The sequence below is a fragment of the Lactuca sativa genome, chromosome 9, assembly GCF_002870075.4.
Source record: "Lactuca sativa cultivar Salinas chromosome 9, Lsat_Salinas_v11, whole genome shotgun sequence".
In the NCBI taxonomy this organism is placed as follows: domain Eukaryota; kingdom Viridiplantae; phylum Streptophyta; class Magnoliopsida; order Asterales; family Asteraceae; genus Lactuca; species Lactuca sativa.
In genome coordinates, this window is record NC_056631.2 from 19,055,099 (window position 1) to 19,127,187 (window position 72,089).

The following is a 72,089-nucleotide window of genomic DNA, read 5'->3' on the forward strand; positions in this document are numbered from 1 at the left end:
ACTTGTTCTTATACATATATATAATAATTAACCATTAATGTTATAAATAGTATAAGTGTTGAATTTTAACTTATGAATTAAAGGTTCATAAAAATGAAGACTCTTCATTTTCATGTAACTTATGTGTTTTAAGTGCGTGTTAAATAAAAGTGACCTTTGGATATCCATAACTTGAGGACAAATTATGGACTCCATTAAAACACATAAATGATCAAGAATTAATTCTAAACAATTCAGCAAATAATTCCTATCATCTTCTAAATTCATAAGAACATGAACATGATCATCAAAATTTCAAGAATTATATGAACACATAAAATCATGGAATTTTGATTATAACTTTGAAATTGGTCCACCATCATCATTACCACATCAAAACAGGTTTTATGAGTTCAAAACAGTTTAAGGTAATGATTCTAGACCAATTCCAACACCAAAACTCAAAGATATGCTGTCGGGGTTCCAACTCGTCGAGTACATGAACCAACTCGCCGAGTTGGATTGGTTTTGCCTTGGACTTGTCGAGTCCCTTCATGGACTCGGCGAGTCAGCTGTGCAGACAGCATAAAATCTTCGATTTTCAGCAATTTGCATCAAGTATTCAAACAAGCAAGCCTAGGCTCTGATACCACTGTTGGGTTTTGAGCAATCTAATACTTCCTAAGTGTGCATGCAACCCTAATAAACCTTGGATCTATGTTTGTCTAAATACATGCAAAATAATAATTTTTCCAAGGTTCATAACCTATCTAACATGGCATGGGGTACTTTTAAACATAAAAGAATTAGATGAGATTACATACCTTTTGATGATGAGTTCAATTCCTAAGGAGTTTGAGGGCCAAGCACCAATAGTTTGAATGCCTCAAATGGAATCACAAATCACCACAAACTCTTGGAAAACTTTGAGAGAGTGTACACACACTTGTAAAATCGGTCACACACAAACACACACACTAGTGCCACTAGTCACTCTAGTGGCCATTTCATGCAACATAAGCATGCTTATATAGTGTACATGATTAGGGTGAAACCCTAATAACCCATGACCTTTCCTTTCCCAAGGATCCATGGGTTAAAAGCTCCATGGATCATCCATGGACTTCCATACAAGCCTAACCCATTAACAAATGAGTGTTAGCCCACACCATATAAAACCAATAGCCCATAATCTAATTAGTCTTCCTTTTAATCTCTAAATTAATTCATAATTAACTTAAGACTAAGACTAATTAAATAACATGACTTCATATTAATATATTATAACTTATAATATATTAATAAACATATGTGTATAACTCTCATAAAATTATCCATAAATAGTTTGGATGAAATGCAACCCAAATGGACCATGCCGGGTCGGGTCAAGTATATACCAAATAAGTTATGGACTTAGACACCTTATCCAACATCAACTGCGGTGTCCTAGGAGGCATCAATTGTGAAACAATTCCGCATTCCTTGAGGTAGTCATAGAATTCCATACTAAGGTACTCATCTCCTCGATCGGATCAGAGCATCTTAATTTTCGTGCCCAGTTGATTCTCCACTTCCTGCTTAAACTCTTTGCACTTTTCAAAGGTTTTTGACTTGTGCTTGATTAAGTAGATATACCCATATCTGTTATAATCATCGGTGAAAGTCACATAGAAGCGGTTTGCATCCCTTGTGGTGGATCTAAAGGGCCCACATACATCGATGTGTATGAGATCTAATAAACCCTCACCCCTTTCACAAGTTCCAGTGAAGGGTGACTTGGTCATCTTTCCAAGTAAACAAGACTCACACGTGTCATCGTCCTTAAGGTAGAATGACTCCAACACTCCATCCTTTTGGAGTTGGGCTATGCGCTTCTTGTTGACATGTCCAAGACGACAATGACACAACCGTGCTTTATCCAAACCATTGGAAGAATCGATATGCAACACATCATTTCCTAAGTTGTCTACAACCATCACAGTTTCATATATTCCATTACAAGGCAATGCTTCAAAATAGAAAGTACCATTCAAGAAAGCATTAATAGAACCATTTTCATTATTAAACGAAAATCTAAAACCTTGTTTATACAAACCATGAAAAGAAATTATGTTTCGTGTCATTTATGATGAATAGAAACAATTATTCAAATCTAAATCTAGCCCACTACTAATCACTAAAGAGTAAACTCCAATTTTGGTGACAGATGACGCTTTCCTATTCCTCATGATCAAGTTTATTTTCCCATGATCCACATCCCTCTTCTTCATAGACCCTGCAAATCAGAACAAATATGAAAACCACATCCTATATCAAGGACCCAAGACATAGCATGTGATGAGTTATTAGATTGAATATTATAAATACATGTGCATGATGGCTTTATCTTCCCATCCTTGATATCTTGTAGATACTTCGGGCAGTTTCGTTTCCAATGCCCTTTCTCGTGGCAGTAGTAGCACTTTGCTTCCTTTGGGTTTGAAGAAGGAGCAGCAAGACCAGCTTTGGTTCCACTTGAAGAGGTACAATCGTGAAACTTTCCCTTGTGGCTCTTAGAAGGAGCCTTCCTTTTCTTTCCCTTTCCTTGCCTAATTGCCAAGACAGGGGCACCAGTAGTAGGAGTAGATGCAAAAGATTTGCATTTCAGACTACTCTCAGCAGTCCTTAGTAGGCCTTGAAGCTTGCTTAGAGTGACCACTTCCTTGTTCATGTGGTAGGTCATACGAAACTGGTTGTAGAAAGGAGGTAAGGAATGTAGAATAATATATATGGTCAGCTCGTCATCGAAGTTAACATTTAACTTCAGCAAGCGGTCCACATATCTCTGCATTTTCTACAAGTGGGCCATGATGGACTCTCCATCCTTCATTTTAGTAGTGATCATCGCAGCGATGATCTCATACCGTTCCTGCCTAGCACTTTGATGGTACCTTTCCATCAAATCTTGGTGCAACTCGTAGGGATAGTAGTCCTCGTAGGACTTTTGGAGTTCCGCAGTCATTATTGCGAGCATGATGCAATGAACCTTCGTAGCATCTCGCTTGTTGGTTTCATAAGCAACGATTTCTTTGGGAGTAGCAGTGTTGACAATAACCTTTTTCAGTTCCTTATTTAGAACATACTCCTTGTCCTCGTAACAGGTGACCATGCGAATGTTGTGGATCCAATCATTGAAATTGGAGCCATCAAATATCACCCTCCCACACAAGTTCATGAGTGAGAATGAGCCGGAAGGGGTCGAGCCATAAGCATTTTTATTTTTCGAAGTAGACATCTGAAAAAGAAAAGGAACACAGTTTAGATTAGATAAGAATCCCCAATTAAACACCCAAATGAGAAATTAGGGCTAGGACCCAACACAATTATTTATAATTCAGAAGAGGGATGTCGTAATCTAATTGCAAATAATTTGAAGGTAGGTAAATGACCATTTACCAATTTCCACCATGAAAAACAAAAAAGACAATTAAGTTTTAAATGTATTGAAACTCCTAGATCCTTTTGAGATTCATTGAACTTTTCAATGGCAAGTTTAAATCTCGATATCCCCTTCAAGTTTGTGATTCAGATACCGAGGATCACAAACAAGGTGTGAATAACTATGCTAATATACTTGGTACTCTCGACGTCATTTATCACCTAATCCATGTGCCGGTTAACCACATATGCTCCATTGATCTATGATAAACATCGAGCCACCCTTTTACCACCATTGCTAGTCCATATTAGTGTGTTGGTTATCCATTCATGCTCCACTAAAGACTTGGTAGGGTGCAAAGTGTAATTTCATGGAATATCATCATTTCACATTTTCCCGTTCGGCTAACGACCCTCCACCAATCAAGGAAGCAGTGAGTGAGAGTGGACACCCATTAAACTGTCATTTTATAGGCAACAACCTTATACCCCCATCGGCTTCGTGAATAAGGCCTACTAACGGTAAGACTAGCTTAATCTAATATATATATATATATATATATATATATATATATATATATATATATATATATATATATATATATATATATATATTACTCTTGTAATATTATAAAAGTATAATGGTTGAGTTTTAAACTTGTAAAATTCTATGATTTAAAATTTAAATATTTCAAAATTAAACTTTTAATCAAAAAATAAAATTCCAATACTTGAGGGCAAGTTTTGAAACTTTTCAAAACATCATTTAGATCAAATTTGAAAAATTATTAATTAATCATATTATTAATATTTATCACATAATTTGACCTAATCTTTTTCTTTACAAGAGAATTCAAATAAAAAATACAAATGATTAAATTTATCTTATAAAACAAGTAATTATCTTAGTTATGACAATTATCCTTCAATTGAATTAGGATAATCAATACCATATTGAAAAAATCGAGTTTTATCAGTCCAAATCATTTTTAATTAGTAATTATCCCAATTCAATTTTAGTCAAAATCCCAAAAAATCAACCACCAGGCGAGCCGAATCGCCGGGTCATAGAACTGGACTCGTCGAGTAGCCCTGACTCGTCGAGTTCATCTGGTGACTCGACGAGTCCATCAGTCAGAGGCTGAAATTTTCGAATTTTGAGCTTGAACAAATTATCTATGCATCAAATACAAAAGAGAAACAATCTAGGCTCTGATACTACTGTTGGGTTATGAGCAAAACAACATTCCTATGGTGTTCATGCAAACCCTATTACTTGGATCTTGTTTTTCTATTTATACATGCAACAATTGTCCAAGACTTGAAAACCTTAATCTAGCATACAATAAAACTTAAAATCAACATAAATAAACTAGTAAGAATGTTACCTTGATTGTTGCTTAAAGATCTTGAGCTTTTGAGAACCTTAGCACCTCAAATGGTGTGCCTCTAATAGATCACAAACACCAAAGAAAGTTGGAGAATATTAGAGAGAGAGGGGGAAGGTAATTTAGGCTCTTGAACTCTTCCTAGGGTTCTGGTAGCCGAAACCAAGAAGCCTAGGGACCCTTTATATAGGTGAGGAATTAGGGTTTCAATCAAAGTCCTCTTCTAAGCAACCCACAAGAACATTCCAAAACAAGCCCTTCGATGAAATCTTATGGGCTATCCATAAGGATTCCACTCCCTATCTTTAGGGTTTCCTCAGCCCACATTGCAATTATCGAATAATTACAAGTTTAGTCCCCTTAATTCAATTAACCTCTTTTGACCACAAAATTAATTATAAATTAATTCTTGACCAATATTAATTAATTAATATGATTTCTCCTTTAATATATTATTCATATAATATATTAATAAATCATAATAACCTCTTTCTCTATTATTTATCCAGTCAAGCTACTTCGGTGAAGGCAACCCAAAAGGACCATGCTATAACCGGGTCAAGTACATACCAAATATAGTTATAGGTTTAGACACTAATCCAACAATTTGAAAATATTGCACAACAAAAACTGGAAAAACATCGATTTATTCAAATCCCCCAAATTGAATTGGATATTACTTCAAGAATTAACCAATTTTCTACAACTCTTTAAAGAAACAACTTTGTTATCAGGTGTTTCCTTCCATTCAAGTCATTTAGTTTTAAATACAGGTGGCAACCGTGTCGGGTCGTGTCAGGTTCTGTCGTGTCGAAACACTAAACAGGTTGAAAGTATTTGCCCTAACCTGATCCGTTTAATTAATGTGTCGTGTCTTGTCAACCCGTTTATTTCCGTGTCGGGTTTCATGTTAGGGGTATACCTTGAAATATTTTGTGTCATGTGAGGTTAAAAGATTGATCTTGTTAAAAGAGTAGGAGTTAGGTAGGCGGAAAGGAAAAAAATAATAGTATGGAGGCGGAATAGATGAAGTCATAGCAAGTTCAGATGACAAAATTGAAAGAGCGGGAGTTGGGAGGTGGAAGACAAAATCATGAGGATGAGAGTGGTCAAAGGGACTGTGTAGTTTGAGAGAAAACGGAAAAACTAAAAATAAAGTCTTGATCTAGACGGCTAAGTCAATTCAACATTAAAAAACGGCTCAATCAAATGTTTTCTTCCAATTATTGTTTTGGTTTTGTATCTTTCTAGTTTATTTAAAGAATTCAAAAAACTTGCATATAAATAAACGACTCATTTTTTATTCATATTCAAGTTGAAATTCTCAACACTAACCCTAACCGTTTAATTTTCATATCGTGTCGTGTTAACCCGTTTATTTAAACGAGTTGAAATATCTTACCAACACTTATTTATTTCGTGTCGGGTTTGTATCAGGTTTTGTGTCGTATCAATTTTTGCCACCGATAGTTTTAAATCAATTTTTTTTGTTACGACGGAAGAGTAAGCTTAATATGAATTGCTAAATAATACAATATTTTTATACATGGTTAAAATAATGAGGAAAATTTTCTAAAATATATTCGGAGTTGTATTTGATTTTCATTTGTGTCGTCGTCTTAACTTTTTCTGTAAATTTAGGCAGTGTAGATTTTCAATTGAAAAAGTTGCGGCAAATTTAAATATAGTCCAACTCAAAACATATTTCATTGAAAAACTATTCCACCATAAAGGTCCATTTACGGGTCAGGGCCATACAAGCCTATTTGAGATCCTAACAATGTCATGGCATGCTCAATTATCTCTTAACCTAGCTATGTTAGGCTCTTTAACCGTTGTTGTAACTCACCATATGTATGTCATGCCCCCTTATCCATATCTAGCTACTGACTATGGTAAACAACTGTCATTCTTCACACATCATATGTGGATTGGTGGATTTCTCATAGTTGGAGCATCATATTGTTCAACTTTTCATCCGCATGTGAGGCGACTTTTCTCATTGTACCCATGGGTCGAAGGCACTAATGCCGGCCTATTATTGTGTTGTTTCGAATGATAGCTGTTATGTGGCTTATATGGGTTTGTATGATGGGTTGAGTTAAACCCTAGGGTAGGGCCCACTATCGTATGTTTGAGTTGAAATAGATCACAGGATGAAGCCCATATGTGTTGATCGGGTTGTAATACACCCTAGGGAGAGGCACAGGGTTAGGTTCATATATGTGCATTGCGTCGAGATATACCCCAGGGTTAAACCTAGTTGTATGATTGATATGTGGTACTTTGGGGAACTCACTAAGCTTTAGGCTTACAGTTTATGTTTATGGTTTCAGGTACTTCCGGTTCGAAAGGGAAAGGGCCCAAAGTGATGACAAAAGACCCTCCCCTCATTATTTCCGTATTTTGAATAATTGTACTATGGTACTTTTGATATTATATTTGGTGATGGTTTTTGGAACAATTAATGAATGAAATTGATAGTCCTTCAATGAAAAATTTTATCACTGTTTTTGGTTTGTTACACATGTCCTCATGTATTTGCATTCGAATTATATTATTAGTATCAACTATTTATGAGTATCATATACCCATCAAATGCTCACATACAAAGAATTACATTGTTTTTGTCATAATTTCTCCCAAAACCATCTAGAGTAAATTACATGAATGGTCCCTATGGTTTGGGGTAATTTATGTGTTTGGTCCCTAAGTTATTTTTTAACTCGGAAGGTCCATACTATTTGTTTTTGTTATGCGCTTGGTCCCCACTATTTATTTTTTTACGCGTTTGGTCCCTATCATATCAAAAAAATTATTATTTAAATAAAAATGGCGTGGGTAGATAAAGTAAGGTGAGGGGTGTGGGGTTGGATGAATTTGAGCATTCTAATTGGATTTGTTGCTGTCAAATATCATCTAGGTCATAGAATCCAATCCCATTTCATCATCAATAATAATGCCCATAGTTTGGGTTTTCTAGGGTTCATAAGGGTTTTCACCCAATTCATCAAATCTGTCAATGGGATGATTAGATTGAGATTGGTATCATCAAAAATACTCAAGGGGTATTATAAAACTAAAGCCTTATCATTTGAAGAAGATAATTTTGACATTGGGGTTCAACCCACTTCAAAAATTTTAATTTCTACAACAAAGGGAAGAAGATATACCTTGAAACCCTTGATTTCCTGCATAACTTGCTCCAAATGAACCAAGAGAGCTTTAGATTGAATCCTAGGACTTGATAAAGAATACATTGACATTATATAGACATTCCCCTCTCTTAATCGATCTCTTTTTGCTGGAAGAAGAGAGGGTGCATTCTTATTTTTAGATTTTTCACATTTGGCCCTTCTAGTTTGAGTATTCTTTCCAATTCCTACCATAAACTCAATATTTGTGATTTTAACTCAATTTTTGACATAAAAATACGATATCCATACATTTTCTAAGTTTTTTAGTCACTTCCATTAACTGAGTCAATCATTTTGTCAACTCACTTTCCTAATTTGTTAGTTTTGGCCCTTTAACTTTTAAAATGTTATTATTTTCACTTTTAACTTTCAAAACTTCATAATAAATAATGACATGATTTTTCCTTGATGATTTAACTATATAAATCATATTTCATTGATTTAATTTATTAATTTAAGAAATTAGTCTAAAATTTTAGGATTTTACATAAACTGCACTGGCTTTGTCATAAGATAATATAGTGAAATTGGTCGTCGGTCAATGAAGTTCTCGAAGAAGGTTATGAATCCAACTGATTTCTGCTACAACATTCGCAACTCCATGATACTCAACTTCCATGATAGACCGTGATATAATACCATGAAGTATACCATGAAACAAGGTTGTCCTCTATAAATACACGGTAATATAAAGTGGATCTCTGAGTAGTTGGGCATCCCCCAGTCAGTGTTAGAGTAAGCGGTGAGGTCTAAAGAGGGAGATACTTGAAGTTGTAGACCATAATTAAGATTGCATCGAATATACTAAAAAAACCATTTGGGAGAATGAAGATGAGGTTGTTTAGGGTCGTGCATGTATAAGCACAACTACTACATGACAAAAGCAAAGTTTGGTCTATTGAAAACCAAGATTTCAAAGCGCTTTGGCTAGACTACGATATAGTGATAAAATGGTTAATGGTGCAAAAGTGACGCCTAGCTTCTCAACCGGCTCTGCTAGTGTCCGGGAAGGGTTATAATTGAGCATGCAAGCCTGTTCAAGAATCTTAACCACATATTTTTGTTGCAAAAAAAGACCAAAGGAATATAGAACAACATGGATGCCCAGAAAATAACTCACAAATGACTGCAAAAAATAATCTACTAAAGAAAATTAAATGACGAAGCCTTGAGGATGATGTCGTCTACATATAGAATGATGTATGATGTGGTTTGGTACGATGATGCTTACTAAGAGTGATGAGGTTGAGCAATCATTCTGAAACCCAATTTGAAGAGCATGTGGTGATTTTAAGGTTCCAAGCTCAAGGCGATTGCTTAAGGCTATCTAAAGATCATCGTAAATAGCAAGCATGGTCGAGAAACTGAGGGTCTCAGGGGTCAGTGCATATATATATATATATATATATATATATATATATATATATATATATATATATATATATATATATATATACACACCAGTGTTGCAGAAATCGGCCGATTAATCGCTAATCGGACCTCAACCGATGAGATTTATTGCTAATCGGTCACTATAATCGGGTTTGGTCAATACAGGTCAAAGTCGAAATTAACCGGACCTAATCGGGTTTGGTCAACGTAGGTCAAAGTCGGACCTAATAGGCCTTAATCGGACCTAATCGCCGATTAATCACTTTTTTGTAGGATTAAAAATAGATTTACAAATTTTTGAAAAAATTTCTTAATAATTAATGGTCCCCGATTAATCTTTCGATTAATCCCTAATCGTTAGTCCACCGATTAGCCAGAAAAACGGGCCTTATAGCATGCACAAGAACCACCACTACTAGAAAAAAGGCCTTTTACGACGCTCATTGCGCGTCGTAAAACGCTCAGACGACGCGCAAATGCGCGTCAAGGAAGGCCCTGTCATAACGAGAGACGACGCGCTTGTGTATCATTAAAGCCGCTGTCAAGAAAGGCCCTGTCTATAGACGACGCGCATTTACGACGCACATTTATGACACGCAATGCGTATCATTAAAGCCGCTGTCAAGAAAGGCCATGTCATAAATGAAGATGACACACATTTTTGCGTATCGTAATTTTTATTTTAATTTTTTTAAAAAAAAATTATTTATAGGTTTACTAATTTTCAAATTAAATTTGCATTTCATGTCTCATAATAGAAAATAAAATACCATATACAAAAAATACAATCCATTGCAAAAAAGTTAATGTCATACAAAATAAATAATAAAATACAATAAATAAGAAAGATAATTCATTGCACTAAAATGCAAATACAAATAATCATGGCTAACTACATAACCTAATACTACGTTGCTATTAAGGGACATCATCATAACTCACAGAAGGTCTTGGAACAATGTTCGCATCATCAACTCTTACACCAACTTTGCTTTAGTAGATGACTTTCACACAATCAATATTGAAATAGATGCTACTCGGGCCACCATAGATGTTGCTCGAACTTACCGAGCTCAAACTTCCTAACCAAAACCCAAAACCAAACAAACACCATATCAGACACAATATTTAAATCAAAAATAAAAATGTAATGAACAGAACCTTGAAAATCATAAAACAAAACTTAAAATTTACATGAATTAACCTTCCTATATAAGTGCTCCAACCTTGTGTGGGCCCAATTCCTTGAGAATAAGGAAGAAAAATTTGTAAATAAGTTAGAAATAAATAAATTTTTGGAATTGGAAATTAAATTGTTTGGATAATATCATGAAAATAAATGAAGGATTTCATAAACCAACCTGTTCTCTTGCCAAATTTACCCATCCACCATAAACATAACCAAGGGCAATTTCTGTAGGTATGCACATGTAAAATATTCCCAACCAAGTTGTTCTCTATAAGAAGAAAAAAAAGATAAATATGTTATATTTATATAGGGGTATTATCGTCATATGTAGAAATATTGGGTGATTTGTAGAAAAAGATGGAACCTGAGATAATTTCTTGAAAGATTCATTCATTTATCTCCTTCGATAACTCTATGTATGTCTTGAAACAATGGAATGAAATCAAATGTTTCTGAGTGAGTCGGATTAAAATTTTAAAGATTATTAAACATAACCAGTTGCTAGGAATAACCAACCAACAGAAGAATTTAAAATAGACAAATAATAAGCAAGAGGACTTTAATTAAATAAAGTACATTATTACCAGCTAGCAATTTTGCTTTCACAAACTGCAAAAAGAAAAAAAAACTTAAATTTATAGCTCTTGAAATTACTATAATAAACTAATTTATGATTTGTTATTACCTGGCGGAATAGCACCCATGCATAACCGGTGTGGTGAATAGTCTCTGTTATTCCCAAGATACGCCACGTTGACTTTAGAAGTTCAAGTATTTCTTCCACTTCCTGCATACATTCATAAAATATAGCTGTTTGTTATGCATCATCATCATATATGCTACTTCCATTTCTTTCTTAAGGCTTGTTAAAGCTACGCAATAATGTTGCCACTTCTTGCATTTAACTCCACTAGTAAATACAACATTAGAAGTTTAATGTTAATCATGCTACCATGGTTTGTAAGGGTACAGGTGGAGGGAGGGAATTTAATCAATTTATAACAAAATCATGCTTAACATTGGATATAAAATTTACATACCTCAGTTAGTTTCCCCTCATCTAGAACATAAAAAATGCTGGAAAGAAGTTTCTCATATAATCTGACATTCAAATGATACCCATCTGCCCAATGACATACTTCACCAGTTAAATCACCACGAGCTGGCCTCTCTGCAAGTGCAATGGCAATCTCCCTCAAAGATCTCAAACATTTTATGCGTTGAAGTTCACCCACAGAAGGTGCAAATGACTGAAATAAGACAAATTTAAAAAATGATAAAGTAAGAGCAATAGAGCATAGCATATGTAAAAACTAAAAAGATCTCATTTTAACCTCAGATTCTTCAATTCTTGCCAATAGAATCCTCATTTCACTTGCTTTGCGACCAGATTCTCCAAATCCCACAACTGGGTGATTCACAAGTCCTTCCTCCAACATATTCAACTGAACTAACACAACATTGGATCAAACATCTTACATCAATATTAGTTAAAGTTGGAAATTTACTTATACATGCCCATGAATAATATGATAAGGCTACGAAACAAAACGGAGAGAGAAGGTACCCCGAAGCTCCTGCAGCAGCCAGAAGGATTTCATAGGCAGATTCACGAAGATCGTCATCAGTTATACCTGAAGAAATGACCAAACACATAACTTAACACACCAATTTCAGAAGATGATACAATATTTTCATAAAACTTTCCATCATTTGTTTTTACCTGTTGCAAATGAAGGCAAACCCACAACAAGATCAGCAGTATCATTCATTGTTCTCCTTGAATACCTGCAACTATTCAGTTCCTCCAACTTCCTTACAAGTACCTAATCGTTTTTTGGACTCAGTACACCACTAACTTTGTTTTTATGTGTACTCTAATTGAATTCAAAAAACCAATTAGGGACTAAATGAGTCAAAAAGTGAAAGTTTGTTGCTGAACTGATACCTTTGTTTCAGATTGGAAGTCATTCCGGGTCTCTTGAATTACTTCTGATCGCTTTGAAATAGGATCATCTAAGATTTAATAAATAAAGTTCATGTGAATGAGATAAACTAAAACTTTATGGATTATGGATAATTTGAAAATATGAAAAGTAAATAAATATTAAATATTAAATACCTTCAGGAACTAACCACCATAGATCACCAAATGTGAGTTTTCCATCAAAGCCACCAAATAAGAGATAACATGGGCCAATACATGTCATGGAGTGGTAAGCACGTGCAGCAGGAGCTTCAGTATTAGCTGCAAGGCGTTTCCACTGCACAGACACTAATAATAAAACACAATAACACAACACACAATAAAAAAAAATATAACAAAAGAACATAAACTATTTTTTTTAAATCTTATGTGAAAATGACTGACACTGACTCACCCCTGTCTAAAACAACACAATCATTGTAGTAAACATCATAGCGACTCAACCAACCACCGGTTCCATGGCCTCCAAACATGAGAAGCTGAAAAAGATATAATTTTTTTTAAATAATAATAATAATAATAATGTTAATAAAAGTTGAAATTTGAAGAAAAGGAGACTAACATAGTGGCCTCCATAGGTGACAGTATGCCCGCATCGGGCAGTTGGAGCTTGCCCGGGCAGCTTTAACTGTGTCCATCCAGGTGCTTCGTTATCTTCCTTACACAAACAATTCAAACAGATACTTCGTTAGTATTAAGACAATATAGTTTTACGGGAAGTAAGGGTAAAATGGTCATTTAGTCACGTTCAGAAGGTTTATTCGGTCTATAAAAGTAACAGACTTTATGTATATAACATTTTATCCATACATCATTACCCATACCTTCTTCAATGAGACCCTTTAAAGCCCATAAATCACCCATGATTGGTCCTCCACCTCCTGCCAAAAGATCAATAGAATGATTAGAATCATTATTAAATAATTAAATATTATGAAAAAGAATAGAAAAAAAACAGGCATTGAATTTGAGGTCACCTCTGCCACCATATACAAGCAACCGTTTCTCAACCATAGTGGCTGTATGACCACACCTTGGTGGTGGCAATGTTCCTGTAACTGCTAACTCTCTCCACTCCAATGACACTATTTAAAAATCATAAAACATAAAGATAATATTCATCATCATAATAGTAAATGCATAAATAAAAGTAAAAGGATAAGATTTTTAAGAAAGAAACATTACTTGTATCCAAGACAAATACATCTGATAACCACTTTTTACCATCCCATCCACCATACCTATAATAAGCATGTAAGGGACCATTATTATTAAGGTATGTATGTACATATGGGTAACAAATAGGGAATAATTGTGAGTAGCAATTCTGACATTACTATTTTATGGTTCCTAATGGCTGAAGCAGCAGCAAAATCTCTTGGTGAAGGTAAATCACCAAAGCTGGTAAGTTCAGACCATTGCCATATATCTGGACATGTAATTCGATGTGAATGAAGTATGCATCTTGATCTTTGGTGAAAAGTAAGTTGGAATTAATAGTTGTTGAGTAAAAAAAAGTTTATAGTTAATAAATTACCAGTATCTAGGACCCAAAAGTCTCCCAATCTGCATGTTCAAGTATTTTTGTTAGTAAAACTGTGTCTTCGGTTGTGTTGTTGAAGTAGGCCCAGTAAAGTACGTAGTCAATCCAACTTCCTTCCACACAATCTTCTTTTCTCAATCCCAATTCCGGGAAGTTTTTGGTCATTAGAGCCAACCATCTTCTCCCCAAATCACTCAAAACCCTAACCCCTAATTCACTAATTCAACAGTGGGATTAATTTTGTATTTAGGGGAAGCTAGAGAGGAAGAAGATGAATACGAAAGTAAATATGCCAGAGCAGTCAACCATGTTATGTAATTGCTTCACCTTTGGGCCCCATCGTGAGTTGCAGTAGGGCGTTGTCAACGTGAAGAGTCGCAGACCCCCAATCGCCGGTTCTATGGAAGATTTTGTGAGGGACAAGAAGCGGTGATAGAAACTAGGGTTTTTGTGGGAGACGGAAAAGCAAAATAAGAAGTGAGCCTGATTCTTTGGTCGCCGATTTTATTTTATGGAGCAAGAAGAAGATAGCGTCGGGGGAGAAGAAGATAGATCCGACGAAGGTAAAAAATATGGAGCAAGAAGGAACGTGAATGGCCAGTGGTTGTGTCTAGGGTTAGAGAGAGAGAGAGAGAGAGAGAGAGAGAGAGAGAGAGAGAGAGGATGGAGAGAATGGCTCTGTGCGAGAGATAAGGCGACCCATAGGATCAGAGTGAGAAGCGGGGTATTCAAAATTTTAGAATTTTAGATCCCTCTTTAAAAACGCGCGTTTTGTTAAAAAAATATAAAGCGACATTTGTAGACGACACACACTTAAAATAAGCGCCCTCGTTTTTAATTTTGTTTTGTTTAACACTAATCGTAGGGCACGCACAAATGCGTGTCCTCTATCCTTCAAATTTTGGAAAACTGACATCGATTTTTAGGGCACACACAAATGCGTATCCTCTATTAGCGCGTGTCATTGATTGCGCGTCGTTAAAGGCTGTTTTTCTTGTAGTTCACTTTGATGATTTTTATGACGAAAATCCGTATAGATTGGACCGTATTCGCTCATGGGGTCTCAGGACCAGATTCCACGTTTCGTTAGACATAAGAGGCTGATATTCCTTATTTATGGCTTTTCATAATGGAGGATACTACATAGTCTTTAGGTAGGACTATGGGACATGAGATATGGATGAGGTATGAAGATTTTGAAGGTCAATAGGTTTGAAAATCTTGTTGTAAGCACAAGTGGTCATAGGGTGAGTATGATGATGATTATATGTGGGAGGAGCTATGGCGTGGGAAGGAACCGAGAATGGATGGTAGTCGAGGATGGAGTGCACAACGAATGGAGTATCTCCCGAAACATAGGAGATAGGCCAGATTAGTCTTCAAGGAAAGATTATGAGGAAGGTTCAGAGTAAGATGAAAGGGAAATCGGACTCGTCAAAGACAACGTTTCGAGATACTATGACGTGTCCTTGGTGATAAGAAGGATATCCTAAAAAAGCGTAAAGGATGGTGTGTAGTTCTAGTTTGTGAGATGTAGTGATGTGGATAATACAAAGGCATCCAAAGATGTGAAAATTACAACAAATAACAATACAATTTACTCATTTTTACCAAATATAGGCAATATATTTTAGGTTTATTCTATAATAACAATGTAATTTCATTTTGTTACCCATAATAACAATTTACTTTTATTTCCTTACCAATAATATCAATATAGTTGGTTCTTTAAATGATAATAGCAACATACTTAGAACCCCTTATTCATGATAGCATTATACTTGTATTTTTTCAAAATTCAGACAATGATGAAGGAAATAATCCAAATTATCTGTGTGTATGCTTATCACGATCCTCAAACATACATAGTATTTTGTATATGTTAACATAGATGTGGCAAATACAAGGTGTTTTATAAAAGATTGAAATCAATAACTTTTAATATGATTGAAATTAAGTGGATCTAGTTTGATATACAAACGTTGTTCAATCATGTTTTATATTCTTTTTAAATAATTAATGTAATATATAACATTATAAAACTAGATTATTTCGGTAATAATTTTAGAATGTTTTAATAAAACTAATGAAGAAGATTGTATGCATAAATTATATCTACTTTGAACGTTTCCGCTTTAATTAATTATTTCATTTCCTTAATACAATTACTATTGGATTCTTCATAATTTTTAAGTTAATATCTATCCCTAATTCTTGTAGCAATAATTACTGTTTATAATACTAATTGTATTTTATAAGTTGTAGTTTTGTCTTGTTAAAAAATACCTCAAAAATGATCTAGGGTGTGTTCGGCATACAACTTTTGAGAGCTTATAACGTTTAGCTTTTATCAAAACGCTCAGGAAAAAAAATTTCATTTGGCAGCATTGGGCAACATGAACGTTTAGCTTCTAGAAAAATCAAACGCTCCAAATTTCAAACGTTACCACGAGAAGCGTTCAATCAAAAGCTCCAACCTAGTATCACAAAATTACTAAATTGCCCATAAGATAGTCACGTATCTGATCATGTCGTTCTTATTTCACCCTAAACCCCTAATCACGATTGCCTCTCCATCGCCTCTCAAAAAGAACCTCACAACTACCTTACCTGTCCCTTTGCCGCACAATTAAGATCCTCTTCCGTACAATGAAGAATCTTCATAACTATATTCATCGTAGCTCTGAGAAAGATATGTTTTTTAATTTTGTTATAGAACATCCTGATTGTGTACCAATTGATGAACTTCATGATGTTCGTAGTAGTGACATGGGTAATAAATACTTTTACGAAGGATCTAATAATATGAAGCACGTCCGTAATGATATTTCTACTTTAATATGAAATGTACGACGTCATTTCTTATAAAACGAATATGACATAAAAACATAAGAAATTTCATAAAACAAAACTACATATTGTTCTTCCATCACCATATATCACATCATTTGTCCATTTTGGATAGACAAGAAAATCGACAACATCAAAATGCGTTATTTATGGTTGATCTTCGTGAAAATCATTTTGAATAAAATTTGTTTTGATATGTTATTTTTCTTTAGATTTTAGAGAAGTTTGATAAAGATCAACAAAATGCTTTGGAGAGTGATATGTACGAGACCAATGATCGGACATTCCACATCAGTGACAAATATTTTCAACTTTCTTTTTGCCTTGACTACTTTTATTATTAGAATGTGATTTTTTGTTATTTTTCAACTTCTGGTGGTTACTTGCAATCTTGTTATTGTTGTTAAGATAATTATGACGACTTCCACGACCTTGGTTAGACCCATCACTATTATGATTATATGATGTTGCATTCATTTCATGGAATGAACTAGAACTGGTCAGGCATGATTGGTGATTTTTCATCAATAGTTCATTGTTTTGTTCAGCCACAAGAAGACATGAGATTAATTCATATTAAAAAAAAACCTTTGTCACGATATTACTGTTGTAGGAACATGTTAGTGGCATAAACATTAGAGAAAGTTTTCTCTATCATGGTTTTCCAAAGTGAAAATATTAATCAAAATAAAGACTTGGATGTTAAGGAATTGTTAGTTAAAAAATTTCATAAAATAAGTTTTAAGCATCGTACATGTGAACTTATAAAAAACTATATTCCTGAAAATGACAAAATCGATAAGGAGTTAGAACTCTATGGTAGAGTCGTGCTGATAACTCGTTATAAAATATGAAGTTAAGTTAAAGAACAAAATAGAAAATGAGATTGTAAAGATCTTTATTTCAATATTTATGATAAAAACAACCAAAATTTAAAATACATAATACTCACTATTTATACTAGACAAAGAAGAAGAAATGTGAGGTATGTTATGAATGCTCATTATAATGATGCATAATTATATTCATACAACTCATAATGATATTTGTTATAATGCTCACTAATTATGGAGAGTGACCATGAAATATGAAGAATCCAATAGTAATTCACTAAATAATAATTCATAACACATATTCTTTGTTTCAATTAGGATCTTTGTTTTAGTTGGTAAGTTTTTAGGATCGTGGTTGGTTTTACTAATTATTTTTACATCTCAATTCTCCTTAACAAGTTAGTTAAGAATTAGGTCTAATTTTTGTTTGTACATCAGCAAGAATTCCTTATTTATTTCAATAACTGGATTATGTAATCTACAAATATGAAAACCGTCTATGTTATTATATGATTGGTTTAATAAATATCAGTTTTACTAATTGAGTTTTGCCTTTTCTTGTAATTAGTTTTATGTTTTATTAATTATCTCTTTAATGTGAGTGGGGAAGGGGTGATGGTGAAGTCTATGTTCATGACGGTAGTATGAGTGTTTTGGACGTATTGAAATGCATTTTTATTTCGTTAGTCATCTAATCGGAGTAAATGATTTATTTTTAATGGTACTATAGACTATTATTTTCATTAGTTTTCGTTACAGAACTCGAAAGCTAGGTTGAATTCGGTTGTGTGGTTCCAAAATCCACTTCAATTTTAATTTGTTTGCTGCTAGCATTTAACTAGCTTTTGTTTGGTTTCGTTTTTAATATATTGTTGTTCAAAAAAATTATCACTTCAATTTCTAATTTGGTTTCAACAAAAAATATCTTTTGATAATTGGTTTGGGTTAGCCATGGTGGCAACTTATTTCAATAATATAATGGTTTGCTCGATCTTGTTTAAGACTTTTTATTCTTGGACATGATTGGTAATCACAATTGAAAAACAAAATATGCCCACAATATTTTGTACTTGGGTTTTATTTTATTTATTTATTTTTGTCATTCGTTTCCTTATTTGTGGTTAAGTCATTAGGTAGGGGTGGCAATGGGTCGACCTGGGTTGGGTTCAGGTTCAACCCATTGACTAATTGGGTTGAAAATTTCAACCCAACCCAACGTGTTTATTTAAATGAGTTGATATTTTCAATCCAACCCAACCTTTCAGATAAATGGGTTGTCACCGGGTTGACCCGTTTTTGTAATTCCCAAACCAACCAATTAAATAAATTGGTTAAATTTGATTTGACCCATTTAAAATAAAAAGAATAAATAATTTAACTAAAGATTACACCACTTAAATTAGTTATAAACTTAAATAAAATTTCAATGTATGACAAAAGCACAATCACAATTCACATATACAAAGAAATTATTCAAATAACATTTTTGATATGTAATTTCTAAGAGATTTTTTAGAGTGGTTAGTGTTGTCCGTGCCAAACAAAAAGGTAGAAATTAGGATTCTAATTTTTTAAAACATAAATAATAATACAAACATTGTAATTTATAAACTAATACATAGATTAATACATGATAATATTTTAATAATTATTAAATTTAATATAAATTAAAGTTAAATGGGTTGGTGGGTTGAAAACGGGTTGATAGTTTTTACTCGACCCAACCTATTTAATTAAATGGGTTAGACGGGTTGACCCATTTAACATAAATGGGTTGAAAATCTCAACCCAACCTGCTAATTTTGGGTTGGGTTCGGGTTGGGTTAGTGGGTTGGGTCAGTTTTTGCTAGAGGTGACAAAAATTGACACGACACGAAACCCGACACGAACCCGACACGAAATAAATGGGTTTGGGTAAGATATTTCAACCCGTTTAGATAAACGGGTTGACACGACACGACACAAAAATTAAATGGGTAAGGTTAGGGTTGAGAATTTTAACTCGAATATGACTCGTTTATTTATATGCATGTTTTTTGAAGTATTTAAATAAACTAGAAAGATACAAAACCAAAAGCATAAATAAAAGAAAACCTTCGAATTGAATTGTTTTGTAATGTTGAAATGACTTAGCCGTCTAGATCAAGATTTCATTTCAGTTTTTCCATTCTCTCCCAAATCACCTAATCTCTTTCACCACTCTCACATCCTCATGACCTTGTCATCCGCCTCCCCAGCTCCCACTCTTTTAATCTTATCATCTAAACTTGCTATGACTTCATCTATTCTACCTCAAGACAATTAGTTTTTCATTTCCGCCTACCAAACTCCTACTCTTTCAACATGCTCAATCTTTTAACCTCACATGACACGGCATATTTCAAAGTATAGCCCTAACCCGAAACCCGACACGAACTCGACACGAAAATAAACGGGTTGACACGACACGACACGTTAATTAAATGGGTCGGGTTAGGGTCAAACACTTTCAACCCGTTTAGTGTTTCGACACGACACGAACCCGACATGACACGACACGATTGTCACCTCTAGTTTTTGCCAGCTCTATCATTAGGTGATTTGTCACAAGTTTGCAACTTTTAATTTTTTTTACATCAAATGCCAATTAGTTTATGAATACAATAGCTTTTATTGGAATACAAACTGTCGAATTGATGTTTGTGGTTTTTCATTTGTTTGTTTTATGCCTTTACCAAATTGGTATATGAAGACAATAATTTTTATTTGGGTTGTTATTTGTAGCTTTATTGTTTATTTGTAGCTATAGTTATCTTCAGATGTTCAAGGGAGGGAAAACAAGTAAACAACTAAAAAAAAACGATATCAACTCAACAGTTAAAATCTTAAGGTGTTCTTTTTGTTTCTTCATTGCTTACTGCTTATATTTGTGGATATAGTTGGTGGATCCTGTGAAATTTATTTCTTTAAGATACATTTTTTTCTCTTTGGTCTTTCAACCTATAAAATATGTTTGGATCAGCCTTAAAAAATCTCTCCAAGTTCACCATTCGGCTACTCAAACTACACCAAACTGTTGATTTATGTCCTTTAATACAAAATCATATTTTTTTCGATACAATAAAAAACCAGAATATATATTTTTTTATTTCCATGAAATGACATTTAAATTGTGGACTTATGACACCAATGTTAAATGTGAAGAGACATTTTGTTTGTTCTCATGAAGGAAAACAACAAAAATTGTGGATTCTCACGCCAAAATTATTGAGACTTCTTTTGGCTTTTTAACCCATTTGTTTAATTCGCATAAAGTTTTACACATGTAGCTTATAAAATTTGACCTTTTGGCTCTTTGGAACATGATCACCTATCTCAAACAACCTTCCCAAAAGACAAAACACAAAGTTATGGCCTAAATTTTTACACCATTTCGTTTTACATCTCGATATTATTAGTAAATAAATAAGATGTATGAAATATAAATAAATATTTTAGAAGACATGTGATGGGTTTTTAAACAGCGTTCTGCTTTGGAAAAAGAGATACAAAAAGTGAAAGAGAAAAAAAAAACCGTACATAAAGTTTTCTTGGCTTTTGTTCCGACGTGTGAATAATACACGTAAATATCAAATTGATTTTTTGTTGGTGATATTTATTTGGCTGTTGTCCTATTAAGCAAAATATTTCTCTTGCTGCTTACCGTCCAAGATTTTTAATTAGTCATTATATGTTGGTGATTAAATGGTCTTTTTTCAGTTCTAATTGGTGTGAGACTTGATGTGGTAGAAAATGGTCAATTCATGGTGAAGTTATGTGGTTTTTGCAATACAAAAAATTTATATATAAATGTGTGTGCGTTTTCAAATTTTCATGAATTATATTGAACAATTTGACCACATCCAATAAAAATCATATAGTTATAGATTTATTGTAGTGTCTATGGGCGAGCTAAAAATGTGAGTATTATAATGTTTTCAGAACTAACATAAATAATGTTTATAAAATCCCTTAAGAGTGAAGACGAATCATAACGAGTGACATGTTTGCGATTTTATTATATGACAATGATTTTATTAAAGCGTTCTCGTTTGTTCACCCATGTAGGATTAGGAACTAATATTGTATTTTATGTGCCATAACTAACTGAAAAGCTAGGTTATTTTTCGATTTATTTATTTATTTTTTTAAATTGACATGTTTAACAAGCCAAAAAGTAGCTAATAAGCTAGTTTTTTAAAAAGCTACTTACACTAGCTTTTCAAGAGCTTTTTAAAAATCTTTTGAATATACTCTTAATTAATTATTGAAAACATATTTTTTTAAATGTCATTTTATATCTTTCAGCTAACTTATCAGTTAGTTTTTACCAAACGTCATGTTTTCTAAGCTAGCTTATAAGCCAACAACTAGCTTTTCAACTATCAATTAGTTTTTCAGCTAGTCTGTCAAACATAACCTAGAACTCTTAAGTGGATAGGTGTGTCGTTGATTGATTCTTCATAGCCAGGACGGAAAGAAGAAAACTTCAAAGACACAATGTCAATCCAGTCTTCTCATATGCTTTTCAATTGGAAATATTCAATGTTCTATGTTTATATTTATGTGGATATATCAAATTCATAAACTCACTATAGCCACCACGGAAAGAAAAAAAAAACTTCAAAGACTCGATGTCAATCTAGTCTTCTCATATGCTTTTGAATTGGACGTGTTTATGTTTTATATTTATTTATATTTATGTGGATACATCAAATTCATGAACTCACTTAAACGTAAACTTACATTTATGTGGTGTGTATTTTGGTGATTTTAGAGAAGAACCTAAGAGGTCTAACTGATAAACTTATGTATGATATCAACTTATCAATCTATATAATCTAGAATAACATTTATATCATAACTTGTATTATCATTATTAAGACATTTAGAATATTAGATTCAACTATGTGATAAGATTTTCTTTCCATGATGGGAGCCTAGCTAGCGGTTGATTTTTGCCCCAGCCACACCTTTTCTTTCCCATAAGACTTTGATTTTTACCCCCACGATCGATGGGAGCTTTGCGGTTGAGGAGTGCAATTTCACATACATTGACACACCCAAAATATTGTTAGTGTTCTGCGATTGACATGAGCCTTGGAACCAGTTGACGTGAGTCGTTCAGATGGTGTGGTTTACCAAAAAAAAAAAAATAATAATAAAAATAAAGAATTATCAAAACTCACTTATCCAACAGCAAGAGCCATAATGGATTAATTGCTACCACCACAAAATATTGTAATATTTATTTCGTTCATGGCTGTTAGAGCAACAACAAAATGTTGCTAGTGTTGTCACTATTAACAGAGAGAAAATTGTGTTTGTGGGGGTTTTGAGTAGTACTTGGTATTGAGTTGTGTTTTTTGTGGTGTATGGAAAGAGACTTGTCGAAAAAACAGAAAATACCACAAATGGAAAATGGATAAAACTTCCCAATACAACATAACCCCAAAAAAGGTATCTTCTTTACAATATTAGCCCCAAGATACCCCTTTTTCAGAGTTGAAATTATAATATGCATGCCAACGTAAATTTTTATGCATAAATTACACATCATGAGAGCACAAGTTCTCAAGATTTGGAAATATGGGATCTGGAAAAGGATTTACTAGTGGTCCAGTGGATTGGGTCTCGAGGGATGTCATGAGTTATGGACCTTCTTGTGGTCCTTAACATAATCATATTAATTTGCACCATCTTCTGTTACTAGTTTCCATGTGAAGGTTTCTTGTCATCCCTCTTCCTTTACTACTAGTATATTACAGCTCCGATGGTTGATAGAAAACCCATCGTGCATCGGTCGCTTGTATATCACGTATCAAAATCGGTATGTTATTCTGGATCTGATTTATCTGAATCTTGAAAACGATACAAATCTGGGAAACCATACAGTCGACGTCTCAGTCAATTTGCCGGATGTTGGTTTCAAGAGATGTGCCTAATCATATATTTCTAGAAATATGATTGTTTAAGAAATTTGTCACCAAGTGGTTGTCAATGGAAATAAATGGTTTTGATTGTTTTGTCAGATACATTAGAGGAAAAAACAATCTCAATGCAAGATCGTTGAAATAAAATAAATACTATAATCAAATTAAATAGTTGAAATGAAAATTGTTTTAAAAGGTTTGAACCATTTCTAAATGGAAATCTTTGGTAAACTGTTAAAATTTTAAATTTTGGCCGACTTTACGTTTTAGTCCAATATTATTATATATTTTTATAAAAAAAGAATCTAAAAAAACGATATTTTGACCATTGTTTGCAGGTTAGAACTTGTAACAAATTAATTAATGACTATTGCATAAATTAAACCAAAATATTAAGATATTTCTATAAAAACTATTATTATTATTATACTAAAATGTGAATGAATATATTATTTTTTTAAATTATTTATTATTAATATTAATAGATAAATATATTTTAAATACATATTTATATATAACAAACACACACACACACACACACACACACACATATATATATATATATATATATATATATATATATATATATATATATATATATATATATATATATATATATATATATATGGAAATTGAGTAATCTAAACATTTTTTTGGTGTATTTTTGAAAAAATAATTTATTTAAACTTATTTTTGCAAAATAACATTGTTATCCGGAATGGGCCGTTTCGGAAGCAATCTCAGACTTCATATTTGCTGGGTCGGCCAATCAAGCATCTTCCGAAATGCACATTCTGGAGTAACAATACGTATTGCGATTTTGATTTTCAAATTCATTTTCCGGAATATATTCCGATAAATTCCGGATCTAAATTTACAAACACATTCTATCTTTTTGACTTGTATTCCGATCTCCAACACGCTCTCCGGCATTCCAATACACTCCAATACGCATTCCGAACTCCGACTTAAGATATGGACCACAATCACAATGACTCGGTTGTTTTACAGGTAAGCCATATATAACTCTTATACTTTTATTAGTTTATTTTTTTAAGAACTTCCTCCAAATGGAAGAACAACACTGAAATGAGTTTTTTTTTTTTTTTTTTTTTTTTTTTTTTTTTTTTTTTTTTTTTTACAACTTCCTTCGGAATGCAAAGAATAGCTCCAAAATAAATTGACCACGTTCCAGAGTAGTTATACATGTTGACACGACATTAAGACTAACCCAACACTAGTTTAGTTGTTTATATTATGTTATTAAACATTGAAAATTATTTTTCCAAAACAAAAAAAAATTGCATATAGAAATGCTCCGGTAATCTCGAGAATGCGAGGAGCTGGTATGGAACACAAAGAACGTGTCTGGAATGTCAAGAACATGATCCAGAATGGTCGTCACTTTTCGTTATGAAATTGGTTTATAACAAGTTTTTTATTTGCAGTACGATAGAGTTTTTGATGCATCTATTATATTGTCTTGTAAACCCAAACTCGGTGTGAATATTTTTATGGCAATCAAAGATAGATCAACATGTGAGGCTATGTTCTGAAATTCATGTTTTTGGAAGTCGTTAGACATTCCTAAGGTAGATGTGGATCATTTACTTCTATATTATGTGTTTTTCCACGAAGTTATCACAGATTCTTGAAACGAAGTAGAGGAAATGGTTTTTAAGATTGGGGGTTACGAACTATCTTTCGGGGAGAAAAGATTTTTGTCTTGTCATCGGCTTCCACTTTGGTGTTTCCTGCCTCCGGTTCCAACACCGCCTTTCGTCCCTGTGTGTTTCCTATGGTCATGAGGAATGTCCCTGTGAAATTAGACAATGTGATGAGTGTGTTTAAACATTTGGTTAATGACTTATTGGACAGGGATGTGGTCCATGTATGTCTTCTATATCTGTTAGAGAAGGGTTACAATGGACAGTTGGCTAAAGAGCATGTGACAAAGGAGTATTTTGTCTTGGTATCCAACCTTGATGATTTCAACAGGTATAATGTCGTTAATTTATAATTATGGATTACAATTATCATTACTAATATTTTTTACAAATTTAAGTGAGAATTTTTTATGTCGGAGATATCCATGAATGATGATAATTTAGGATCAATTGTACTTACAACTATTTACTGTATTTAATAAGTTGACAAGCTTATACATCCAGCTGGACCAAAAGCTAATCAATCTCAAAAAATGATGTACAATTTATTATTTTTTTGTTTGAAATATTCTAATACATGATTCTTTTAAATATGGATTTTTCAGAGTTTTTCCCTTGAGCAGCTTGTTTGATACCTGGCAATTGAATGTGGTCCCTTAGGTTGTTGCATGGTCGAAACTTGGGCCTTTACCTATTTTTTAGTGCAGCCGATTTATAAACATCAACGACGTATGATTACTTATATATTTTATAATTTTATTTTATATTTATAATTTATGTTTATTTGTAATTTTATATTTTTGTTAGCTTTATAATAGACTTATATAGAAGTTAGAGCCGACAGAAGCTGAGAGTCGTGTTGAGTGGTGGATAGTTCGCTCGGCGTGGATTGATCACATTGATTTACCTGACACAGAAGTTCACATGGCACCTTCCCTAATACCATCACCCAAACACTCCTTTACCCAAATAGGCCCGTAATAGAACTCCGAACAGCAACAACCACCTTAGTAGCAATCAACTCCCGTATCTGATTAGTCGGTCGTCATAAATCGGAAATCGGGAAACAACACATGGACAGAGAGAATGATTATAATTCATGTCTCATGTCCATAAGATATCTCAAACGGAGGAATATATGATCCCTTATCTAATGGACGCGTCATTGACTAGGTCAGAGTTCGACAACGACTTTTGAGAGCTACGATTGCTAGTCGGGTTTTGAAGTCGTACTTGTAGTTATAGTTATTAGACTTATCCAAGTGGGAGACTGTTGGATTAGCTGTCTAAGCCCATAACTATAATTGGTTTGTACTTGACCCGAGAGTAGCATGGTCCATTTCGAGTTGCTTTCACCAGAACAATTTGACAGGATGGATATTTGAGAAAGAGGTTATTTGTGATTTATTAATATATTATAAGTATAATATATTAATTGAGAACTCATATTATTTAATTATTATTGATCAAAAATTAATTTGGAATTAATTTAGTGATCAAAAGAGACTAATTAAATTAATAGGGGCCGATTATGTAAAATCAGTGAGACATATGGTTTGGGCTAATGATCCATGATTAATTTGTAATGGGCTAAGCTTATGTGAAAGTCCATAAATTATTAGTCCAAATAAGTTATGGATCATAAGCCTAAGTGTAAGACTTAGGGTTACATGTAACTCTTGGAATTCTATACTATATATGTAACCCACTAAAGCCAAAAATCGGACCAAGGGTGGTTTATTCTAAGAGATGGACGATTTTGTGTGCTCCATAACCTCTCTCATCATTCTACATTTATTCATGGTATTTGTGACTTGTTTGAGGCATCACACTTGAGGTGCTAAACTCTTGAAAGGCCAATAAGTACAAGCTACAAATAAGAGGTATTCTTCTAACTAGTTTTATAATTCATGTACCAAATTTTTATGCTAAATAGGTTTTATGCTTTGCATAATTTTTATTGCATGTATAACTAGAGAAAACTTAGATCCAAATCTATTAGGGTTGTATGTGCACCATATGAGTGTTATAGTACTTAAAACCCAACAAACCTATCATGGCCACCCTTTCTAGATCCAAAACTAGATCCTCTCGTGAACACCATATTGAAATAAACCAATAAATATATCATAATTACCATAATTATACTATCACAACCATCACAGAGAGGCTAAACCCTCAAGGTTTATGACTTCCTTACTATGCATAAGGGCCATGCGCTTCTAATAATACAGGCTCATACTACCTTCCACACCTACATGTATTTGTCTCAAAGGATCATCACAAACTACCCTAAAACAAACCGCAACTAGATTATGTATTCATCATATACTCATTCTTTCGAGAGTGGCTAATCATTCCTCATCTGGTCGGCTGCTCACATACTCACTCATGAAACTCCCACAAATCCTATAGTCACTCGTGCATGCTAATCATACATAATGTTGGATTCCATAGACAGTCGAATACTTGATTCTACCCTAAGGCCACAACCAGAAAAGGAACAAGAAATAAGGCTAATCAAAACATTCTCAAGCTATAGAATCTTAGTTATGTACAACCATGATGCACACACTAAGAAACTATAGTAATGATGTTAATTTCATATATCTTGTAGAAAGTTCTCATAGGCTATCAGGCATCATACATTAGACAATTCTATCATGCAATTCCTGAAGATCCCTAGCCTATCACTAGCATGAAGTTATATCATAGAATTCATAAAGAAATAATAGTGTAGGTAACTTGGGGTACACTTTCTTGCTCCGACTGATCATACACAGCTCATCCTTCATGAGTAACTTTTGAAAACCATTTTAAAAACTCTTACAGATCCTTAGTTTGAGTCTGAAGTCACACGAATGTTCATCCAATTCTCTCAAACCAAGGCTCTAATACCAACTTGTAACATCCAAAAAATCAAGGTAAAATTTTCATTTTTAAAATCCAACCAAAACTCATAATTGTTTACAAAACATAGTTTTAAAAGTAATAGTCACGAATCAGAGTATCCCAAATCAAATATCATAAAATCAAAAGAATGTGCATGATTACACATTTACTTTCGCTCGATGATCTGAAGTACCTTAAAATGTAAGCCAAAGCTTAGGTATTTTCCCCTAAATACCACGTAACAGAACATATATAAATAATACATATTGGGTCCACAACCTCCAGGTTGGATTACCCCTAGCCTATACCCTTCTGGTCAGATTGACCCTAGGCCACAACCTCTCGGTTGGATTGCCCCCTTCTAGCCTAAAACCTATCGGTTGGATTTCCACTATCCCACAACATTTCAGTTGGATTACTCGGGTTTTTTGACTGATAGCACAATGCTGTATAGTCTCAACCCAACCACACTATGTCAACATGTAACAGATAAAACACATAACAACAACCAGATACTCTTGCAGATCTTGACAGGTCACTACAATATATCTGGTGGATTAGGTGTTTAAGCCCACAACTATAATTGGTATATACTTTAATTGATAGTAGCACGGTCCTTTTGGGTTGCCCTTATACTAGCAACTAGACATGATTACTTTTAGAGAGAGAGGTTGAATTTATTATTTGATTAATAAATTGAAATAAATGATTTATTAATATATTATGAAAATAATTGTTACGATTGTTTCCGAGGTATAAAAGTTATTTAATTCTTCAGTTTAGTTTGGGCCATAACTGAATTAATATTGTGAGTGGACCTTTATTTTGGGTCGAAGAGTAAGTAGCCCATAAGCCATACGCGGGGCGTAACCCCCTTGTACGCTGGGCGTACTGCTTAAATGAAACGCGGGGAGGCTGAGCGTACACGCAGCGTACCTTAAGGTACGCCCAGCGTACGCGACCAGGTGGCAAACCCTAATTTTAGGGGTTGAGGCGTATTTAAACCCCATTATAGCCTCCCATTTGGACTCCTCACTTATTATTCACTCAAGAGAAACCCTAGTTCGTCCCCCTTTGCTCCTTGTTTGTGTGTGTTTGATCTTTGAGCTTATTTTTGTGAAGAAGGAGAAGAAGAGAAGTGGAAGAATAAGAACTTGAGCACCTTGAGCTCATAGATCTGGGATCATCCTTTCTTTTGGCATTCAAAAGAGGTATAAAGCTTCCAACTTTCCTCTTGTAAGTATAGATCTAGGAGTTTTTGGAAGTTTGGACCTTTTAGGTCCAAAGGAAGGACCTTTATCTAGCAACTTCGTTTTTGGAGCTTGGGATTGCTATCCTTGAGGCTCAAGTGTCCCCATAGTAGTAAAGTTTCGATCTTTGTGGCTTATATGGAACCATGCATGAGATCTAGTTGGTTTTATGGAAGTAGAATGTTATTTGTAGAAGTTTGAGCCTTTATGAGACTTGTAAGCCATCAAGTAAGCAACTTTATGGCTTAAGTCATGGAACAAGCTTAGGATCTGGATTTGTAGCTTCTGGATCGAATTATTAAGCACTTAATGGGATGTTGGCTTAACAGAGCTGTACGCTGGGCGTACAAGCCAGCAGCCAGTACGCTCAGCGTACCTTGGTGTACGCCCTGCGTACGCTACCAGTTTGGGCTTCAAGTGTTGGGCCTCGGTGTGGGCTGGGTTTCAGGCTTAGGGTCCTTGGGCCTTTATGGCCCATCAGAATTCAGATGCTAAGGACCAAGGATTTAGTATTGGGCTTGGGTAAGGCCCAATAAAAGGTTCCTAGGCCCAATATAGTAAATTAGGCCATTAGTGGCCCTATAGTGGGGCCATAGATGGACTTAGAAGGAATTGAGGTTTTGGGCCATGTTGTGTTTCACACCATAGTAGGGGTAAAATGGTCATTTTACCCATAGAGGAATCCCTATTCTGATTTAATATTTATTTCCCATTATAGCTGGGAAGCAGCCGGAGCAACAGTCAGGGATTTCTCATTTAGGAGTTCAGCAGTCAGCATCACGAGGTGAGTTTCCTTCCAGTAGGAACGGGTCTACGGCCACAATGTCAGCCCGTTTAGTTAGAAGTAGTTCCGGACTTCGGTCCGATGCAGTAGTTAGAGTGCTTGAAGTCTTTGTGATTCAAGCACATTTTGTGTTATGTGTTCCGGACTCTGTTCCGATGTAGTATGCAGTATATGTTTTCATGCTAGTTGATATGTTTATGCTATGTTCCGTTCGGTCAGTTCCGGACTTCGGTCCGATGCAGGGGACAAGGTCCCATTCAGTTCCGAACTTTGGTCCGATACAATTAGTTTCGGACTTCGATCTAATGCAGAGGGCAAGGCCCTGTTAGTTCCGGACTCCGGTCCGATGCAGTTTTCGAACTTCGGTCTGATGCAGAGGGCAACGCCCTGGTTAGTTTCCGGACTTCGGTCCGATGCAGAGGGCAAGTCCCTGGTTAGTTTCCGGATTTCGGTCCGATGCAGTGGGCAAGGCCCAGTAGATGCTTTATATGTTATTGTATGGTATGTGGTAGTTTAGGGGAACTCACTAAGCTCCGTGCTTATAGTTTCATTTTTGGTTTCAGGTACTTCCGCAAGTAAAGGGAAGAGCTCGGGATGATGGCATCGCACACACCATAACTTCAGTCTTTTCCTGGGAGTTTGTTTTGATTCATAGTTTGATTTGGCACAAATGTTCATGACATTTTATTATGGGTTGAGATAATTGACACATGGTTTTATGATGTGACGATTGGAATATGATTTTATTATTATTTAAAACAAAAAATTTTGGGTCGTATTTTTGGATGTTACAATAATATATTAATTATAAATCATATTATTTAATTAATAGTTAATAAGAAATTAATTCAAAATAATTTTGGGATTTATTATATTAATTGAAAGTGCAGGGGTTGTTTAGAAATTTATTGATTGTTGTGGAATTGGGCTCTTGGACCTCCTTAAAAGGGTTGGATGAAAACTTCTAGGAAGGCCCTATAATTTTCGTCCAATGCATATTGGATGGGAGTTCATGGGTTGCTAGGGTTTCCTCTTTAAAACCCTAGCTTTGGCTCTAAGCTACCACAACTATATAAAGGGTTGTACCCCTATTGATTTCGGTCACTCTAAACCTATAAGAATAGTGGAATTTCTTATAGCTTCTCCTCCTCTCTCTTCTCTCATCCTCTTGCTTGGTTTGGGTGTGAGCCATTAGAGGTGTTACACTTGTGGCACTTTCTCTCAAGCTTCAAGAAGTCTTGGATTCATATTCTTATTACTACATAACAATTAAAAGTATGTTTACTATCTTTTGTTATAAATTTAAAAAATAGTATATGCCTCTTAGGGTTTTCCCTTTTGATGTTCAATACTTGTATGTTCAATTAGGGAAAACATAGATCCAAGTAAATTAGGATTACATGCACACATAGGGATTGTTTGTTATGCTCAAAACCCATCAGTGGTATCAGAGCCTTGGCTTGTTTGCTATTGAATTTGATGCAATTGGCTAAATTTGATCAATTAGGGTTTATGTCTATTAAACCCTTTGGACTTATGATTTTTGCAATTAGGGTTTTCTAACCCTAGATTTTGAAATTTTTGGAAAGGATTTTAACCCTTTCCCTTGTCCCTACAAGTTTCGAAAATTAGGGTTTCCTAACCCTATGGATTTTCGAAAATATGGCAAGGATTGAAATCCTTTCCTTCCTCCCCAAGATTTGTGATTTTCGAAAATTAGGGTTTCATGATAGGGTTTTCTTATTTTTGGTAATTATCTCTTTATGTGATTATTTGGATAATTATAAATTTTGAATATCCCCTCCTATGTTTTTTTGAAAATTAGGGGGAATGGATTAGGTTAAATTATTTGATTAATTTAATTGGCTAATCCTTATTTGATTTAATAAATTAATTAAAGGTTTAATTAATAGATAATTATTAAATAAATTTCTTTTAAATTTAAATTAAATTGTTTTAATTTCGAAAATATTTAAAAGATAATAAAACCCTAGTATTTTGAAATGTTTAAAATACACCTTATACTATATATAAAATTAAATGTTTAATATTTACTATATGTATACGACAAGTCAGGCGAACCGCTAGTACGTCTCATTCACGAAGCCGATCTATAAGGGGGGTATAAGGACACTGCCTATAAAATGGTAGTTGAATGGGTATCCACTCTCACCCACCGCTTCCTTGATTGGTGGAGGGTTGTTAGCCGAACGAGTTTGATAGGACAAATATTTCTCATTAATAAGTATAATGAAATTATAAAGTAACTAAATGGCTTTTGTAAAATTCCCAATCTTAGTTACTTTAGGAAAAATGTGAATTTGATACCAATCCATGAAATTGCACATTACACTTTATATAAGTCGCTAGTGGTGCGTGTGTAGTTAACCGACACACTAATATCGACTAATAAAGGGTGGCAATGGGTGTCTCGTAAATTATCATTGATTGATGGAGCGCGTGTGGCTAACCAACACAATAATTGGATGATAAGTGACATCGAGAGTACCAAGCTAATTTGCATGGTTATTCACATCTTGTTTGTGATCCTCGGTATCCCAGTCACAAATGGAAAGAGCATAATCGAGATTAAACATGTCATTGAATAGGTCAACAAATCTCAAAAGATCTAGGTATTTCATTAAAAACCTAATTCGTTTAAAAATTCATTTTCGTGGTGAAATTGGTAAATCGTCATTTACCTACCTTTATTTATTGCACAATTAGATTACGGCATCAATTTTCTAAGTTGTGTAATATCTAGTTGGACCCTAGCCTTAATATTTCATTTGGGTGTTATATTGAGGAATATTCTTATCTAACCAAAACTTGTCCTTCTTCCTTTTCAGATGTCAGGTCCCAACGATGTTTCTGGTTCCTCCAACCACAACTTTTCCAACAACAACTTCTCACTCTTGAACATCTACTCGAGGGTTACTTTTGATGGAACCAATTATAATTATTGGATGTGAAATATCAAGATGACTCTATGTTTCGAGGGCAAAGAGTATGTACTCGAAAAGTAACTTTTCGAGATTGATGAAACAAAAGGTACTCGTGAAGAACTAGGTAAGTATAGGAGACACTATATTGATGTAACCAAAGTGGAATGCATCATGGTGGCTACTATGACTCTTGGACTCCAAAGGTTCTACGATGATTACTGGCCATACAAGATGAACAAGTAGTTGGTGGAAAAGTACCACCAACAAGCTCGTCAAGAAAAGTATGAGGTAGTACAGTCCCTCACTACCAACAAGATGGAATATGGAGAGTCCATCAGTAGCCACTTGTAACAAATGCAACGATACATGGAATGCTTGCTGAAGCTCAGTGTGAAATTTGATGAGGAATCGGCTACTGATATAGTCTTGCATTCATTGCCCAGCTTTTATGATCATTTCATCATGACTTATCATTTGAACAACTAACCGAACACATTGGCTCAACTTCAGAGCTTGTTGCAAACTACTGAAAGTGGAATGAAGGGAAAAAGTGTTGCCTCCACTCCTACTATTGCTGCTCCTATCTTGGCTATAGGGCAAGGAAAATGGAAGAAGTGAAAAGGTCCTCCTAAACAGAATTGGAAGGGAAAGTCCCAAGTTGGGTCCTCAAGCAATGAACCCATAGGAAAAGCTAATTCTGACACTCCTCCTGCCTCTGAATCTAAAGGAGGCTACTTTCTTTTACTACCATGGGAAAGGGCATTGGAAACAAGGTTGCCCTAAATACTTGCAAGACATAAAGGATGGCAAAGTGAAGCCAACCTCGTCAGGTATTTACATTATCTTATCTAAAACCTCATCATATTCTTATTCTTAGATCCTTGATACAGGATGTGGTTTTCACATTTGTTCTGATTTGTAGGGGCTAAGAAAAAGTAAGGATGTGGAGCATGGGAGAATGAACGTGATCATGGGCAATAGGAGATCATCACCTATTTTTCAAGATTGGAGTTTACAACTTAGTGCTTAGTAGTGGATTGTGTTTAGATTTGAATAATTATTGCTATTCATCAGAAATGACGAGAAACATCATTTCATTTCATGGTTTATATAGACAAGGTTTTAGATATTATTTCAGTAATGAGAATGGATCTATTTATGCTTTAAAAAATGGTGTATTTTATTTGGAAGCTTGACCTTGTGATGGCATGTATCAAACTGTGATGGTTGTAGAAAAATTAGATAATAGTGTTTTACAAATTGATTTGTATAATGGTTTAGACAAAGCATGCTTGTGGCATTGTCGTCTTGGACATGTCAACAAGAAACACATTGCCCAACTCCAAAAGGATGGAGTGTTGGAATCGTTTGAGTTAAAGTCAGATGTTACGTGCGAGTCTTGTTTACTTGGAAAGATGACAAAATCACCTTTTAATGGTTCTTGTGAAAAAGGTGAAGGATTGTTGGATCTCATACACACAGATGTGTGTGGGCCTTTCAGATCAACCACAAGGGATGCAAATCGATTCTATGTGACTTTTACTAATGATTATAGTATATATATGGCCATATCTACTTGATCAAGCATAAGCCAGAAACCTTTGAAAAGTTTAAAGAGTTCAAAAAAGAAGTTGAGAATCAATTGGGCAGGAAGATCAAGATGCTCAGATGAGGTGGTGAGTATCTTAGTATCGAATTCCACGACTATCTCAAGTAATGGAGAATAGTTTCACAATTGAAACCTCCTAGGAAACCACAACTTAATGGTGTGGCTGAGAGGCGCAGTTGAATCTTGTTAGACATGGTTCGTTCCATGATGAGTCGAGCTTCACTTTCAATCTCATTCTGGGGGTATGCCTTAGAGACTACCGCCCACATTCTTAATCTTGTCCCAACAAAGAAGGTTTCCAAAACACCTCACGAGATGTGGACAGGGAAGGTTCCCTCGTTGGCACATATTAAGGTTTGGGGTTGTGAAGCTTTCGTTAGACGATAGACTCATGAAAAGCTTGAACCTCGAAGTGAGAGATGTATTTTCATCGGCTACCCACAAAAGTCTTTTGGATATTTGTTCTAAATACCTAGTGACAACGTGGTCTTCATAACACGAAGAGGAGTCTTTCGCGAAAGAGAACTCATATGAAAAGAGGACAGTGGGAGTACTATTGATCTTGAATAAATTCAAGAGTCAAAATATGAAGGAACCTCTAATACTAGCGCTCAATATGAGGAAGAAATTCAAGTTGAACCAATTGACGAGCCGTTACCTCTTAGACATTCTAGTAGAGTTAGAATGCCACCTAAGTTTTATGGTTTCAATATAACTACAGATGGTGATACGTTTATCAGTCATAGTACACTGGTAAATTTAGATGTACCTTCTAACTGAAAGGAAGTTATGGTGGGCTCTGAGTCTGCCAAGTAGAAAGAGGCAATGGACAACAAGATCAAGTCCATGTATGACAACCAAGTTTGGAATTTGGTTGACAATGTACCAGGTCATAATATAGTTAGGTACAAATGGATCTTCAAAAAGAAGACTGACATGGATGGAAATGGGCACACTTCCAAGGCTTGATTGGTTGCGAATGGCTTTACTTAAACCCCAAGGGTTGACTATGATGAGACTTTCTCACTAGTGGCTAAGATTAAATCTATTAGGGTTACGCTAGCCATAGTTGCGTTTCAAGACTATGAAATTTGGCAGATGGATGTCAAAACCGCTTTCCTTAATGGGAAGTTGGTTGAAGATGTTTACATGAGTCAAATAGAGGGTTTTGTGGATGCTAAGTCACCCAATAGAGTGTGTAAGCTTGAGAAATCAATGTATGGATTGAAACAAGCTTCTCGCGGATGGAATCTTTGCTTTGACGAGAAAGTCAAAGAGTTTTGCTTCTATAAAAGTGATGATGAATCTTATGTATATGTCAAAGCTAGTGGGAGTATAATAACCTTCCTAGTGTTGTATGTTGATGACATACTCCTTATAGGAAACGACATTCGAACCTTGTAGGAAGTTAAGTCCTGGCCTTGAAAGTGTTCCGCTATGAAGGATCTGGGAGAGGCTGCTTATATTCTGGGAATAAGGATTTTGAGAAACAGGAGTAAAAGACTAACTGGACTTAGTCAAAGTACATATATGCATAAAGTGTTAAAACGTTTTAGCATGGAGAATTCCAAGAAAGGAGAGTTGCATATCCAAAGTAATACCAAACTGAGTAAGACTTAGAGTCCGACTACTAATGCAGAGATAGCAAGAATTAGTCGAATTCCATATGCTTCCGCCATTGGATCGATCATGTACGTATGACATGTACTCGCCATGATGTGGCTTTTTCTTTGAGCATGGTTAGTCGATATCAGGGAAATTCGGGTAGATCTCATTAGATAGCGGTCAAGAATATTCTTAAGTATCTGCGATGAACTATGGATTGGGTCATTGTGCTTGGTGGCAATGATGACTTAAGTGTAACTGGGTATTATGACACCAGCTTTCAGACAGACAGAGACAACTTCCGTTCTAAATCTGGCTGGGTGTTTACCCTTAATGGAGGAGTCGTAACTTGGAAAAGCTCCAAACAGGAAACAGTGGTTGATTGTACTTGTGAATCAGAATATGTAGCTGCAATCAAAGCATTAATGGATGCTATATGGTTGAAGAGCTTCATAGGAGACCTTGGAGTTGTACCATCCATAAAGGAACCAATGGATATTTTATGTGATAATGAAGGAGTGGTTGCCTTAATTAAGGAACTAGGAGATCATGGCAGATCTAGACATATCGACATGAAATACCACTTTATCAGACATAAAGTACAAGAAGGACACCTCGTCGTATAGAGGGTATCATCAGAATAGAATCCTATAGATCCCCTCACAAAGAGTCTGAGTAAGATTAAGCACGTTCAGCATATAAGTTGCATTTGTAACACCCTGCTGCAGATCATTCCCATTTTCGGGGAGGTGATCGAGGATTGGGTACCAGCGAGCTTAGGATCCTTGAAGAAGTTAGCTTCGAGCTCATTTGGAGATGGATGATGTATATTGGATGATCCGGGTATTCGGTTTCTATTTTGGAGTTAAAGGGTAATTTGGTAATTTGTCAGCTCGGGCTTCTATGGAAAATAGATGTTCGTTTGGGATATGTTAAAGCGGGTATGAGTTGATTAAAGCATAGAACTTATCGTTACCTTTTCATGGATATACGGATCGTAAGAATCAGATGAATATCAAAAAAGTAATGGCCTTCAGAATGTGTAGGGTTTGAAGGGAAACCCTATTAAGCGCGGCGTACTGCTGCAGAGAAGGGTACGCAAGGCGTAGTATGGATTACACTAAGCGTAATGCGGGCGCTAATCATGAATGTGAAGCCACGTATTCTAGGCGTACGAGGGAGTACGCGAGGCATACGAGGGGAGTTATGAAACCCTAATTGTTGGCATTGGACCCTATATAAATACATTAAGTCCTTAGGGTTAGCCTCTTTACCAGTCTCTAAGTCCTTAAAACCCTAGAAATCGTCCTTTAGCCTTCATGGTGGTATTTTGAGCTCATGGTGTCCATTTTGGTGTTTTTGGTCCATTTCCAAGAAGACAAAGTTTGGTGCAAGGATGGGGATCAAGGAAGAGCCTATGGATCTAGATTATGGGCTTCATTTCTAGCTTGTTTGAGATAAAAAGATATGAACTTGATCATTGATGTCTTAGATCTAGCATGTATGAGTTTTGGTTCATTTTGGTCCCAAGGATGAGATTTAGTGGCTAAATACCACTCCAGGAGCTTTGAGTTGCCACTCTTGGTGTTTCTGAGGTTCTAGATGCATAAAGTTGCCTCCTTTGGGGTTTGGAATTCCCCATGTATGAGTTGGTGTCCATTTGGTGAAAGTTTAATGCTTTAAGTTGATTTTGGGTTCTTTTGAGGCATGCAAAGTCATCAAGTCCATGACTTTATGGGTCTAGACGTTCTTTAAGAAGTAATTCTATGGTTTTGACTCCTTATCTTGAGAATTAAGTGCTTAATGTTGATAATGGACTTAATAAAGGAGTACGCTGGGCGTACAAGTCTGTACGCGCAACGTACAAGCCAAATTACATGTACGCTTAACGAACAGCTGAGTACGCCATGTATACTCAGTAAGGAGGGGTTTGGCATGATAGGCTTCAGTGTGGGCCGTCTTTTGGGCTTATTTGTCTTGGGACCTATTAGGCCTTCAGGTTTTGGGCTGATAATTATGTTGGAAAGGCCTTTAATGCGTTTAGGCCCAATTTGGAAAATTGAGCCATAAATTGGGCCATAAGGGGTTTTTGGTACTTGGGTCTTTTGGATTATTAGGTTAGGTCTAATTCTTGGTCCAAAGTAGATTAGGGGTAAATTGGTCATTTACCCTAATAATGGATTTATGGTCCTGGTTTGAGACCCGAATGTCAATTGGGTGTCGTTTGATATTGATAGTTCAGGGATCGGTCAGCCAGCAACCAGAGATTTATGTGTGGGATTCGGCAGTACAACGTGAGTTTCCTCACTATGTTTAGTGGGTCGAAGGAACGAATGTCGACCCATGGTTTGCTATGTGGTGTGCTAGATGTCTGCGTGACTCTTGCATGAGTATGTGTTTGTATGCTTACTGGGCGGGGCCCGATGATTATTTTGTATGCTAGTATCAGGTTATGCATATATGATTTATAGGAGGGCGAGGCTCAATGATTGTGTAGTATGCTACTATCTTTGTGATTTTCACATGTGTTTAAATGTATATGATTATATGGTTATATGCTTAATGGGCGGGGCCCATTATGCGAGTGTGGGCAGGTCCCGTTATGCAAGTGTGGGCAGGGCCCGTATCTCAGTGGGTGGGGCATGTTATGAGAGTGTGGGTAGGGCCCGTATCTCAGTGGACATGGACCATTATGCGATTATGGGTGGGGCCCATATCTCAATGGATGGGGCTCGTTATGTGCTATGTATGTATCGGTATGAGGTATGTAGGGGAACTAACTAAGCTTTGTGCTTACGGTTCTCAGTTTATGTTTTAGGTATTTTTGGTTTCGCAAATGAAGAGTTTGGGCTGATTGCATGGCACTCACACTTTATATTCTGCATTTGACTTTGTTCTAGGATTTATACTCTGAGTGTAATGTATCGGTTTTGAAACAAGTAATTGATGATACTATTTCTACAATTAAAATGAATTTTATGTTAGTATTTTTGGGATGTTACAAGTTGGTATCAGAGCCTTGGTTTGAGGGATTCGGGCACACTCTCGGGTGTGTCTGAACTTAAACTGGGGATTTGGTAAAGTTTTTCAAAAAGAAATATATTTAAGAAAAGGAGTTTTCTAAAAGAAGAAAGGGTGTGGTGCATGCAATCAACCGAGCTCAGGTAAGTTTCCCAGAATACCCATACATGTTATATGTTATGATTTGATTTATGAATCTGTGAATCACATGCTAGTTAGGGCTAAGGATCTGCTCGGTTTTTGCATAATAGAATGCAATTTGAGATGCCTTTTTGCCTATTGTATGAGCTTGTAGACTTGCATGCTAGTTTTGATTAGACGGTGATAGGTTGGCCTGATATGTGATGCATGGTAGCCTAGGAAGCATGGGATGCTGGTTTGGGTATGATTTGTATGTGTAAGGCAATCAGTAGCGGGAGTGGGAGCTCCTAGTATGAGTTGTAGTGTGTGTGGGATGGGAGTACTACTGCTCGAATGCTGCTTGCTTTGTGCTTTGTGGAACTATTAGGTGATAGGAGTTAAATACCAAGTGAATATGCCAAGTCACATGTGACAACGGTTGAATAATCTTAGAGTGATGGATTTGACCCTATTGTGCAACTCTTGTATGATTCCAACCGTTTTAGGGATGAGTCTGTTACTTAAAGGAGTATCTAAGCTTTGTTGCATGTGATTATATTCAGTAAGTGGGTGACTGGCATTATGAGCAGTTCTTCAGCAACTGATTGAAGGATGAGGTCAGGAACCTAGGAAAGCCTAGGGATTGTTTCGGTGGGTTTTTTTGCCCTGGGTCGTGAGGGTCTGGTGTATGGATTTGATAAGGTGACTTAGATGATTCGTAGGATTCTTGAGGAAAGTATGGATAGGTGTGGAAGGTAGTATTTGGCCCGTACTACTGAAATCACAGGATCCATATTCGAATCATGCAAAGTCTTGGAGAATCTAAGAAGCCTTTGGGATAAGGATTCTTTTCTATATTCGGATCTATTGCATGTCGTCTCGGTATGGCGTTGAGCACTCAGGATTGGGGCCTAAGTTCTGGTTCCGGTTCAGTGGCAGGTACTGAGTCGATCGATGCACGGACGCGAGAGCTTATCTCATCGGAGATTACCCACGATATTTTGGAGTGGAACTCAGTCGTCTTGGCTTCAGCCAAGGAAGGAATTTTGGAGTTCTTTGATGGTCATTTAGGGCATTTCGGGACGGTATTGCGGTTGGGCAATTGGTGGGGGGGGGCATCGGGAGCCCAAGGCTTGTAAGATCTTATTGTTAGTTCTTGTCATTTGGGATCGAAGGGGAATTTTGTACCATGTCCTTAGGATGGACAAGGTAACTTTGGAGGAGGAAGTCAGGATTTCTCCAGATGCTTATGCGGACAGGTCATCTTCTGTCTTTTATTGGGCTGTTATCGGGAATTTGTATTGCGTTGGAGTTTTGTTGGGTTTGGGTAAGTTATATCTTGGGTTGGTTCTCTGCTAGTGTCTGGATTATAATATAAAGGATTGTGATATGCCATTCTGCATGACGGGAGTCTTCGATGAATCTTTAGAGAGTCATATCTTGTTGAGTGGGTTCAACATGTTCCGTTGTTGTTCCGGGTCTTTTTCGGGATCAATTCAGTAGTATTGCTTCGAGTATCTTTGGTCAGGGTTGGCAGGTTAGTTCTCCAGTGAAGTCAGGGATCAGTGGTTTTATCATCTGTTTGGGCATGATCGACGTTTGCCCATGGAAGTGTTGGAATAGTGTCTAAGGCTGCAACTATATTAGGCAAGTATTTGACCCGGTTGTGCATAGTCCTTTTGGGTTGCCTTCACCATAGCAACTAGATAGGATGATTTATTAAGAGAGAATAAATATTATTAATATATTATGGGAATAATATAAAGAATAATAATATTGTTATTTGATTAATATAAGTCATAGAATTAATTAGAATTAATTTGGTGACTTAAAGAGATTAATTAAATAAGAGGGTATAAACTGTCAATTGTTTAATAGTTAAACTTTAGACTGTAAATCCATATTGGATAGGGGTGGACGGATTCTAGAAGCTAAAGGATAGCTTAAAATCGTCCAAGTCTATCTAAGGAATGGATTTGGATTGCTTTAAGAGAAGATTATCCAATTAGGGTTTAAGTTGTAACCCTTAAGGAGTCTACAAGTATAAATAGACCCTGTGGCAAAGGGAAATCGGCACTTGATCTAAAGTAGAGAACCCCTGGACGAATTCCCTCCCATCTCCTCTCTCCCAAATCTTCCTCCTTGCTATTTGGTGTTTGTAAGCCATTATAGGAGTGACAATTGTGACTCTAGAGCTCCAAGACAACAAGGTCAAACAAGAGATTCAAAGGTATGATTCTAGATCTGATTTAGTGTTGTTCTTATTCCTAATTAGTTATTAGAAGTGTTGGATTCAAAGCATGTTTAATTAGAAATCCTAGATCCAAGCATTAGGGTTTTGCATGCGCACATAGGAAAGTTCTTATGGCTAAAACCCATCAGTGGTATCAAAGCTTAGCTTGGTTTCTATTAAATTGTTGCTTGTTTGTTTGAAACTTGTGTGCAAAATTCGAATTTTGTGTTTCTGAGTCGTAAACTCGACGAGTCCCATGGTGGACTCGACGAGTTGGCCTAACTCGACGAGTCCAGTTGGGAACTCGACGAGTTCAAGCGTCAGGAAAGGCCAGATTCGGGATTTTTTCATACTTATCTTATGGAAACTTACCTTTATCATATTAGATCAATCTTAATCCGATTTTTGATATATATGACTATAATCTTGATCTAATTAAAGATATTTATCAACTAATAAAATATTTAATTTCCTTATGTGATAATTAATTAATTATTTTGATTAAATTGGTAATTATCTTGCAAGAAATAATTAAATAAATCAAATATGGATAATTATGGAATTAATTGTTAATTGATATTATTTCTTATTTGATCCTCCATGTTTTAAATGTTTAAAACTTGTCCTCAAGTTTTGAAATTTATGTTTTGTGATTAAAAGTTTTAATTTAGACAATTTAAATTTCAAACCCTAGATTTTTTAAAAGTTTAAAATACAACCCTATACTAATATAATATTACAAGATTAATATGTATATATGTATAACTAAATGCTAGTCTTACCGTTAGTAGGCCTCATTCACGAAGCCGATCTATAAGGTGGGTATAAGGTTGCGGCCTATAAAATGGCGCTTAATGGGTGTACACTCACACCCACCGCTTGCTTGATCGGTGGAGGGTCGTTAGCCGAACGGGTAGGATAGGGCAACCTCATCCTCTCATTAAAAGTATAATAAGTAATACAAAGTAACTACACACATTTTAAAATTTCCCAATCTTAGTTACTTTAGGAAAAGTGAATTGATGCAATCCCATGAAATTACACTTTGCACCCTTGCTAAGAAGTTAGTGGAGCGTGTGTGGTTAACCGGCACACTAATTGGTTCTAAGCAAAGGTGGCAAAGGGTGATTCTTTGTTTATCATAGTTCGATGGAGCGTGTGTGGTTTACCGGCACATCGAATAGGTGATCATTACAATGAAGGCACCATGTGAATTTGCATGGTAATTCACACCCGCTTTGTGATCCTCGGTATCCCAGTCACAAACAAGAGGGGCATATCGAGATTTAAACATGCCATTGAATAGTTTCAATGAATCTCATCCGAACCTAGGAATTCTCAATACATTTAGGACTTAAAGTTATGTTTTTATGGTGGAGAATTAGTGAATCGTCATTCACTTACCTTCAATTTATTTGCATGTTAGATTACGACATCCCTTTTCTAATATGTAAATGTTGTTGTTGGATCCTAGCCCTAATTTTTCTTATTGGGTGATAATTAGGGATTCATATTCTAATCTATCTTTGTCCTTTTTCTATTTAAAGATGTCGAACGCAAACAACGCTATTGCTAGTTCTTTCACGTTGATGAGCCTTTGCCAAAAGGTCACCTTCGATGGATTGAACTTTAGCGAATGGATAAGATACATTCGCACCATTGCTCGCTATGAGGATAAGGAGTATCTCCTCGATGAGAAGCTCGAGAAGATCAACCCTGAAATCGCTACTCCGGCCGAAATTACCGCTTTTGAAACTCATGAGCGCGATGCAACGAAGGTACATTGCATCATGATAGCCACCATGAACTCCGAATTCCAAAAGTCCTACGAGGACATGTACCCGTACGAGATGCATCAAGACTTATTGGAGAGATACCACCTAAACGCGAGACAAGAGCGTTATGAGATTTTTACTAACATGATTTCCGCTAAGATGGGTCATGGAGAGTCTCTTACCGTGCACCTACAAAAGATGCAAAGGTATGTCGACCGCCTTCGCAAGTTAAATGTTGACTTTGGGGAAGACTTGGCGATCGACAGGGTGCTTCACTCTTTGCCTCCGATGTACAATCAATTTAGGATGACCTACCACACGAACAACGAGGAGGTCACCCTAAGCAAACTCCAAGGTCTCTTGAGGGTCGCTGAGAGCAACTTCAAAGACAAGTCTGTTGCACCAACTCCCAATCCACCCGCTGCTCCTGTCTTGGCTATTGGTCAAGGAAAGGGAAAGAAGAGGAAGGCTTCGTCTAAGAACTATCGCAAGGTTAAAGCCCGAGATGGTGCCTCTTCTAGTGGGACCAAAGTTGATCCCGCTAAGCCCTGCCCTAACCCTAAGGAGGCAAAGTGCCACCACTGCCACAAGATAGGACATTGGAAGAGAAGCTGCCCAGAGTACCTGCAAGCCATCAAGGAAGGAAAGATCAAGCCATCTTTCGTAGGTATATACACAATTAAATCTAACGATTCTAATCATGCTATTTTTTGGGTTCTTGATACCGGTTGTGGTTACTACATTTGTTCTAATGTGCAGGGACTAAGAAGAAGTAGGGATGTGGAGCAAGGAAGGATCAACCTGATCATGGGGAACAGAAGATCGTCGCCTGTGACCAAGATTCGAGTGTATTCTTTAGTGCTTAGGAATAATTTATGTTTAGATTTGAACAATTGTTGCTATTCGCCAGAAATGGCTAGAAACATCATTTCATTTCATGGTTTGTTTAGACAAGGTTTTAGATTTTCTTTTAATAATGAGAATGGTTCTATTTTGGCTTATCTAAATGGTGTCTTTTACTTTGAAGCTATACCATGTAATGGAATTTATGAAACCGTTATGATTGTTGATAACTTAAGAAATGATGTTTTAAACATAGATTCTTCCACTAGTATGGATAAAGCATCCTTGTGGAATTGTCGTCTTGGACATGTCAACAAGAAACGCATAGCCCAACTCCAAAAGGATGGAGTGTTGGAGTCATTCGACCTTAGGGAAGATGACACATGCGAGTCTTGTTTACTTGGAAAGATGACTAAGTCACCCTTCACAAGTACGTGTGAAAGGGGTGAGGGTCTATTGGACCTAATACATACCGATGTATGTGGACCATTTAGATCAACCACGAAGGATGGGAACCGCTTCTACGTGACCTTTACCGATGATTATAGTAGATATGGGTATATCTATTTAATCAAGCAAAAGTCAGAAACCTTTGAAAAGTTCAAAGAGTTCAAGAATGAAGTGGAGAATCAATTGGGCAGGAAAATCAAGATGCTTCGATCCGATCGAGGAGGAGAGTACCTAAGTCTTGAATTCCACGATTATCTCAAGGAGTGTGGAATAGTTTCACAATTGACGCCACCTAGGACACCACAACTGAATGGTGTGGCAGAAAGGCGTAATCGAACCTTATTGGATATGGTTCGCTCTACGATGAGTCGTGCTTCACTATCTATCTCTTTTTGGGGGTATGCCTTAGAGACTTCCGCCAATATCCTTAACCGAGTCCCTACTAAGAAGGTTGCCAAAACACCTCACGAGATGTGGACAGGGAAAGCTCCCTCGTTAGCACATATCAAGGTTTGGGGTTGCGAGGCTTTCGTGAAACGAGATACTCACGACAAGCTCAAACCTCGGAGTGAGCGATGTATTTTCATTGGCTACCCACATAAATCCTTTGGATATCTCTTCTATAGACCGAAGGACAATGTTGTCTTTGTTGCGAGGAGAGGAGTTTTCCGAGAGCGAGAACGCATAGGCCAAGGAGACAGTGGGAGGCAAATCGAGCTTGAAGAAATTCAAGAGTCGATAGATGAAGGAACCTCTACCGCTGGCACTCAACCCGAGGAGGAAACTCCGGTTGAACCGATTGACGAGTCCTTACCTCTTAGACGTTCCGATAGAGTTAGAGTTCTACCCCAGTTTTATGGTTTTCATATTACTACCAAAGGGGACACGTATATTAGTGACGATACACTAATAAACCTTGATGAACCTAATAGCTATAAGGAAGCCATGGCAGGCCCAGAGTCTGCAAAATGGAAAGAGGCAATGGATAGCGAGATCCAATCCATGTATGATAACCAAGTTTGGAATTTGGTTGATAATGTGCCCAGACGTAAGACCGTTGGGTGCAAATGGATCTTCAAGAAGAAGACCGATGTGGATGGAAACGTACACACGTATAAGGCGCGATTGGTTGTGAAGGGCTTTACTCAAACTCCCGGAGTTGACTATGATGAGACCTTCTCACCAGTTGCAAAAATAAAATCTATTAGAGTGATGCTAGCGATTGCCGCATTTCATGATTATGAGATTTGGCAAATGGATGTCAAGACTGCTTTCCTTAATGGAAAGTTGGCTGAGGATGTTTACATGGCTCAGCCAGAGGGGTTTGTGGATCCGAAGCATCCAAATAGAGTTGACTATGACGACATCCCGACTCTGCAGGAAGTTAAGTCCTGGCTCGGGAAGTGCTTCGCTATGAAGGACCTCGGAGAGGCTTCTTACATTTTGGGAATAAGGACAGTAAGAGAAAGAAGTAAGAAACTAATCGGACTTAGTCAGAACACTTACTTAGAGAAGGTACTAAAACGTTTTAGTATGGAAAACTCAAAGAAGGGAGAATTACCGATACAAAGTAATGCCAAGTTGAGTAAGACTCAAAGTCCGAGTACCGAAGCTAAAATAGCATAAATGAGCCGAGTACCATACGTTTCCGCAGTTGGCTCAATCATGTATGTTATGACTTGTACTCTCCCTGATGTAGCCTTCACTTTGAGCATGGTTAGAAGATATCAAGGGAATCCTGGCAGAGCCTATTGGATTGAGGTGAAGAATATCCTTAAGTACCTTCGGAGGACGAAGGAATGGTTCTTAGTCCTCGGAGGGAGTGATGACTTGAAGGTGCGAGGGTATAGTGACACCAGTTTTCAGACCGACAGGGAAAACTACCGTTCGCAGTCGAGCTGGGTCTTTACCCTGAATGGAGGAGCAGTGACGTGGAAGAGTTCCAAGCAGGAAACCGTAGCTGATTCAACGTGCGAATCAGAGTACATTGCAGTGAGCGAAGAGTCGAAGGAGGCAAGATGGCTGAAGAACTTCATCGGTGACCTTGGAGTTGTACCTGCCATAAAGGAGCCCATGGAGATTTTCTGTGATAACGAAGGAGCGGTTGCCTTGACAAAGGAACCGAGGGATCATGGTAGATCAAGACATATCGACAGAAAATATCACTTTATTAGACATCGTGTAGAAGAAGGAAAACTCATAGTGAAGAGGATATCATCATAATATAACCCAACAGATCCGCTTACGAAGGGACTAAGTAGGGTTAAGCACTTGCAGCATGCTAGGAGCATTGGGCTGAAGGATGATATTAGCATAGATTAGATAGTATTAGAAACATGTAATAGATAAATGTAATTAACATTTGATGATTAAATAAAGGAGTTTTATTTATGAGTAATGTTACTGTCTTATGTTAATTGTTTAACTATTGTTTCACTTTGCATGTTTTGACTTCCAGAATAATTGAGTTTATTAGGAATAATCGAATTATTCAAATTGTCCACAATCGTTCATATGTTGGAAGTAGATATGAATGAAGATTGTCATGAATTGGTATGTAGATTGTCTAAATGGTGTTAGACATAGCAAAGGGTTGTTGCAACGTTCATGAGTGCTTATGAACTAGTTTTGAGCATTGGAACAAACCCGTGCTTGCTGGAATCACCTTATGGAATATGATATAAGAGGGTGATCGCAAGACGATAATATCATATAGTCTTAAAACCTAGATATATGGTTTGTTATTTGTTAATTGATTGTACATTGATAATGCGAAAACGCATCAGTAACTCGGTGTCATAAAACGCATTGTTGTTTATAGTTGATTAATGAATAAGTAAATGCATATAAGTCGAAGTTTATCTCTAACTTTTATCCCAAGAGGGTAAAAGCGATATCTTGGCCGCTCGATGATTTGATTTGACTTATGTGTCGGGCCCGGTCAGAACTGAATTGATGTGTTCGATTAAGTTCTATGTCAAATAAATTAGAGATCGAGAAACCTAAATGCTTGACTAATCATTCCATAGAATTGTCAGCATGATATCTAACAGAGGACTGTACGATCCCTTATCTAAAGGACAAGATTGATTAGATCAGAGTTTGACAGCGTCTTTGAGAGCTACGATTGCAAATCAAATTGTACTTGTGCATATAGTTACTAGACTTATCCAAGTGGGAGACTGTTGGAATAGTGTCTAAGGCTGCAACTATATTAGGCAAGTATTTGACCCGGTTGTGCATAGTCCTTTTGGGTTGCCTTCACCATAGCAACTTGATAGGATGATTTATTAAGAGAGAATAAATATTATTAATATATTATGGGAATAATATAAAGAATAATAATATTGTTATTTGATTAATATAAGTCATAGAATTAATTAGAATTAATTTGGTGACTTAAAGAGATTAATTAAATAAGAGGATATAAACTGTCAATTGCTTGATAGTTAAACTTTAGACTGTAAATCCATATTGGATAGGGGTGGACGGATTCTAGAAGCTAAAGGATAGCTTAAAATCGTCCAAGTCTATCTAAGGAATGGATTTGGATTGCTTTAAGAGAAGATTATCCAATTAGGGTATAAGTTGTAACCCTTAAGGAGTCTACAAGTATAAATAGACCATGTGGCAAAGGGAAATCGACACCTGATCTAAAGTAGAGAACCCCTTGCCGAATTCCCTCCCCTCTCCTCTCTCCCAAATCATCCTCCTTGTTATTTGGTGTTTGTAAGCCATTAGAGGAGTGACAATTGTGACTCTAGAGCTCCAAGACAACAAGGTCAAACAAGAGATTCAAAGGTATGATTCTAGATCTGATTTAGTGTTGTTCTTATTCCTAATTAGTTATTAGAAGTATTGGATTCAAAGCATGTTTAATTAGAAAGCCTAGATCCAAGCATTAGGGTTTTGCATGCGCACATAGGAAAGTTCTTATGGCTAAAACCCATCAGGAAGAACTTTTGAGTTCCAACACTATCGTTTCTTGGAGAGGGGCGGTAGCAGGAAGATGGTGGTATCAGTTGCGTGAGTTGTTTGATAATTGGACGTGTTAAGGGAGTTGTATTTTCACATGGACTGTACTCGGTTAGACTAGTTAGCAAGGGTTGTGGGTTTCAGTCGCGAGCATAAAAACTTAAGGAATTAGTAAGGTATCATGGGAAATGATTTGGATTATCAGACTAGTTAAGGTTTCAAGAGTATTCTTCAGGATTTCAGGAATTTGGGCGATTATTAAATTTGGCTAACAAAGGAACGTTACTATCGATTAGCGCAGGTAGTAGGCCAATCATGCTATATGAGGTTGATGGGTTGGGAACCCATCGGGTTTAAGGGATGAGAGAACTTCGTCGAATCTAAGTGGAGGAGAATTGATCAACTTTTGGGAAGACAGGAAGGGTGTGAACTAGGTCAAGTTTCATATCTTGGTTGGGAGGAGAGACGGCTCAACTGGCCATTTATATTGAGGTGGTGTAAGTGGGAGTTCAGGAAACTTTCAACCATCGGTCGGCGTTTTCCTTATTATGCATAGCAGTATTGTGGTTGAGCCTAGATTGAGGGCTTTGGAATTCGAAGTATGAACCGAACACCTGATTGGATGTAGGTTTCGGCTCAAAAGGTGTGTGGTTGTGATGGTTAGGATGTGGTAAGGCTATGGGAGGTAACCATGGTTGGTTAGGAGTGTTGTGAAACTGTGATGGGATCGTAGCATTCACCAGTTCGAGGTAGACTATCATTGGAGGTAGTCATGAGCATATCGGGGGAATCAGTTCATGTCATGGGCATGCCAGCCAGGATTTTTAAGGAGTATTTCTTGTTGTTATGGGCTGAGGAGCATTAGGGTCTGAGGCGGAGTCGGGCATGTGTAGCTCTAGATGGGTGGGACCAGTAGGCGAGGTCGCTGCATGGTATAGTTGGGTGGGACCCGTGTGATTATAGCAATATAGGCGGGACCGGGTAGTGACTGTTGGGTTAAGGTATTGGATCTCGAGTGGCAGGATTAAGTGGGTGGTCAGTGTGGGACGCAGAGGATTTTATGGGATGGGTAGCCTTGTTATTTGGACTCTTGGGAATCTGGTGGTTAGACCAGATGTGAGACGGGTAGTCTTAACGATGGTTTGGGAACCTTTATATCTCAGTCTAACAAGGGGTTGTCGTTATCAGAAAGTCTTGGGTGAAATGCAAGTGTAGATCCGTGGATCTCGGGTTATGAGTTGAATATCAGGTTGGTTTCTGAGTAAGATCTCGAGTCAGGTATTGCGAGTGTTTTATGAAAAAATTTCGTTTTTGTGGGTTGAGGACCGAGATATCTATATGCAGTGGGCATCGATGGAAGAGTTCAATGGTAATGAATGGATTCAATTTGGATGGTAGATCAGCCTTTGTGATTGGTTCTATTTGTGAAGGGCATCAAGATAAGTCAAGACAATATTATTAATTAGGAACTTGTGTGTGCGGATTAGCATGTTATTCGGAGGAGATGTTGGGCCACTTGCAGTTGGGATTGGATAATATCATAGTACATGATTTGATCCTGTTGCGTAACTCTCGTCTGAGTCTAACCGTTGCAGGGATGAGTCTCCTACTCGAAGGATTATCTGAGCCTTTGTTAAGTATAAGTGTTCTACAAGGATAATTGGTCTGTGATTATGTTTTCTAATGGGAATCTCAAGTTTTAGAAGTGGATTAGTCATTTGGGAAATTAAGTGGGATGGATTCAGCAATGGTTAAGCATGGGCGGTCTATCAGGGAGTCAGACCATCTCAAGACTTCAGATTTCAGGTGGAGTAGTTGTGGTTAATTCTCAAGGGATTATTTTCAGGTGGTGAAAGGATTCATTTATCTACAGGTTGGGGAGCCCTGTGAGGGTTGGTTTCGGTTGCCTTGGGAATGCGATGGTATGCTCGAGGTTGTTGTCGTGCTGCTCAGGTTGTTTGGCTTGCTGGGGTTGGTAAGGAATGATTTCGAGGACAAAATCTAATTTAAGTGGGAGAGAGTTGCAACACCATATTGCAGATCGTTTCTATTTCAGGGTGGTGATCAAGGATTTGGTATCAGCAGAATTAGGATCCTTGAAGAAGTTAGTTTTGAGCTCATTTGGAGGTGAATGATGTATATTGGATAATCTGGGTATTTGGTTTGTGTTTTGGAGTAAAAGGGTATTTCATTAATTTATCAGCTCGGGCTTCTATGGAAAATGGATGTTTGTTCGGGATATGGTAAGGTGGGTATGATTTGATTAAAGGATAGAGCTTCTTGTTAATTTTTCATGGATATATGGATCTTCGGAATCGGATGAATATCGAAGAAGTTATGGCCTTCGGTATGTGTAGGGTTTGAAGGGAAACCCTAGTACATTGGGCGTACCTAGGGAGTGCGCGAGGCATACTGTTGCGGAGAAGGGTACAGTAGGTGTAGTATGGATTATGCTGAGCGTAGTTTGAGGGCTGATCGGGAATGCGAAGCCTCGTACGCTGATCGTATGAGGAAGTACGCAGGGAATACTAGGGGAGTTATGAAACCCTAGTTTTTGGCATTGGACCCCATATAAACACATTAAGTCCTTAGGGTTGGCCTCTTTACCAGCCTCTCAGTCCCTAAAACCCTAGAAATCATCCTTTAGCCTTCATGATGGTATTTTGAGCTCATGGTGTCCATTTTTGGTGTGTTTGGTCCATTTCTATGAAGATGGAGTTTGGTGCAAGGATGGGGATCAAGGAAGAGCCCACGGATCTGGATTATGGGCTTCATTTCCAACTTGTTTGAGGTAAAAAACTATGAACTTGATGATTGATGTCTTAGATCTAGAAATATGAGATTTGGGTCATTTTGGTCCCAAGGATGAGATGGAGTGGCTTGATACCACTCCAGGAGCTTTGAGTTGCCTTTCTTGGTGTTTCTGAGGTTCTAGATGCATAAAGTTGCCTCCTTTAGGGTTCGGAATTCCCCATGTATGCGTTGGTGTCCATTTGGTGAATGTTGATAGGGTGTTGTTTGATATTAATAGTTCGAGGATCGGTCAGCCAGCAGCCAAAGATTTATCTAGGGGATTCGGCAGTGCAACATGAGTTTCCTCTCTATGTTTAGCGGGTCGAAGGCACCAATGCCGACCCATGGTTTTCAATGTAGTGTGCTAGATGTCTGCCTGACTGTTGCATGAATATGTGTTTGTATGCTTAATGGGTGGGGCTCGATGATTATTCTATATGCTAGTATCAGGTTATGCATATAAGATTTGTATGTGGGCAACGCTTGATGATTGTGCAGTATGCTACTATCTTTGTGATTTTCTCATATGTTTGAATTTATATGATTATATGGTTATATGCTTAATGAGCGGGGCCTGTTATGCGAGTGTGGGCAGGGCCCGTTATGCAAGTGTGGGTGGGGCCCGTTATGTGCTATGTGTATATCCGTATGATGTATCTTAGGGAACTCACTAAGCTTTGTGCTTATGGTTTTCAGTTTATGTTTCAGGTACTTTTGGTTTCACAAAGGAAGAGGTTGGGTTAACTGCATGACACTCACACTTTATGTTCCGCAATTGACTTTGTTATGGGATTTATACTCTGATTGTAATGTATCGGTTTTGAAACAAGTAATTGATGATACCTTTTCTACAATTAAAATGAAATTTTATGTTAGTATTTTTGGGATGTTACAGCATTGGTCTTAAGGATGATATTAGTTTTAGTAGTTATATAGACATTAAGAAACTTGTAACAAAGTAAATGTAATTGACTTTTGATGATTAAATAATAGAGAATTATTTATGAGTATTGTTTATTGTCATTTGTCAATTTTTTATTATTATGTCTCATTTTCCAAGTTTTACTTCTAGAATAATCGAATTATTCGAATATCCACGGTCGATCATACTTTTAGAAGTAATTAGTGAATCAAGACTATCATGAATTTGGTTGTAGATTGTCTAAGTGTTTAGACATAACAATGGTTTGTTGCAACATTTGAGAGTACTTGAAAATAGGGATTTTAAGTAGTGGATTAACCCATGCTCAGAGAATTACTTCATGGAGAGACGGTAATATCTTATAATATTTAAATGGCGATATATGAGTTGTTATTTACAAATTGGTTGTGCATTGATAATGCGTAAATGCATCAGTAACTTGATGTTATAAAATGTATTGGTGTGCGTGATTTGATGAGTAAATAGTAAGAGCATATAAGTCAAAGTTTATTTGTTCATTTTGCCATAACGGTAAAAGCGATATCTTGGGCCCCTCAATGATTTGGTGTTGACTTATAGTGTCGGCCCAGCCAGGACTAAGTTGATGTGTTCGATTAGTAGTTATTTGTTGTTACAACTCGGAAATCGGGAAACAAACTGTTGGACAATGAGAATGATTCTATTCCACGTCGTTTTTCCACATGATGTCTTGAAGAACGGAGGATTATATGATCACTTATCATAGGATAAATAACTGAGTAGGTCAAAGTTTGCCAGCGGCTTTAAGAGTTAGAATTTGCTAATCAATTTTGAAGTTATACTGGCAACTATATTTATTAGACTTATCCAAGTGGGAGACCGTTGGATTAGGTGTCTAAGCCGATAACTATAATTGGTATATACTTGAATTGATAGTAGCACATGCCTTTTGGGTTGCCCTCATACTAGCAACTGGACGTGATTACTTTCGGAGAGAGAGGTTGAATTTATTATTTGATTGATAAATTGAAATAAATGATTTATTAATGTATTATGAAAATAATATATTAATTAGAAATCATATTATTTAATTAATAGTTAATCAGAAATTAATTGGAATTAATTTTGGGATTAATTGTATTAATTGAAAGTGCAAGGGTTGTTTAGCAAACTATTGATAGTTGTGGAATTGGGCTCTTGGACCTCCCTAAAAGGGTTAGACGAATACTTATACGAAGGCCCTAGAATTTTCTTCCAAGGCCTATTGGATGCGGGTTCATGGGCTATTTAGGGCTTAAGTTAGGGAATTAGGGTTTCCTGCTTAAAACCCTAGCTTTGGCTCTAGGCTACCACAACTAGATAAAGGGTTGTACCCCCTCCTGATTTCGACCACTCTAAACCCTAGAAGAATAGCCGAATTTCTTAGAGCTTTTCCTCCTCTCTCATCCTCTTGCTTGGTTTGGGTGTAAGCCATTTGAGGTGTTACACTTGTGGCACTTTCTCTCAAGCTTCAAGAAGTATTGAATTCATATTGTTATTACTACATAATAGTGAAAGGTAAGTTTACTATCTTTTATTATAAATTTCGTTAATAGTATATGCCTCTTAGGGTTTTTCCTTTTGATGTTCAATACTTGTATGTTTAATTAGAGAAAACATAGATCCAAGTAAAGTAGGGTTACATGCACACATAAGGATTGTTTGTTATGTTCAAAACCCATCAATATCAACATTCTAAGCTAAATTACAAAATCTATTGGGCCGGTATTGGTGCCTTCGACCCACAAGTTCAGTGAAGAAAACACACTTCATAGACTGAAAAGATAACATAAAAGATTGCTACTCCAAGTGTCAAATCTACGGGTCACCTATTGATATTTGCATATTTAGTCTTATATTAAGTATAGATTTTTATCATTTATTAGCTAATTAATTGAATATCATGGACAAAAGATACCTAAAAGTGTTTGAATAGTCCAAAAGCGAAGCTCGGAAGCAAAAGGAAGTAGGAGAAGCGGTTGGGAGCTTGGGAGTTGAGCAAAGAAGAAAAATGCTAAAAACATAAGGTACTCGGCGAGTAGGGTCGACTACTCGGCGAGTCGATACGAATGTTCGAGAAGCTAAGAACTCCTTGACTTTCCGTGTACGGGAATTAAGGAAAGGACTCGACGAGTCGGTCATGGACTCGGCGAGTCGGGGCGAATCTATAAAAACGACTTTTTAGATCGACACAAATTATTCTGGAACCCATGGGGAGAAGCAAGCTGTGAATTACAGTCAGAAGAAACCTGGAGAACGAAGATAAAACCCTAAATCCAATTCCGAAGGAGATTAGAGGCAATTTTCATTATTCTTAATTCAATCTATTGTTTTCCATCATGTTTAGACAGTTAGATTTCGTTTTTATGTTGTCAATTGCCCCAATCATGAGCTAAAACCTTTTAACTTCTGTTTGGGGAGACAATATTGAGACTATGGTTTGATTTATGATAAGATTGATTTAATATTGGTGATTTTGTTGATTTTGTTGATTTTAGCTTGTTAAAGAACCTTATGTGTGAATGATAACTATTTTTCTGTTAATAGGAAGATAATTAAGCTGCATGAACATCTCTTAATTGTTACTTCATATAATTTATGTGACCACTTTATTATATGACTAGGATTAGCGAATTTGAAACTAGAATTAATAAGGAAATAGGTAAATTCACGTGTGAGCTTGTGTGATGACCATCAACAAGAGGTTAACTAAAAGACCAATTTACTTGACCATTACAAGTCTTAATTAACCCGAATAAATAATCTAGTGAATTGAATTAAATTAGACAACTGGCCACTCTTTGAGTTAGTTTGTTCTCTAAGGATTAGTGCAGCGAACGTGAATCTAATCACTTGAATCGGTAGCCAATAGAAAAATCAATCTATTGCACTATTGCCATAATATCAACCATAGGATCAATTGAGTTGAACTAAACAGAAGTTCCCTTCATTATTGAATTTAGTTGAATCTTTGCTTATCTAGTTTTTAGTTAATTAGTCTAAGTATTAGTTAGTAAGTTTCTAGTCTTGGAAAACTAGAGAAAACCCCCTTTATTACTTAATTTTTAGGTAATATTAGCTTTTAGTTTTAATTTTCCATTCCCTGTGTTCGATGCCCTACTTATTTAACTTTACCACAATTGATAGGTCCACTGCCTTTGTATGTTTATTTTATAATTAAAAGTAGGATTAAAACTAGTTGGGTTTTACACACATCAAGTTTTTGGCGTCGTTGTCGGGGAACGGTTTAAAAATTAGATCTAATTCCTAATTTTATCGATCCTTTGTGTGAATTTTTCTTGCGCAAAGTTAAATTTTTAGTAATTCAGTAAGTAGGTTAGGTTTTAGTATTTTTTGGTTTTTAATCGTTTTAATAAATTATGTCTAAATTTTTCTTTTTCATACAGCCAACTCGCCGAGTGCACTCAAAGCTACTCGGCGAGTTCACTACTGTTTGACAGTTTAGTTTTTATTTTATTTTTGTTCTTTTTACGCGTTTTTGCTTGTTTTGTTTGCAGTTGTTTCATGACCAGAGTATCTAACACTCCATTGGTTCCTCCATTTGAAGATCTGGAGTCTGCCTTAAAGAAGAACAAAGGAAAAATCGTTTGCGAAACCACTTCTTCAAAAAGCTCGCCTTTGAAGAATCTAAAAGCCGTTTTCAACAAGAAGAAAAGCAGCAAATCAGGAGCTTCTAGCGCCTCTATAGCAATAGAAGACCCGATTAAAGAGGACACTGAATACGAAACCGAAGAGGAGGAAGAACCTACATTCGGGCACAACTCCGATTTTAGCGACGAATTAACCATTATCATGGCTAACATCGATGAAGTCCCCATGGGGGAATGGAAGAAGAAGATGCGTGACGATACCGGCCCGGGACTTGTGCAACCCGCAATTCCCGCTACTGCTACTTTCGAACTAAAGGGTCACATACTTGCTCAACTAAAGGAGATTCCCTTCTACGGAAAGCATCACGAAGATGCCTATAAACACTTGGATGAAGTCAATGATGTAGCTGATTACTTTAGTGTTCCAAATGTGCCTCACGAGACCCAGCTACTTCGCATGCTTCCAGTTACATTCAAGGGTGCTGCAAAAGATTGGCTCAAGTCACTCCCTCCCGAATCCATCACCACATGAGCTAAGATGAAGGAAGAATTCATTGACCATTTTTGCCCACCTTCTAAAATAGCCAAGTTGAAGAAGGCTATTGCTAACTTTGAACAACAACCCGGAGAGTCCCTTTATGAGGCGTGGGAGAGGTACAAAAGTCTACTAAAAAATTGCCCACACCATGATCTTAATAGCCAACAAGAAGTCTCCATCTTCTATGATGGGGTTAACGTTACAACAAGGCAATTACTTGACTCGCAAGGCCCGCTCACAAAGAAGGCACCCCCGGTGATCAAAGAATTAATTGAAGAGTTCTCTAAACATTCTAGAGAATACCATAACCCGCGAAATGAAGTAAGTAAGGGGGCAGTGAACACGGTTAACGATGGCATGGCGACAATGATGGCTAAACTAGACAGTTTAGATGGGAGAATGACAAAGATGGATCAAACAATCCATGTTATTAGGGTAGGATGTGAAAATTGTAGGGGACCTCACCTAACTACAGATTGTGACTTGGATGAAAATGGAAACAAGAAGGCGCAAGTATTCTATTCTAGTGGCGACAGATAGGATGAAAATTAGCGGAAACCCAAGAAGGAATGGCTCCTGTACGAAGAATACAAAAAGGCAAAGGAAGAGAAATACAAGCAAAAAGAGAGGGGTTTCTATCAAAAGGAAGAACCGGCTGCGGAAAGGAAGGCTGATTTGGAAGAGATGTTTACTAGATTTATAGTTGCGTCCGAGAAGAGACACAATGACCATGATGCTGCCATACAAGAGACCAGAACAATACTTAGGAATCAGCAAGAATTTATTCTCGACATTGAGAAACAGCTAGGGTACCTTGCACAACAAGTGAACGAGAGAAGACCAGGTGAACTTCCAAGTAAACCCGAGAATAATCCACGAATGGAGAACGTGAAGGCTATAACAACTAGTTTTGCGGAAATTATCACTCCTCTGACCCCTGCACAAAAGGTCTCAACTAAGGTGCATGCAGAAAAGATAGAAGATTCAAGTTCAGCTAAACCCGACACGACTCGTTGAGTCCTTCTAATGGACTCGACGAGTCCAAAGTTTGATGACAAAACTGTTGTTTCCTTAAAGCCTTATAGGCCACCTTTGCCATTTCCAATTCGAGCCATACCTGACGAAAAGACTAAAGCGTACAGAACTTTCATGGAACATGTTAAAGCCCTTCAAGTCAACATCCCATTTGCTGAAATGATGCTTTAAACACCTAAATATTTAAACTTGCTTAAGGGTCTCTTTGCTGCTAGAAAAGATATGGTTGAAGTCGTGGAGTTAGTATTAGATGAGCTACCAAAAAAGAAGGGAGATCCGGGAAGCATCTCGATTCCTTGTCAATTTGGAAATATACTTGCTACTCAAGCATTGACCGATTCGGGTGCAAGTATTAATCTAACGCCATACTCTTTCTTCGAGAAGTTGAATTTACCGAAGCCAAGGCCGATTAATATGAAGATCCATCTAGTACATAAGACAATCATTCGTCCAAGAGGTGTTTGTGAAGATCTTCTCATAAAGGTCGAAAAATTTGTATTCCCCGTGGATTTTGTAGTGCTTGACATGGAAGAAGACCCCAAAATTCCAATTATTTTGGGGAGACCATTTTTGAATACCGCATGTGCATTGATAGACGTATGCGAGTCCACGCTAACATTGAGGGTAGGAGATGAATCAGCAGTGTTTAAGGCTATGCAAGAGATTAAGCAAGAAGAAATAAGAAAAAAAGAAGTTTCCTCTATTGATTTGGATGATGAATTGCTTCAAAAAGAACTTGCACTCTTACAAGAAAAAGATCCAAATAAATTTCTACTATCTTCTGGGGAAAATTTTGATGCTGAAAAAGACTTAGAAGAGATAGAGAAGTTGTTGGAGGGAACTGATCCAGAAGAATCAATGGAATATGTGGAATACGCATTGACTCGCCGAGTCGCGTCGACAGACTTGACGAGTCCAGTCAAAAAGTTCAGAAGTGTGGGCAACCTTGACCTGCTATTTACAAGTTCTTTCCCTGTTCTTGACATGAAGATTTTTCCAGATCCTTTGGAAGGTCCAACAGCAAAAGGTGAAAGTGTTAAAAATTATTGTAACTTCCAAAATGTTCAGGTAGCTTGCCTTGATACGATGATACAAAGAGATGAAGAAAGGCGACTTGATAAGGAGGCAAGCTTGGGAGAAAAGGAGAATGCAAAGGCTGGGAGTGATGATGTTAATAACTCATCCATTGAGTCACATGCAACCAACCGCGAGCCCGAGTTTTTTTCTAATTATGAAGTAATTACGTTTGAAGAAGGAGAAGTACCAAAGATGGGGCCAAAGAATGGAGTGAAGAAAAAAAAAGGCTGGGAAACGGATCAAGCATGCAATTGAGAAAGATGCTACAAGGAAAAAGAAATAAGAATTGTGACGGGCTTATAAGAGGAAGATACATGCTTACAAGACAAAGTATAAACCGCAAAAGATTAAGCGTGAATTCCTAATGCAGGAAGACGAAGAAACGTAGAATGGGAAGGGATTCCAGCTAAAGACTCCTCAAAAAGAAGCGCTTGGCGGGAGGCAACCCGTTATGAGAGTTTGCTTTCTTTTATCTTTTTCGTTTTAGTTTTTTTTATTTTCTTAGGACTTTTCTATTTTCATCTTCTAAATCATCACAAATAATTGCTTGAGGGTACGCATGGTCTGAGTGTGGGGTGGATTGTACATTTTTATAGATGACAAAATGATGTAATTTTTGAAATGTTTGCAAGTGACTCGGCGAGTTGGTACCCTGACTCAACGAGTCTATTCAGAATCCAGATAAGTTTCATTCCGCGACTTGACTCGCCGAGTCTGACCCTGACTCGACGAATCGACTTTATTTACTAAAAAAAATAATAATAATTAGCACTTCCAAGTACCGACATAGATGAAATTGAACAAATATCATCTCATCCATGGAATCACATTGCTAAATTGTCTTGCATAGAGTTGGAGTCCTCATAAATACTGAATTTATTTCATTTAGTCGATATATTACTTATTTCTTTCTTATTTAAATCATTATACACAAACCCCCCTTTTTGTGACTATTATTGTACCTTGCGCAAAAAACGTATAAGCATTTGTTTCGCGTCTCTGTGGATCTACCCTACTTACCTTGTATTACATTTTTAGCGCAAAGTATTAGTGTTTTTGGAGTATATTGTACCCCTATATTTGTTGGGTTTGACACGCCTAACATTACGCATGGTGTATGCACCCATCTAGAAACGGGACTCCAACTATGTATGCGGAGCGTACTCGAAAGTACGCCCAGCGACCATATAGTAATCTTCCTATTAAGTGCTTATTTTCTTAAGTCCTTTCATCCAAAGCCCATATCTAGACCGAAATAACATTCTAAATCATAAAGTTTTCAACTTTATGATCTTTCATGGCTATTAAGAGCCCAACACCAAAACCTTAACCTATCATAAGGTTCTAAGCCACCAAAATGCATACATGGAGGGATGTGAACGATCAAGATCCCTTTTATAGCTCTAGACACTCTAGAACGTCCAAAAGGACAACTCATTTGGTCCAGGGTAGCTCATACCTAAATAGACCAAGATTATGGGGCTAATAAGCACAAAACTCCACATCCAACAAGATCTAATGAAAAAACCAACAAGTTTAGAGATTTATACCTTCTGGAGGTTGCTCAAGGAGTGTAAAACTCAGATCTACCAAGCTTAGAGTTCCTTCCTTGCTTTCCAATAGCTTCCTTCCTTTAAAAGTGGACCCCAAACACTAAACATGATCTCAAAATACGACCAATGGAGATTAGGGTTTGTAAGGGACGAAGTGGGCAATGGAGGTTGATGAGGGGAAAAGGTCTTAGGAGTTAATGATGCTTAAATGGGGCTCAAACCCTAAAAATAAGGCTTTAAACATTAACCACGTATGCCCAACATACTCATACAACTTTACATTTTTCATTAAAGTGCCAAGGGATGCTAAGGGTCAAAATATAAATCACCTGAATAATGAATATTACATTTTCTTTACTTTCCAATTCTTTTCATTACTTTTCATTTCTTTTCGTTACTTTCTATTTCTTGTCCTTACTTTCCATGCTTTACACATTTCATACATTAGTATCAAAATAATCATTTCCAAAATTATATCATCTATATTTCAAAACATTTCAAACGTGTTATCAAAATATTCATTCTTCCAAAACATTCTTTATTTTTCATAAACATTATTCCCTTCAAATCATTTTGTCAAAACATTCTTTCCAAAAACATTTAACACTTTCTTTTCAAAACATTTCATATATCAAAGCATTCATATTTCATTATAATAAAATCATTTTTCCATGCATCCCAAAGTGGGAAAATGCCAACACATACTTATCTCAATCACAAGTAGGTTAGCTAGTCCTTTTCTAGTTCATTTTCTTAGAGCAACACTCTCAAACATCACCTATATAACATGGACATAAGTTATTAAAATGACCAAAATAACCCTCATAGGTTCCATTACTAAATTTCATTGTTTCATCTCATTCCTTATGCAAAAATATGAATGTAGTCGAAAATCGTGCGCAAATCTGAGTCAATATGCAAAAGTTATGAAAATCACATGGCATTTCTCACAAGGAAGCACGACCCGTTTAACGAGGTCTGCACACATAAAATGCGATTTTTCATAAAATGGTACTCTACTTTACATAACTCTTGAAGCCTCATTCCAATTCACTTTGTGCCATTTATTTAGGTTCTCACACATGTTTAGGGGGTGTTTATCATCTTAAAATACTCCACTTAACCCATTAAGTTTTCATTGAAACCTTTAATATACTGATGATCTTTAAGCTTTAAATGAAAGTTTAACTAGCCAAATTTCCAATTGTACATTCTATAATTCACATAGTTTGTTCCTAACTCATTCAATTCTCATATGAAGGTTGTCAGGTACATAAAATCACATCCAATTCCATTACAAGTGTCTAATTTAACTATGGAATCCTCAATTCTAGAGGTGTGTATGGGGCGGTTTGGTTCGGTTATTAGTCAAAACCAAACCATAACCATTATGATTGGTTAATGCATTTAGCCATTGGTTATGGTTAATGGTTTTATTCGGTTAATGGTTTTGGTTAATGGTTAATATTGGTTAACCATAATGTTCAAAATAATATAAATGGCGAAAGTAATTGGCATAAAAAATGAAAAGAGAACAAAAAAGTCATCGGCGCCAATGTTTGTAACATAGCTCATAGTAATAGAATAAAATGTATACATTTGATACTCAGAGTGAGATAACACACAGTAAGATTCAAAATCAAAAAAATTCCATAAAAATATTAAAAGAAAATTGACCTTAATAATTTCATATACTGATAATTGATATTAACATTAACATAAAGCCAAACATTCATACATGTCGAATGCGATTAAATCAACAGCTATAAAATAAATAACCAAACATTCATATTATGTGTTATCTGGATAAAAAAAACCAAAAAATTCAAGAAAAAAAAAATACATTCTCAATATATCACAAAGTCAAAAAGAACCAAAAACTTAAGTTACATAGAAGTCTTGATTATAAAGTCAAAAAATCCTTCGAATAGGACTATAAAGTCAAAACAATCTTTGATTAGGATAAACGGTGTGAGAAGCCTCCAATTAGGATTATGAGTATGGAGATTAAACTAATTGTGAATAATATTTACAAATTGTAGAATTACCCGATTAGGAATTACAACATTAATCAATAATCTAACTTAATGCCTGATTGGAAGATTGTGTGTGTCTGCATGATCATCATTTGATGGTTTGATTGATCGTTCGTCTCCTTATAAGTGAGGATTAATGAATTTATATTTTGAAATTTTAACGGGTCTTAAATAAGTTTGACTATATTATTTTATATATAATCTATAACATTTATATAATATATAAAGTTAGCGGTTCGGTTAATAATGGTTCGGTTAACCTATAAAACCATAATCGAACAGTTAGTTATCGGTTAACAAAAATTAGAAACCGCACCAATAGTTTTTAAAAGGTTCGGTTATTATGGTTCGGTTTTATCGGTTAATTTGGTTTTGGTCCGGTTTTTCGGTTATTATGCTCACCCCTACTCAATTCCATTTCATCTTTCCCAAATTGCCATTTGGGCCAAAACAATCACCAGTACTAGAACTTCACTAACATCCCTTCATGGTTATGTTCCAATTTCATCTCTAGAGTGTTAATTCATGTTCATGAATGTCATTCACTTCTTAGATTTCAATCACCAAGTAGTTATGCATAAATTTCTAAAAATGCCCTTATGGATAAATATTTCTTACATTTAACTAAGCATCATTCAAGTCCTCATGTTTTCGCATTCAAATCATATTATTAGTATCAACTCATATTTATGAGTATCATATACTCATCGAATGCTCACGCACCATTACTTTTATTCTTTTCATCACAATTTCTCCTAAAACTATGTAAAACCCATGTTTATGCTTGATTCTACCATCATGCATGGAATTGAGAATTCCAATTGGATTTATCGTTATAAAACATCATCTAGGTCATTTAATCCTTTCCAATTTAACATATAAATAAGAAATCCCCAATTTAGATTTCTAGGGTTCATGAGGGTTTTCACCAAATTCCTCAAATCCATCAATGGAATGATTGGATTGAGATTGAGATCATCAAAACAACTTAAGGGAGGTTAGAAACCCAAACCCTAACCATTAGTGGAGCTAATTTTGACATTGGGGTTTTACCCACTTCACCAAAAATGACTTCTAGGCTAAATGGGAAGACTATTTTTTACTTTGCAAGCCTTGATTCCTTATTTCCTTTGTTTGATTACTTAACTAGTTTATTGATGGGTTTTGGTCATAAGAACATCCTATGTGCTCATACGAACCCTAATGCTTGGATCTAGGTTTCTCTATTGTACATGCAAGTTATCCAAGACTATAAACCCTAGATCTAGCATATGATAATCAATATAACATATAAATAAAGGTTTAGATCATACCTTGATTGTTATATAGCAATAACAATCCCAAATCCTCCTTGTAATGACTTTAGAAAGCTTAGAGTCACAAATGTCACTCCTCTAATGGTTCACAAACACCAAGAGCAAGAGGATGAAGAAGAGAAGAGAATGAGGCTGCCCAAAACGTGTGGAAACCCTAGAAGGAAGCTTGTCCACATTTTTGGGGCATAAGGGCTCTATATATAGTGAGGCTATTAGGGTTATCTAACAAGGAAACCCTAATTTGGATGCTTAAGCCCTAAGCAACCCATGGACTCCTTTCCTTAAAGGCCTTGGACGATTTCTAATGGGTTTCCCCATAGAATTCGTCCAACCTTATAATATAAGGCAATCCATTGCCCAATTGCAATTATCTTATAATTACATCTCCAGTCCCTTAAGTTTAATTAATCTCTTTTAGTCACAAACTTAGTTCTTATTAATTCTTGACTAATATTAATTAAACAATATGATTTCTCCTTTAATATATTATTCTCATAATATATTAATAAATCATATTTAATCCTTTCTCTCCATAATTCATCCTATCAAGTTTCTTTGGTGAAGGCAACCCAAAAGGACCATGCACCATCGGTTCAAGTACATACCAAAATAGTTATGGACTTAGACACTAATCCAACAGTCTCCCACTTGGATAAGTCTAATAACTTTTCTGCGTATGACTTCAGATCCTGATCTGCAATCGTAGCTTTCCAAAGCGGCTGCCAACTCTGATCCTATCAGATACGCATGTCCTTTAGATAAGGGATCATATATTCCTCCATTCTAGATATCGTATGAGACATGATTTTTAATCATTCTCTCTGTACTATTTCTCGACTTCCGATTTATGACGACTGACTATTTAAACATATCAAATTAGCCCTAGCCCGGCCGAGCATTTACGTTTGTCATCACTAAATCATCGAGGGGCCCAAAGATATCGCTTTTATCCTACTTTGGATAAAAGGAACGGATAAACTTTGATTCAATGTTCGCTTGCACTTACTCACCGGATCACACACAGCAATATGTTTTATGACACCAAGTTACTGGTGCGTTTACATATTATCAATGTGTAACTGATTTGCAAGATACAACTCACACATCTTGGTTTCAAGAATATAAGATGTTATCGTCTCACCAATCACTTGTAATACAATTCATGAAGTGATCCAAGTGAGCGTGGGTTTAATCCAATGCTCAAATCATATTCATAAGCACTCATGAACGTTGCAGCAAACATTTGCTTATGTCAAATACTCTTTAGATAATCCATACACCAATTCACGAAAGTCTTTATTCATACCTACTTCCAACATATGAACGACTGTGGCCCGTTCGAATAATTTGACTGTTCTCAACCAATTAAATTATTCAGGAAGTCAAAACATGCAAAGTGAAACACAAGGATAATACTAATCCCATATGGCCTCAAACCTTTGAGTATAAATAAAACACCTTTTATTTATCACCATATCGATTACTCATTATTTGTTGTTTCGGGTAATCAACTTCTTACTTGAATTATTACTACACTTTTCCCATGCTCCTAGCATGCACACAATGTTTACCTATGGTACTTACTTTGTGAAATAGATCAAATGAACACATTTCCAATCATACTCATTTCACAACTCCCAATCCTTTTTCATAAATGAAAGATTATCAAATTCTTGCCATTTATGGAATATGCTAGATTCTAACATTTTATGAAACGATCCTTTTGTAATATCACTGCACTAAAGTCACAATGACTATTGCCAATGAAATTACAAAGTCCTCTATCAGATATTGTTACAAGACAATTCCATAGATGTGATGTCTCTCACTCAAAGTACATTCCTTTGAACATCCTTTTGCATAAAGGTTTCTAATCTAGACATTGATTCTCAATATCCAACTCCCAATATGAAAACTTTCCATACTTACCATATGACAACTCATTCTCAATAGAATCTTATCTATTCATAATAATGTCGATATGGTCCATCCAATACTATACTTTCAACTACTCAGAAGCGACCAATCCTCGGCGAACTTTGGATTGTCCATTGATAGTTGTTTAATTATCTTAGTCAAAACCGATTCTCGTCCTTTTTCCCTCTAAATGCGCTAGACATTTGGAAAATTTTAGAATGGTCAAATATTACAGCATTTGCAATCGATCCTATACCCGAAGCGTATGGGACACGATGCATAATGTCTTACATAAAGATTTGCTACTTTATGAATCTTATGTCGTAATATTTTATGTGCTACGTTATCAAAATTCGAACTATGAAGAGGAATGCCGTAATCATAATCGAAATTTGAGAACACACTATGTTTCCTTGACTAAATTATTAACATTCCACAACCTAAGCCTTTAGATTTGAAATGAAGCATAATATTCTCTCCTTTAATTATAGCAAAACAACTATTCAACCTTTACAACTTTGCAAAGTATGACTTTTGTTTTTCTATAATTAATATTGCTAACTTGCAATACTTTCCATAATAATCATGCAATCATAACATTTATGCTCCCACTATCATGATAATTATTATAAACATAACACCTATGCTCCCACTAGCTTTGACATGTATTCAAAAACCAGCTTAACTTCCAGAAAAACAATACTTATTGAATTTCTTAAGTTCATGTTTCTAATACCTAATGCTTTGATAATCCTTTATCTAAGCTTATACACCTTTCCCTTAGATAGCTCATATGTGTGTCTAAACAATTCAGACTAATTGCCAAATCTCACAATTCGAATCATGGAAAGGGATACCGTAACCATAATCGAATTCGAGAATCCAATTTTCACAGTCACTATGTTTTTAAAATCTCTCTTAGTGAAAGCATTTTCTCACAGTCATTTTCATGAAGGAGGGAATCTTATGACACTTAGATTTTAATGGTGTATGTGTTCCTATCCATGTGAATTTGTCAAAACCAAAGTTTACGACAAACTCAAACTCATATGGACCGAACTTTCTTAATCTTGACTTCTTGCCTTATGGTAACACAGCTGCCCACCATGTCTTCCAAGTAGTTAAGCATCTCACCTTTTCCTATCAATGTACTTTTCATTGATCAAGGTCCTTGTCTTTTATGCATTCAAATGAGAACTCATAGGGCTCACATGCATAATTAACTCAATTGGAACGGCACAGACACAATATAGTGTCAACACGATAGGTTGTAAACCTCAACTTGTGTGCTAGTGATGATCGATAAGGTTTATTTTGATTTGTTCTTGAAACCTTTCAAGACTATTAAAACTCCCACTGACTCCTTGACATATAAGATTCTCTTTGTCAATAAACATTTCTTGACAAACAAATATTCAAGAGTTTGTGTAGTTTTTATCAAAACACTTCATAAATTGGTCCTAGTTGGTCTTTGTCTTTTCCAAGACATCACAACTTTCCACATTTGATGAATGTTATAAACCTTTTTAATACTTATCACTCAATTTCACAATCTTAACTCTAAGACTTGTTTTGGAACGAAGTATGATTGACTTCTTGATTTAACCATTTCTTCAATTCTTGATTCCTCTTCTTAGACATGCAATTGTACTAAGACTCACTTATAGGATCAATTGAGATATGGTTCTTAATCATTAAGACTTATCATAAAGCATAAAAAGTACTCTCCCTTCTTCTTAGAATGGAGAAACTTTTATCTTTCTGTCTACTTGATTCTTCTTATTCGTTCTGCTATTGATTTAAACTTTTTCAATCAATTCATAATTACACTTAATCTTATAAGTATAATCATATTTACTAAACCTTTAGTAAATCATGACGAATATCTTTGTTACTCTTGTGGTGGACTTGATTAACACACAACTTTGTGTACTCGATCTCCAAGTCCTTCACTTGACACTTTGTCAATGAATTAGTCTAATTTCCAAATATGAAATTTCTCATTCATCGTGCAACCAAGTTGCATGATTCCAAGCTTCTGTCCAATTGAAACATGGGCGATGAGAAACTCTCCCTATTTGGTAAATTCTCGACATTTCCACAAACAACATAATTAAGAATCAAATCCATTATTGCTAATATTAGACACATTCACACATCAATTTTTCATATACTCCATTTCAAGGATAAATAAATAATATAAAATCAAAATTTATTTTATTGCGGAAAAATTTGTCCTTACAATGCAATTCATTGAATAACTATGCTAATACATCTTTCTTAGCAATCTAATTCTAACTCTAAGTAGTAGCTCAAGAATCTAATCTTCAAGTAATGCGATCGAAATCCATTTCTTCACGGTTAGAATCTGCTCACTTCTTCCCTTAAGCTTCCTCTCTTTTCTTCGATCCTACAAAACATCAATTGTAATCTTATCACATTATGTATTAAGAATCTAAAATAGAAGCTTAAAAGAGTTAGTCAATGGATTTTACCTAAAGCAGAGCCATACGTTTTGACTCTCCCATCTCTTAGATCTCTTAAGTAAATAGGGCAGCTTCATCTCCAATGCCCCTTCTCTTGGCAATAAAAACAAATTGACTCTTTTGGAATAGGACATGGAACTACTTCAGACATTGTCTTTCTCTTATGATCAAACTTTTCGATCATAGCATGTCTTTCGTTGCCATTGTCTATATCCATAGAGGTCTTAAAGGCATATTCACCAATTAACTTTGCTTTTCTATTGCGCCAAACCATTGCTAATTCATCAGCAATAAGCATATAGGTGAGATCTATAAGGGTCATGTTGCAGTTCATCATATAGTACTCTCTTACGAGCTCACTATATGAGTTAGGAAGTAACTGAAGAACCCAATCAACAACCATCTCCTCACAGACAACAGATCCCAACATTCTTAACCTATCAATGTGTGACTTCATCCCTAGGACGTGTGCACACACCGACTTTCCTTCTTTATGTTTACTTGCCAAAAGGGCTTGAGTGAGCTTGAACTTTTCAAGCCTTTGAACTTGTGGGTTTGGGAGAATAATTGGAGGAGGTGTAGGAAGTGAAGCATGATCTCTTGTTACTTGATCGAATCGTGGAATATCATCTTCATGCGGAATGCTTGTTCCACGGGATTTGGGAAGACCATAGTTGTCGTACTTTGACATCTACAAAACGGGAGAAAACGAATTCAAGTTAGTTGATTGATTGAGTCCTTAATAAATCACCCAAATGAGCTATTAAGGCTAGGACCCAACACAATACGCTACAACCTAGAAAAGGGATGTCGTAATCTAGTTGCAGAATATTTGAAGGTAAGTGAATGACGATTCACTAATTTCCACCATGAAAAACGAAAAAGAAATTTAAGTTTTAAATCTATGAAAATTCCTAGATCCTTTGAGATTCATTGAACATTTCAATGGCATGTTTAAATCTCGATATGCCCCTCTTGTTTGTGACTGGGATGCCGAGGATCACAAAGCGGGTGTGAATAACCATGCAAACTTACATGGTGCCCCCACATGTTACAGTCACCTATTCGATGTGCCGGTTAATCACACACACTCCACCGAACTATGACAAACATTGAGTCACCCTTTGCTACCTTTGCTTAGAACCATTTAGTGTGCCGGTAAACCACACACGCTCCACTAACGTCTTCGCAAGGGCACAAAGTGTAATTTCATGGAATTGCATCAATTCACTTTTGCCTAGGTAACTAAGATTGGGAATTTGTAAAACATTTAGTTACTTTTGTACTTCATTATACTTATAATGGAAGGTTTTGTCCTATCCTACCCGTTCGGCTAACGACCCTCCACTAGTCAAGAGTGTGGTGGGTAAGAATGGATACCCATTCATCCGCCATTTTATAGGCAATTTCTGTAGCACCTGGTTCCTGGTACGTAAATCTTATTTGAGTATTTCCCTTCTTTTAGCCTTGGACTCGGCGAGTCATAGGTCCGACTCGCCGAGTGGATGCGGAACCCGGGACATGTTTAAGTTGGCGACTCGGCGAGTCCATATCCTGGACTCGGCGAGTCACAGCTGTTGGATGAAACCCTAAGTTTCAGGGGTTTGCACCCTATTTAACCAACTTATCCGCCCCAACCTTGCCCCCATTCACCCTCAGAGCCCTGTATCTCTCTCTAGCCTTGCTTCCTTGTGAGTTTGAAGTGTTTTTGTGGTATTCTTGAAGTTTTTGAGGGAGAAGAAGAAGGAATCAAGAAGAGGAGAAGGATGCCAAGCATCTCTGCATCATTCCAACGTTTCCCCTAAGGTATAGCTTGTTTCCCCTCTGTTTTTAAGCTTATTGTCCCTTATAGCTCCATTAAAGCCCTTTTTGATCCATTTCCAAGATTGTGTATGCTTGAGGGTTTGTAATAAGTCAATTGGTCTCTAGATCTAGGCAAGATTGAGCTCCAGGAGCTCAGATCTGTTAGCTTTATGGTCCCATGTTGCTTGTCCACCCTAGATCTACCCTTTTGAGGCATTTTGAGCCCTAAAATCCATATTGGTGAATATCTACACGTAAAGTTGGAAACTTTACGTGTGATCGTGTCCTAGAAGTCCAGATCTGTGTATGGCATGGACTGGAATCGAGCAAATCTGTGTATTTAGTGGGTGCATGGCAACGACTCGGCGAGTCGTTCATGTGACTCGGCGAGTCTGTTCGCGAGTCTCCGAGTTTGACCCCTTTTCGTAGTGTCGAGTGAGCAGTGAGTCACGGGGTGTGACTCAGTGAGTCGGAAGCTGAACTCATCTATGGAGGTACTCGGCGAGTCATTGCCCTGACTCGGCGAGTCATTGCCCTGACTCGGCGAGTTCAAGGCAATCTCCTTAGATCAAGAACAGACTCGGCGAGTTGTTCATACAACTCGGCGAGTCACAGCATAAGTGTTCTTCGGATGAAGATGGACTCGGCGAGTTGTTCATACAACTCGGCGAGTCTTAGCATAAGCGTTCGTCGGATGAAGATGAACTCGACGAGTTGTTCATACAACTCGGCGAGTAGGATGAAGGACTTGAATATCAGTTGAGAAGGTGAATTCGTCGAGTCGTCGTCTAACTCGACGAGTAGGAACGGGATTCAGGACAATCGTTTGGGTAGGGACTCGGCGAGTTGGAAAGCCAACTCGGCGAGTCGGGTCAACTGAAAGTTGACTCTGACTTTGTTTGATGACATAATCAGGGGTAAAATGGTCATTTTACCCAAAGGACAGTTAGCAGTGTTTGATTGAGTATGTTGTGGGAATTGCAGCCGGAGGATTTCCGGAGCAGCAGCAGTAGACAGTCGATTCCCGATCAGATCAGCAGCTACTTCGAGGTGAGTTACCTTCCTGTAGTGGTGGGTCTACGGCCACAATGTCGGCCCACCAGTAGGAGTCGTATGTTAGATGATTGTCTTTGTGATATCATCTAGGTTGCTACAATCTGATATGTTATATGCTAGCATGATATGTTATATGTGATAATAGTAGAGTTCGGTTGTTAGGACCGGGGGGTAGTCAGACACCCCAGAAATGTCTGACAGTACGTGATGATATGTTTGCATGCTGGCCTGTTATGTTATATGCGATAGTGGTAGTAGTAGGGGACTAGTCCCCGAGGATCGGTTGTTAGGACCGACGGGTAGTCAGCACCCCAGAATGGCTTGACATGGGTAGTCAGCACCCCAGAATGGCTTGACACGGGTAGTCGGCACCCCAGAATGGCCGTACCGGGTAGTCAGGCACCCTAGAATAGCCTGGCAATATGTGTGTTATTTGTTTGTGTGGTATGTGGTACGATGGGGGAACTCACTAAGCTTTGTGCTTACAGTTTACAGTTTTGGTTTTAGGTACCTCTTCGTCTAAGGGGAAGGAGCCGGTGCGGTAGCGGCACATCATGCACACACACTGGTTTCCGCACTTACAAGATTCTCTGGGATTTATACTCTGATATTTGACGGTTGTATGATTTGGCTTTTAGACATGGTTTACGTTTTGTTATGGTTTGATCAAACAATGTTTTTTTTACTATTAATGTTTTCTAAAGTAATGCTTTTAAAACGAAATTTTTGGTCTTAAATTTTGGGACGTTACAATTTCCTTAAACACCCCTTATAGACCAGCTTCGTGAATGAGGCCTACTAACGGTAAGACTGAATTTTACTCATACATATATATAATGTTAGACTTTTAATGTTATATATAGTATAGGGTGTATTTTACACTTTTAAAATACTAGGTGGTCAAATTTAACAATTATACTTTTAATTCAATTAATTTGTAAACCAAAACTTTATGGATTTATTAAACCTCTTTTAATTATACACCTTAATTAATTAATAAAACCATAAGGGTGTGATTTGAATCTTTTCAAAA

The 72,089-nt window shown here is 36.4% G+C and overlaps 1 protein-coding gene, 1 long non-coding RNA gene and 1 other non-coding gene across 3 annotated transcripts; 1 reads left to right on the forward strand and 2 right to left on the reverse strand.

Annotated features, from left to right (window-relative positions):
* Positions 1 to 12,477: 12,477 nt before the first annotated feature.
* On the reverse strand, positions 12,478 to 14,270 carry LOC111876549 (protein GLUTELIN PRECURSOR ACCUMULATION 3-like). Its single transcript, XM_042898371.2, has 10 exons — positions 14,203 to 14,270; positions 14,087 to 14,115; positions 13,882 to 13,978; positions 13,735 to 13,790; positions 13,527 to 13,634; positions 13,374 to 13,430; positions 13,112 to 13,203; positions 12,944 to 13,028; positions 12,685 to 12,837; positions 12,478 to 12,578 (listed from the first exon to the last, which is right to left on the reverse strand). The coding sequence occupies exons 1-10, from the start codon at positions 14,268 to 14,270 to the stop codon at positions 12,478 to 12,480; spliced, it is 846 nt and encodes a 281-aa protein (XP_042754305.2).
* A 10,116-nt stretch (positions 14,271 to 24,386) lies between these two features.
* Positions 24,387 to 31,084, forward strand: LOC122195888 (uncharacterized). Its single transcript, XR_008226370.1, has 3 exons — positions 24,387 to 24,737; positions 25,365 to 25,724; positions 30,883 to 31,084. It is a non-coding gene; the product is annotated as an uncharacterized LOC122195888 (long non-coding RNA).
* A 25,741-nt stretch (positions 31,085 to 56,825) lies between these two features.
* Positions 56,826 to 56,932, reverse strand: LOC111876567 (small nucleolar RNA R71). Its single transcript, XR_002845037.1, has one exon. It is a non-coding gene; the product is annotated as a small nucleolar RNA R71 (small nucleolar RNA).
* Between the last annotated feature and the right edge of the window lie 15,157 nt (positions 56,933 to 72,089).

Bases quoted from the DNA above. Each gene is read 5' to 3' on its own strand.
- LOC111876549 (XM_042898371.2), bottom strand. From the start codon at position 14,270: ATGGTTGGCTCTAATGACCAAAAACTTCCCGGAATTGGGATTGAGAAA. The intron at 14,116-14,202 runs GTTGGATTGACT...TTGAACATGCAG, and splicing joins AGAAGATTGTGTGGAAGGAA to ATTGGGAGACTTTTGGGTCC. The intron at 13,979-14,086 runs GTAATTTATTAA...TTACATGTCCAG, and splicing joins CTTTTGGGTCCTAGATACTG to ATATATGGCAATGGTCTGAA.